Below are 72,089 nucleotides of genomic sequence, written 5' to 3'. Positions count from 1 at the left end.
GCTTGTAGTTGAACCATTGCAAATATATGTACAGGAGCAATTCAAGCCAAACATAAAAAAGTTTGATAAATTGAACACCAATGACTTGAAGTGATCCAATGTAACTTTCCCTGATGTTTATGTGTTTGCCGATTGTGATAGTAGCCTTGGGTGGTTATGTTCGCCTTCATAGGTAACCATAAGCATGGACGGATCTTCCAAGCACCTCTCCACATGTTTCCTTGCAGGACAGCCTCTCATACTGCTACATTTATAGTATCCCCTGGACAAATTAAACAAAGGACTTCAAATTCTAATTATGTTTCAATATAATTAAACTTGAAAATGATGCTTCCTTACAAAAAGAGTTTACCAAAATACACTTGAATTGCACCTACATTCTTACAAATAACCAAACTCTGCTGTGAAAACTAAACTTCCCCATTTGATCCAACAGTTTTGTTTGAATATCCATAGCAAGGAAATAGTCAATTCAGTAAAAATAAAGCTACCACCTAAAACTATTCAAAAAGCAACCACTCAACATTACACCTACTTATAATCCAACGGTAACAACTGGCACAAAAGTAATAGCATAACCGCTTACAAGGGCACAAACAATTCAGCCAAAGTTACTAACCAGGGAAAGTCTTCCCACACATTGAGTGTGCATTAATGGAAAGAGAGAAAAAAAGAACTTTTCTTGAGTAATGGATCTTCATCACTTTCCCTAGAATAGCACTATTATTTTCTGAATCAACTAACACTTTACCATATTAAATTTTTATATTAGAAGTTGCTACATACAGGTCCTACCATATAACAGTAAGTAGACAGCAAATTCCGATGGAAAATTCACAGAAGCATACAGCAGAATGGGGGAAAAAAAAAACAGAAGCAGCCTTTCTGGGCAGCACTAGCAATATCACCATAACTCAAAAATGAGAAATTGAATATACCTAGGGTGGGGAGAGCCCTTGATTGGCTTTTGTCCATACTTCCTCCAAGAATAATCATCGGGAGGGATATCAGCAAGCTTGTTGCTGATAGCAGGCACCTTGATGGACCTCTTCACTCTATGCTTCCTATCAAAATAGTAACCAATCAGTTATAATGTAAGAAAACAGATCAAACACAAACATTAAATTGAAACTGTGAAAATATTATTAACAAGAAAGCAGTAAACCTCTTCTTTGAGCAGTGGCACCTGCCACTGCTCCCACATTTCACACTCCCATCTTCCCCCCTTCCAGAACACTTCCTCTTGTGTTGTTGCGAACTCTGATCTGAAGAACGAGGTGCACCAATCAAATGGAAGGCACTCCCATCCAAATTAGCCACACTGCCTTCCATACTCAAGGAAGAAATAAAAGACCTAGTGGATGACATGGTGGGTGTGCAGCTAGAGCTATCAAAATTCAGGTTCACTCCACTGTTACTCTTTCTAAACATCATTTCAGCTTGAAGTTTCAATTGCTGCTGCTGAAGATGTAACCTTTGTTGCAGCTGCTGCTGTTGTTGTTGCTGCTGAATGAAATGGTAGTGTGATGAAGATGTTTGTTGGGCAAGTTGAAGGGGGTTTTTCCCATTTGACAGCAGTTCTAGAGATGGATTCCCCAGAGTTAATGAACTTTTAGCAAGTGCCTCCATTTCTTGAACTTGGTTTTCATGGAAACTAGATTGGAGAAACTTCATATTCTTTGGTGGAATATCTTTTGTTCTATTGAGAGGATTATCTAAAAGGATGGATTGGTTAAGTGGGGTTGGCAATTTCTTGAGCTTTCTTACTCTAGCATGACCCAAACCAGTATTGAGTAGTGAAACAACTCTTTTAAACCTAAAAACAGCTTCTCTAGTTTCTACCATTAAATTCCTATACTGAACTTGATTCTGGGGCTGAGACAATAGACTTAGAACTTTGTGGCAGCTCTCAACAGCTACCTTGTTAGCTTCTTCAACCTCTTCCATTTTATCCCCAAAAAAACTATACCCTAATTCCCCAAAACAAAACACAGCATATATAGGCTAAAGATCTCAACTTTTACTCCAAAAACAGATCTTTAGCACAAAAAATGAAAAACCCATATAGTCAATATGCCACTTGTAGGTAAACCGAAGACACCCAACAAGGTTTTGAACAGAAATTTTAAGAATTCAACTTCCCAAACACTTTGCAAATAAAAAAGAAAAAAAAAAACCCAGAAGATCGGATTCAAGTGGGTTTACAAAAACCAGTTGAAATTAAAAGAACTAAAGACAAGAATTGCAGCACAGAAAACTATTTAAAGAAAGAAATAAAAGAAAGCATGACCAAAAAACACAGACCTTTGTTGGACTTGGTGGTTTCAAACCCTAGATTCTTCCCGACCCATGGGTTAAAGATAGGAAGGTGTGAAAGAGAAGACTTTAGTACGCTTGAGAATTCACACCTCCATAAGAATACAAAACACTCATTTCTTTAAAGTAATCTTAATGATAAAAATAAAAGCATAAACTAAAATTTCTACACAAACGAGAGAAAAAAGAAGACCAAGTTAAAGAAACAAAAGACATTATTTTTTATTTATTTGTAGCAGAGAAGAACAGAGAGAGAGAAATGAAACTGACGTCTCTGTCACAGATTTGAATGTGGGTCCTACACCAAAGACCTCGGTTATTCTTCTTTTTGTTTATTTATTTATTCTTTCAAAACAAAAAAAAATACTACTAGTTTCAGTCTTTTTTCATTCCCACTCTTAAACGAATATTTCTTTTGGTCTATTAGGTTTAGAAAGTAACATTCTAGTACCCAAAAATTAGACTAGCAATTCACGTTTTCTGTTGTGTTGTTATTATGTTTTTTCAAGCTAAAAGTCTATTGGGTTTAGATTTATGTATAACAAGTTGACTCGATCTATTATTGTTAGAGATTATGGAACGACAATTTGAATGTTATTTAAATATTCAAAAACCATCATCCCATAATAATTAATATAAAAAATAAACAAGGGATTCTTTCTTTTTCTTTTTTGCCACAGAAAAGAAACAAAAATAAATGTCTCTTAAAAAGAATACAATACATAGATAAATGAGGTCATAAAAATTACTCATGTCAATGTTTCGTGTCATATTTAAATGGGTTTTGTCCCAGACTAAAAATGAAGTATGTTGAATTTATATTCATAATATTTATATAATTTAATGTATAACATGTTAAATTATTCCCGATAAAGTCACTTAATCCGAACTCAACTTAACTTCAATCATTTCTAAAACAACCTACTTAACACAAACCAAATAATGGAAAGATTGATATAATACAATGTAAAATTATTCATTTAAGAATTGGGTTATATCAATTTGATCCATTTTAACATAAATCAATATGATTTATTTATTATTTATAAAAAAAAAAAAAGTCATGTTATTTAAGTTGGAGCCAAAATCTTCCAAAAGAGCAAATAAAAAATTCAAATTAATACGTTAGGAAAAATCAATAATTCTCTCCATCCAACAAGCTGTAACCGTTCTGCAACTTCTCTTCCACGATTCAATGGTTGTCTTCATTCAGCCAATTTTCAAGGCAGGTCCCCGTTTTTCAAATTTATGAAGTCTTAATTTCTTAAAAGAGAATTTCTTTATTGGCTGATTTTTTTATGCTCGGGATGTTAATCATAGCTTACTTAATTTGAACCTTTTGCTTTCACATTTGGGATTTTTTATTAATCTTCTTATTGACTTGACCTAAATGAAATACTGGGAAACGGAGTTTTTTTCATCTAAGTTTTAGTTTAATTTTAAAATTATATTTATAATAGTTTAAAAATTTAAATATTTATTTATTATTTAACTTTTATTAGACTTTTTTATTATAAACAAAAATAAAATTATCATTTTATCATTAAATCCTAAAATTTTAAAAATTTATTTTTTTTCTCTCTAGTTTAAAAAACTAATAATTTTCTACTATAATAAAACTTTGAAAAAAATGACATTTTCCCCCCTAAGGTTTCAATTTATCTGATAGCTCAAGTGAATTCGCCCATCGTGGTGAAGAAGCATTGATGAAGGAGCGTCTTTTCATGTGGAAGCCTCTGGGATAGAAGATTGACACTTGATTTCCAAATGAGATCGGAGATTGACGATTTAAGGGAATCTGGTGGCTTTGGGATCGTCATCGCCCAGAACTATCTTTTGTTGACACTTTTGGACTACGCATCATCATCCAGAAGCATCGGTGAAGGATGTTTCTTCGTCACCGAATCCTTTGTCAATGCATCTTTGCACGACAGCTAGATTCCCTTGGCAACTAGATTCTGTTCAGCCGCCAAAAAAATTGAAACCCTTAGGGGGAAGCAATTTTTCAAAGTTTAATTCTGAGGGAAAATTATTAATTTTCTAAACTAAAGGGAAAATTGAGATTTTATGGTTTAATGATAAAATGATGATTTTATCCTTGTTTCTAATAGAAAATTTCAACAAAAGTTAGGTCATGGGTGGGTATTTGGGTTTTTAAACTATCATAGGTATGATTTTGAAATTAAACTAAAACTTGGGTGGGAAATAGTCCTTTGCCCTTAAAAATTATATAAAAGTATTTACTATTTTGAAAATTAGATCGAATCAGCTCTATGTCTGATTCGATTAACATTAAAAGTGATTTACTTATTGACTCGGTTAAAATTGGTAGAACCAAGTTTGAGTAATTTTTAAGGTACTTTTAAAAAATTTAATTATTTTATATTAGACTGGATAAATTTCTATAAGTGTGTAAGAAAATAATAAGTTCAAAAATAAAATGAAAAGGAAGAAAAAAAATATCTCATTATTTATTTATTTATTTTTTTGTATCATAACATGTGGACTTTTTTCATCTAATTGTTTCATTAAAATCAAGTAAATAATTATCACTTCTTAGAAAAAATATGTTCTAATTATTATCGATTTGGATATCATAATTATTTTTTTTTTTTTTTTGCAAATTTTTAAGCTTTAATTTGATATTATTTAAAAAATTCATTATAAATTGATAATAAGTTGAATTGATCAATTTTCGATTGAATCGATTGAACTATAAATTAATAAAATAATCAATTTAATCACTAGTCTAATTTTAAAAATACTGAAAATATTTAATCTAAATCCATTTTTTTATAAACAGTATCGTGTCACGTTAATAAATACAAACACAACATTATTTAAATAAGGATAGGATTAATATTAATTATGTTAGTGTTATATTCAAGCTAAAAAGGTCCCAATCTATGAAGTCGTTTAGGGGACACAACCTATTAAAATAGTTGTATAATCTATTTATGCATAATTTTACCATTTGTATATTGAATATATGTTTATTATATAGTTAATTATTTGTTTAAAACACGATTAATAAATAAATTAAAAACATGACCAACATACCAAATAAAGTTAAGTCACAAGTTACGTATGCGTTAATATTGGGCTATGAATACTTAAGCCAATTCATGTCATGTCCAATTAGAAATAACATGTGTAAATTATGTAAAATATCACTAATAATCAAATTTAGGGTTGTATTTAAACTAAGTTAACTCGATTCAATTCGAATATAATTCTAATCAAATCGTAAAATAATTATTTAACCCTTGTATATAATGATTTTTGTAAAATTGAAATGATGACATTAAGGTTCCTTGAATAAGGATCATAGTATAACTTTTTGGTTTTATTGGACCAAAGGGTTATAACTTAAAAGTCTTTCTAGCTTAAAACTTATTGCAAGTGCATTCAAGAAAATTTAGACCACACCTTGTATTGTATTTGGTAATTTTGTGTTAAAAATTAATTTAAAATAAAAAAGTTTGATTTTGTTTGACCCAGATATGAAAATATATAGATTTATCTTTTTTTTTTTTTTAATTTTGAAAAAGAAAATAATAGATGACCATATATTCCATAAAATAAAAAGAAATAGTAATTGAAATTTACGTGGAAATACACTTATCATAAATTCAAAAAACAAATTTGAAATTGAGAATATATTTGAAGAAATTACATAAAAATAATTAATAAATAAGAAGCACATGAAGTAAGGGAATAGAAGTCAAAAGTAGTTGAAGAATAACAATAAAAAGGTCAAAGCTCTTTTTCTTACCTAAGTTTTGATGTGTTTTTAAAGTTTTATTCATAGAATTTCAAAAATTTAAATATTTATTTATGAGTCGTTAACCTTAACAAAGATAAGAGATAAAATCGTTATTTTATTACTAAACCTTAAAATCTAAAAGTTTTTATCATTTTTTCTTATTTAGTTTAGAAAACTAACAATTTTTTTAATTCAAAAGTTTACAAAATTCATTTTTTCCCCTAAATTTTTTTTTCCCATTCTATGACAAGGGGAATCAACTACCATTGTTGATCGGCCACCTTAACATTTTTTTCTTTAGTCATCGGCCTTCTCACCAAAGTAGGTTCGTCGGATGAAGACCAATCAACTCCTGTACAAAGGCCGACGACTGAAGAAGAAGATGCTAGGGTGGTCGGTTGATGACGACAACAGATGCCCTACATAAGAGAATAAAGAAAAAACTTCAAGGGAAAAAATAAAAATTTCAAATTTTGGGTGAAGGAGAATTGTTAATTTTCTAAATTATAAGGGGAAAATGATATTAATTATTAGAGTTTAATAGTTTAATAGTAAAATGATAATTTTACCTCTTATAATTAATGGTTTTGATTAAGGTTTACAATTTATGGGCCGATATTTAGGTTTTTTAAATCTCCTGGATGGAATTAGCGGCCATCAAAACTTGGGTGGGAATAAGTCGTTCGGCCCAATAAAAAATAAAAGAAAAGAAACATTTTGGAAATGTTCAATTAACCCCAAAAGTTTCAGCGTTTGTGTTAAATTTCTAAAATAAAAAAATTGGCAAGCCAAAAGCTAAGGCACCAAATAAAAACAAACAAATACTGTGCCGTTTTACTTAGCCATACGAGCCGAGCCGAGCCGAGCCTCCGCTGCTTTATTTATCCTATCATCTCAAAATGTCCGCCAGTTATGGGACCCACACAAACCCCGTAGCCCAATAGCCGTTGAGATGATTTCCCAATATGATTCTTCCACGTTTCAATTCGAGCATCCCTAAAGTCTGACACGTGCCTCGATGTCATGTTTTTGCTTTGACTGCTAAAGTCCGCCCTTTGATAACCTGCGCCGGGGGAACACTGTTAGGTCGGTGATTCAATGGACCCACTGGTCCCATTGCGGTTGACTTTTTAGACGTACTTATCCACATGGCTTCTTTACTCTCTCTTTATCATATAATCTAATAAATTAATAGTAATAAATAATTGTTATTTATTTATTTATTTATTACATTAGAACAATTTCCTTTATTAATTAATCATATAATATCAATTATTAATAATTCTTTATTTTTATTAAAATTATGAAAATACTTTTCAATTAATTTTAAATATTAAATATAAATATTATTCTATTATTTTTTCATTGTTCTTCAAATGTTTTGGACTTTTTTTTTGTTGTATTACTCTTATCTGCAAGTTAGATCAATTTTAGTTTGGTTTTATTTTGGCCTAGGAAACCAAGATGCTTGGTCTTGTTGCGCACTTTTTTTTTCCTTCCCTTGCCCCACCTCAAGAAACCTTTGAGTTGTCACATCGCACCACTCCTTCCTGACTAGTGGCCATCCACCAGTAGCTATCAATTCACCTTCATTAGAAATCCAAGTATCTATCATCTTCAAAGTCACTGAATGTTACAGGTCCATCCTTCTTCTCGGTAACATGGTCATGCCTCCTTCTCAGCATCCTTCTTCTCCATAATGAGGTCATGCCTCCTCCTTCTCAGCATCCTTATGTGTTCATGGCTCTTGTTTCTTTTTTGGTGTTCAAGACTGAATTTTATTGATAATGGATAAATTGTTTTAATTTTTTGGTTCTTCGGCAATCCACACCATTTTCAACTAAACTTGAAGCAAGACTCAAATCGGAACATTCGATATAGTCAAGGTTGTTAGTCTATAAAGCACCCATATATCTATATAAGAAGTTAGTTGTTCAACAAATGGTTTTTACTTTTTTACTCTTTATTCTTTTATTGCGTAACGAAAATTGATTTCTTTAAAAGAATACTTATATGATATAAAAATAAATTCATTATCTCTTATATACGAAGTCTTCTCTTTTATCACTCCAAATAAAGAGTTGGTTGGTAATAAAGAACTTTGAGATTTAATTTACACACTTTTGTGTAAAGGAAATTTGTTTGCTTGAAACTTAAAAATAAATTTGCCAAGTTTAGGACTAAAGTCAACAAATTAACTTGATTACACTTAGATTGGAGATCTAAGAAGTATAATTTGAAAATTGAATTTTAAGATTAATTTTTAACTCAAACCCATATTTAAGAAAGCAATCTGTCCATGAACAAAAATTTCATAGTGAATGAAATCTTAGGTTAAGGGAATTAAAGAGCTGTAGAGCCACAATCTGGAATTTGAAATAAAAGAAAAAAGGTGATTGGGAGTAGGCCTACTACCAATAGTGAGTACACAAAAGAGTTGATAAAAGAAAGAAAACAAAGCATTTTGTCTTACGTTATACCCAGCAAGCATGCTGTCCAACTTTAATTCAGGAGAATATTTTCTCAGTTTACTATTATTAATATTCTTATTTTACCTATTATTATTATTAATAATAATATTATTCATAGAGGAAAGAAGTGGGAATTTCATATGCTTTTCCTTTTTATGACAAATGATCTTTAAACTTTAACTTTATGGAGTAAAGCATGAAAAAGTAAAACAGAATGCATTGGGATCTGAGAAATTTAGCAGAACCATATATGATTGAAATTCTGAATTTTGTTCTTGATTTTAGGGGTCTTAATTATCTGAAAAATGTGGAGAAAAGAATAGTAAAAAGGGGGGAAAATGAAGAGGGTGTTGAAGAGTATGGATTTGAAATTTGTTGTTTAGAATGAGATAAAAATTTTAAACCAAAAAATCAAAGTTAAACACAGTACTTGTTTTGTTTCAAGTGGAGATATTCAAAATGGTCCCATGCCCATGCATGCTTTGCCCTATCCTATTGGCTTTTTTTGGTCTAGCTAGACTGCCTGCTTGTGCTTGCTTAGAGGAATTAAAAAAGGTAAAATTAATCTGTTGGATGAATTGCTTTTTGTTGTTCTGATTTTGCAGACTTATGCCATCCACAAAGTCCTTTTCTTGTTTCTCATCCAAAATTTCTCTAGTGGAAAGTGCTTTTGTCCACTCAAATTGATTTGTAAGCATGTAGTTATTGGATAAATGTATACATAAGAAGTAGTTTGAGTGACAAAAAAAAAAAATTCAAATATAAAAATAAGAGTTTAAATCCTATGCGATATTTAAAGGCTAAACACTTGACCTCTGAAGGGACAATTCGGCTAGCTGAATTTTCATTCAAATTGAGACTTTCTCATCTATTTCATTGCAAACTTTCACCGATCTTATTATTTAAAAGACATGACTTAAAAAAAATAATATTATACATACCACTTTGAATACACAAACGAATACACATTTAACAGTTACATGATTTCAAACATGATCAGATGCGAAAACCAATTGATACAAGAGAATGGAATTCATTTGCTATCGAAAACATTTTACATGAGGTTTAACTGATGCTCAAGTATAAAAACTGACTGAGGATTCGTTCATACATAAACAATTTTTTCATGCTTAAGCCCATTTTCATGTTAATTGCGCCTAAAACGTGATGCTCACATTGATTTTTTTTTTTTGCACTTTTGATTAGATTAATAATTTACAATATAATTCTTTCTTTTTTTTTTTTTCAAACAAAAAATGAACGATAAGAGTGGCAAGAAACTTTCAGATGTCATGTTAAACGACATTCAATCATGGAATGGAACTAGCAAGAAAAAGAAAAGAATAATTTTCCACCCAGCTAGTGTTGAGCTTAAAAATTGATTCCAGAAAAACTGCTGACATGTTATCCTCTTCTACCACAAATTATGCAATTGCCAAAATAATTTCCACAGAATCAACATTATTACTGGTGCTGGGGTTCATCAATTGCCATCACCTAGAATATATTCCCTTTTTAAAGTACTTCAATCAATGCTTTCGGGAATTCTGGATCTGAACAAATTTCTGTCATGGATCACATTCTTTGTAGCTGTCACACATCTGAACCCCATAACTTATGATAATTTTATAAATGATAATGAAAATAAATGCACCATAAGTACATAGCCAAAATTTTAACCTAAAATGGAAATATGGAACACAGGAAACAACATTCCACTGAAATTCACATAAATTTCCTTGATATTCAGATCATTCATGGAATATTTGTTAGTTTTGATTTTGCGAAAATTCATTAAATCACCCAAAAACATCTAAGTTTTCCAATTCCTATTTGGCCAGAAGCTAACCAAGTCACTGTTTCCTTCCCCTTCCTTTCTTTCCTGGCTGAGCTTCCATCTGTTCTTTGCCAGTAACTTCTGAGATATCCACTACAGTAAAGAGGAAGAAAAACTAATTAGAACAACTTGATCTAATCAGTATCCAAAACTGAAATTAATGTATGCTCAAAACACGAGGCAACTGAAATATCATGCCCTTTTTGAACCATATTAGAGCATTTTCAAGTTTATACATGAAATTTCAAAACAAGATTGTTCCATGGGTTTCACTTTGTTAGCATATGCTTGAATACTATTTTATTTTGATACCATTTAAGACCATCCTTTAATAAAATCCAATATACAAACAGTTTTTTTGGTTTTGAAACCAGCAATACACAATTCTATTTCCATGACAATATAGACTTAAGAAGGAACGAGAAAGGTTTAGAGAAAGATGATACCATCTGGTCCCCGGGCCATCAAAGCAAAGAATATATTGTTCAGTTTTTCCATTTTCTTAGCATCCTGTGCTTGGTCGGTCTTAAACTTGAAACACTGGCCAAAAAAAAAAAAAAAAAAACTAAGAAACATAAGAGCTTAAAATTGTGACACAAGGATACTCAGCAATACAAGTCATCATTTCTACTTAAATAGACCTCAAATACATTGTAAAGGGGAAATTAAAATATGAACGGCAACGTCAACACAAAATCATTCAATTATCAACTACTCACTCATTCACTCATAAGGACATTAACAATAATGCAAATTTTGCTAGTACTTAAGGTTAGTATAACTTCTTGCCCATCATCTGCCTTCAGAATTAAAATAGCAAAACTCACCACACTAACAGAGCCAGATTTCAGATTCTCCATTGGGGGTAAAAAAAGTGAAAAAACTGATGAAATGCAGCACCTCAGATCAATGCAAGGTCCTCCAAGATCTTCAAATGACAAGCCACAAAAAATGAGAAGCCCCACCAAAACTCCTTTGTAAACTATAACAGTCATAGAGAAAGGCTAATCATGATAGAAACCTACGTTTAACCTTTGAAAAATTAAGGAAATCACAGGAAATTTACAGACAAAGTCTTCTATGACATTTCATTCACTTAAATTCTCAACCCACTATTTATATAAAAGCAAGTCGAACACTGTCCATTTTCTAACCCAGAGCTTTCCTTAAAAGTTGCCACTTTGCGAAAGAAATGTCACTTTGATTAGTTTCATGGATTTCCCAAACCTGGAGTAAGTTTTGGCTGCAACATTCCATATCTTCCATGCACTATCAAGGAGAAGATATCTCTTCACCATTTATGGATCCATGGCATTAATAAGCCACGATATAACTAAGGAGTTCCTCCCACAGTAGAGTTGAGGGATCGGTGGGGTTTGGTCTTTGCCTCCTTTCACAAGTAATGAAATCTTCCAATCCTCAAGTATTAATAAACAATTTGCATAAACAGGACCAGACCATATAATTGCTGCTCTTTAGTCTCACCGGACTAGACTGATAAGAAGAGGCAAATTATCCATGTGAGCATTCACATTCCAAAAGTACCCTTCATAGTCTTAGACATATTCACCAAAATTCACAAATTGGTGCATATTAATGAAGATCAGTGGCTTAAAAATCTGTAGAGTTCATATCTCCGGAAAGGATGATGATTGGCAAGATTTCTAACAAGTTCATAGTCTTGCTGGCAATATCCAAGGTCTAGGGAGGAATTCTGGCAAGTTCAGAACATTGTCAACAAGATCCAAGGTCTGACAGAGACTTCCAACAAGCTCACAGTCTCTCCAGTCAGATCTGAGAATGAGACAGATTTTCAGTCAAATCTGAGGTCTAAGAGAGGATTTTTGACAAGCTTAAAGTCTCACCAATAAGATCTGAGGCCTGACAGGGATTTTGGGCAAGCTCACAGTCTCACCATTGTTTTCATTATATCTTTCAAATGTTTACAAGTATATACAAGACTCAAGATTTTCAATTTTTGACTACTAACCCTTGTTCCAACAACCTACTCCCTAGGACAAATACACCTACACCAGTTAACAAAGATCATACATGGCAACATAAGAAAACTTTTTCTTCTCATTGTTTTCATTATATCTTTCAAATGTTTACAAGTATATACAAGACTCAAGATTTTCAATTTTTTCCTACAACATACTCTCTAGGACAAATACACCTACACCAGTTAACAAAGATCATAAATGGTGATATATGAGAAGATTCTCTTTTGCAACTTCTCTTCCAGTAACTTACTAAAACCCAAAAAGTACTAACGAAAATGAAAAGGTTCAATTTACATTTGCAAACACATCAATTCTGACTTTCCCTTCGAACAACCATTACTTTTAATTGCTATTGTCTATCAAAATTAAGGCATGATTCAAAGACATTAACACAACCATGCATGGGGATTGATTATTGACAATGAAACACTTTAGGAGTCTACATTCTAATGGACTCAAGTCTTCCCACCCAGGCTAATGGGATTGCAAATCTAAATTGCATATGCAAGTTAACAGGCCTAAGAACTTCATCTAAAATCTTTTCTATCTAAATAAAGACTGAAAACCCAACACAACCAATTATAATCTGTTATACTAGGAGTCTGATGGGAACCTAATAAGAAAGGTTTATATGTGCAGGGAAAAAAATGCAAGGGGCAGGAGGATTCCAGCTGAAGAAAAGGGAGAGAGCCAAATGTAGCAACTCCGTTGGATGACACCTAGCAAGCGAATAGTGCAGGGAATGTGTGAGTTAGTTATGGAAATTTGTATATAGGAGAAGGATTAGAGAGTGTGGGGGCAGCAACTATTGAGAGAGAAAAATGATTGTTAAGTTTTTGTATTTGGGAGCACTGGCCTCCAATAGCCAGATTTTATGTCTTTCTTTACTGTTCTGCTGACTGTCTTTTCTTGTTAATTTCTTACTAAAATACAGCCATCAAATACTGCTCATTATGCTCAGTTTTGTATCAGTTTTATGAATTGAAGTTGATGAATGCAATACGGTTTATGAACTCCATTGCTTGATGATTTCTTATCTCTTCTCTACTATCTTCTCCATCTGATTTTCATTTTTCATAGCTGTTTCAGAGTTAAGAAACTTGCTGGAAAGAAAGTGAAAAGGGTGACTTATACTGTGTTGCCATACTTTTGAGGTGCCGACTGGAAAGAGTTTTCTTGGGTGAAAGGAGGCTGTCCTGATTTCACCACCAGAATTTGCAGAAACAAGACTAGGTGCCACAGCAGATACCACCCATCCGGCAACATTTTCTGGGTACGTATCAAGTTAACAGGCCTAAGAACTTCATCTAAAATCTCTTTCTATCTAAATGAAGACCGAAAACCCAACACAACCAATTAAAATTCTGTTGTACTAGGAGTCCAGTCCCATACCAAGGATTGAAATAAAACAGGGATATACTAAGATTTCTTGTACAGTGAAACTAAGACAATCACACCAAAGAACACTTACTTTTTTGGTCTTTCAGCAATGCAGCAAAAGTCTACACAAATGCGATCTAGGTACACATCTTATGATCCCAGGGAAACATGTCAACATTAACGAAGTTAATCCCAGCAAATGTATTTCTCAAACAAGGCAAAGCATATTAAAGTTACATCAAGTTGCAAAATGTGAAGGCATTAAAAGATAGAGTCCATAGATACATTATTCTGAAAAAAAAAAAAATCACATTCATAAGCACTAACTTTAGCAGACTTAAATTCACTAGCTCACAGGTCAATTCGACGTTTGACCAAATCACCCAACATAGAAATTGTACTACAATCTATAGGCAAAGTTAATATATAATATAGACGTTAAATTCAACAAATAAGACGAAGTGAATCTAGTTCTTGCCTCTTTGTTATCAGTGACCTTGAGAACCAATTTACCATCGCAATGCCGATACTTCATGCAGTACCTCGTCTACATCCACGGTTTCATCCAAAACATCACAGAAAAGAAAAAATAGCATTATTAATTAAGCAGAACAAAAATTATCAATCAATTCAACCTATTTTCCCGATATTAAAACAAAATCTTAAAATGCAAACTACGGCGTTTATCAATTTGAAAGAAAATAAAGTATTAAATCTAGAATCATACAGATTGGGGATCGGCTCTGTACAACTGCACAGATCGTTCGACGAACTCGTCCCAGGAAGTTATGTAAACCATGGTTGTACGAAGAGAACCAGATCGAGGTATTTGAGAGTCGCCAAAAATCAACTGGATCGACGAACTCGTCCCAGGGCTTACCTTTTTACGATTATCTGCAGTCAATCAACTTTAGTGGCCATTTAGGGCGTTTGGGTATAGGGATTTAGAGGTCCCTTATAAATATATCTTTTATTATATACCTTTTTTTTTTTTTTTTTTTAAATAGTTTATTAATAATAAAAGATTACGATAATCGTCTATTGTTAATATTAACTAGATAGATAATATAAATAATTATTTGAATATCATCATTATTATTAAAATAATTTTGATTTTAGTATAATTATATTATTATTTATTAATTATTTAAAAAAATAAATTTATTTTTAACTAATATAACAAATAATATAAAAATATTTAAAAATAATTATATTTAAAAATATTTAAGTAAAATAATTTATTAATATTATTTTATTATCTTTAACTTAATATAATAATTATTTATATTTATTAAATATAATATTAATTTATACCCAATAATTTTTTAAATAATTTATTTTTAAAATAATTTTCTTATTTTGATAATAAAATATTACCAAAATTAAATATCCTCTAAATGTTTTTTCTCTCAAATTGATAGTCTAGATAGACCTAAGTTCAGAGGGGCTAATATATTTGCCTGGTCAGCGATTTAATCAGTGAAATTTTTGTTATGATTGCAGAAGCAAAAACTACAACGTTTTATTCAATTATTTTTATCACATTCAATGAAAATGATAAGGCTTCAAGAAGTGATTGATTCAACAAATGAATGAAGGGAGACAAAATCAAGAACCGAAATTATCAAAGTTTGAAAGAAAAATGAAGTGAAAATGAGAGGGGTCTAGAAGTAAAGAGAAAGAGACAATTTTTATATGAAAAAAATTGTGAGTACAGTATATATTTTACCCATTTATATAGGTGGGTAGCACAATTACAAGTTAATCCTTATTTTGTTTTCAACTAGTAATTGGAGATTGACATGTTTAAAAACTTACAGTCTCACCCATGTACTAGTATTTCCCCTAAACTTAAAACTGCATTTCATTCTCACCGTTACTAACATCCCCACTTGAACTCAAGTTTCTTCATATCTCAACAACGTGGCACTTGGCATTTGGGCATGACATACTCAACTAAACACTTTTTTAGTTTCCCTTTTTCTTTTCTTTGTTTTGGAAGAGAATGTCATACCTGAATCCATTATAGAACAATGACTTATCAGTATTCAGTTGAACAAGACAAAGAAAGTCAAAAGGAAATGTTAACTTATAAAAGAAATCTTCTTCTGTGAGTATATCTTTGAAGTGGGTAAATACCTATGCACTGGTATTGCATAAGACTTAACACTATGAACACAGTGAGGAAAAAAAAATAATGTTAAAAGGATGTAAAAGTGACCTTTAAGAGATGTTAGCAACGATGCATTCTAGATCAGATAGGGTAATAAGAAAAATTAAGTTGTGAAGAATTAATAAACTGAGTACATCAAAGGAAATTCACTAGAGCTGACCATTTTATCAAATCCACAACATTTCAGTAGACTGCATACAAAAAAACTCAATAGATGAGCCAAATTAATTAATAAACTTTTAAAATCTCATTGCATAATTATTACTTAAACATTAGGCAGAGTGAATCAAACAATATTTGTAGTGAAGCATCATATTCAAATTGTATAACTTGATTCTGGTCAAGATCAAGTAAAGCTTTAATAACTGAGCGAGGTTCAAGTTTAAGTGATAAGAAGATTGATGGATTGAGACATAAAAGAGAAATGTACCTAGTGACATTAGATGTTATGTACTATCATGGTCTAGGTAATTTGCTAGTTTTTTTCCTAGTTAACATGAGATGAATGTTACTGGAGGTGGTATAGTAATTGAGGGTGACCTTGTCAAGGTTACAATATGAGATTAGTCTTATGAATGAGAAAGTCATGTTAAGATAGATTGACTAAGTATTGGTTGAGAGGGTAACTTTGGAGTAGTGTGAAGGAGGGAAGGAAAATGTCTAGCAAATGATAATATGTTGCTTTCAAAAGCAGTCTAAACACAATCATTTATAAGAAAAGGGAAGCTGACCTCTGAAAAGCTTATTAAAATTAGGATAGAGGACACTTGAAGATTGTGTTAAACAAAGGGTTTAAACAAACTGGAGGGTGAACACCTAAAACTAAGTTGATTATCTTGGATAGAGGAGGAAGTTGTTGGACATGACTAGGAAGAGGTAACTTCTCCAAACTTGAGGTCATGAATAAAGAGAAACTCATTTTCATTAATTTTACATTATGCATAATATAGATCATACCTGTGATAAATAGACACTTATAGCCTTTGTGATAAAGACTATAACTAATAAATACACACTTCTCAGTATGAAAGTCAAATTTGTTAGAGTGATAAGGTCTTAAGTAGGGAAAGGTAATACAACCAAACACCCTAAGGATAAAGTAGTTGGGAGGCTTGTGAAATAGTAGCTTGAATGGTGATTCAAAATTTAACATTATGGATGAGAGCTTATTGTTAATGTAAATTGAAGTTGGAAATGCAAGCAATGGCTTGCCATAGTGAGCCAACGGGGTTAGCCCATTCTTAACAACTTATCTATGTTTTCTCTCAGCCCTTTCATTTTGTTAATGAGTGTAAAGGAAATGGTGCCTAAATGTTATGCCATGACTTGCCAAGTATTGAGCAAGAGGTTTGTATTCCCCTCCCTAATCAGATTGAATACACTTGACTTAAGTTTGAATTATCTCTCAACTAGCTTATAGAAGTGTATGAAAATAACCTTAGTTTCAAATTTGAGTTTTAGTGGGAATATCCATGTAAACCTACTACAGTTATTAATAAAATGGTTATAGTGTTTGTATCCTTCTTATGACATAATAGGTGAAGGTTCCCGAAGATCAATGTGAATGAGTTTAAGAGGATGAGTGGCTCTAGAGGTGAAAGAAGGAAATGTGTTATATGTTAACTTTCTTTACTAGCGAACATTACAAAAAGACTTGGAAATGTCTACAAGGTGGGAAGGTTTAATAAGTTTAAGAACGGAGGAGACATTTATGGTAGATGTCCTAGTCTATGATGCCACAAGTTATAAGTAGACATATTATTGCAATGAACATCAAGACATTGAATTTTATTATTACAATCAATGAAATCACAATTTGAATTATAACCAAAAGTCAATGCAACAGTGTGAGTATAACTGACAACATTATAATTTTTCAAAGCACTTTGGATATAATTGGTATAGAGTGAAGTTTATTTTTTGCTGTCATAGAGAAGGTAGGTTGTTTAGGTAAAGTCAACCTATAGAGGTCATTCTTAAGCTTTCCATGCAATAAGATAACAGAACTTAGTTTATCTTTAATGACACATTGAAAAATTGAGAATTCTACTAGCACATTGTTATCTTCGGTGATTTTGAATATACTAAGTATATTTCTAGTGATATCAATGATACACAAGACATTTTTGAGATGTATAACCTTGGTATGAATGAAACTAGCCAAAGATAAATGACCAGTGTGAAAAATAACAATATTCTCACCATTTCCTACTTGAAATTGGTCAATCCCTTGATAAATTAAAGTAGTTGTAAGTTGAGTGGAATCTAAAGTTACATGGTCAATAGCTCTTGAATCCATGAACCAGGAACTATCTTGCACAATAACAGGTGTGGCCACTGGTGTATTAGAGACAACAAGTTAGTGGACTTTGACAAAACTATTTTGATGAACATTTGATAAATAGTTATGAGTCAAATAAGCTTGATAGGTTCTTATAATGCTTAGGGCAGGAGAGTTTTGTATGATGAGACTAATATTTGTGTCGTAAAAAGAAGACATATTATAAGAAGGATTTTGAACTAGCATAAAGTAGTTCTAGTATGAGTGATCATACGTACTGTAGGTAGGTGAATAAACAGGTTTTATAAATGGGCAGTGAAACAACCACAAGTTCAACCATATTTTTTTGAGAATTTAACTAGACTTTATTATTAAAATAATTTACAAAGTAATTTGAATACCATCATTTTATTAAACATTCTCATAAAATATTTTATTATCGAAGACAATGTGATAACTAATAAGGATAATCTTATTATAAACTCTATATTGATTATTAAAATATTATTAAGATAATCATAATTTTATTACAATTTTATCCTTGGTTATTAATTTTTAAGACAAAATACTCTAATTTTCAATTAAAATAACAAAGCAACATGTATCATATTTTAGAAAAAAATTTTAACAATAAAAAATCTAGAAACAACCTCAGAGCAACCTATCAAGCTTATGATCCTTATAGTTAGTATATTAACATGATCGATTATTGCAATTCTAATTCAATCCATATCACAAAACCATTTGACACATCATAATCTGTCATGTTGCATGACTTTATAAACAACATGCTTTTACAACCAATCTATAACTATAGAAAAGGGGAATGAATCATTTACTTGTCTTCCAACAGTGCTAGTCTTCGCATTGTTATGGACTTTCTGGTGGCTCTAAATCCTTCTCCAATTATCCAATATATCACTAAACTCTCCTAACACTCTTAACTTTGCTCTGGAATGGAGAATGCACAAATGGATTACAAAACCCTACAACTCCTTTTTATTTTGGCAAAATAATGTCATGTACAACAATGCAGTCCTTATGCATAGGGCTTACTTATGATTTTATAGTGAAAACGATGATCCACGATCATTGAAAACATCTTTATCCAAAATTTGAACACCATGTATAAGGTGTACATCACGTTACAAATAATGTTCCTTATTTTTCAAGTGTACAAGTGTATGCCTCTAACATGCATGATTGTACCTCCTCCAACACTTAGCCAATTTCATGTGTTATGTATAAAAGAATCGTTTTACCTTTAAAGGTCTATGTACAGGCTCATATCCCTATAGCGTACAGTTGTACAAGCTCTAAAATAATTACAATTATAAGCCAAAACAAAAGGAAAAGACTAACATACCTTTAAACATACATATGGGTGTTACATGCCTCAAAAGTTGTCATCATGTCACTATAGCTAATGGATACATGTAACACCTCTCTTCAGATACATACCTTTGACGAAAATATGACCCCAAGAAATGTGTACAATTGAAATATTTAATTTAAAACTGCAAAAATTAATGCATGATCACAAATGACAAAGCATGCAAAAAGGTGACATTTAAAAAATGCCTCATTAATTAAAATATAAATAAATGAGTGTTTGAAATCCCATACATGTAGTAGGTAATCTAGAAATAATTAATAACTGTATCTAGAATAATGAAATACTAAGAATAGAAATGAAACATGAAATAACTTTTACATCCTTGCCCTCGCGTAACTATTTACTGGACCATTGGATTCTCCTCTTGCCTTATTACTCACCTTTACCTACAAAATATACAAAAAGAAAACGTGTAAGTGGAAACACTCAGTAAGTCGGTGGCCTCTTGACACCTTAAATAATCATAAATAAAGACTAATAAAACTTGACATCTTATTTGTAAGTTGGAAGTGGTCACAAATCGACATCTCGGTGCCCTAACATAGATCATGACTTAAGTTGAAATTAGCATATTTGATGTCATGGTGAAAGCATAAGACACCTTACGTGTCACTATTTATCTTGCCTTATGCACATGTCATACGACTTATTGGGTTTACTAACTAGGACATCTTGATCACATAGAAAAAAAATTGGTAATAGTCCATTCTCTTACCACATAAGCTAATCAGAACCACTGTTTAAACCATTCGGGAATGACCTCTAACTTGGGTATATATATGGTACATCTTGTCGATTATTTGAAGAATAACTAGAAGCCACAATCTTTACCATGCACACCTGCATTGAACTAAGTGGTTATATGTTTTAGCGTCTAGTGTATGATGCATCTCATGAGTATCTAGTCTTAATGCTTCCACAATATTGTCACTTACACATATAGTTGGTAACTTTTTAGATGTGTACCATTATCCTTAACTTATCTGATTTTTTACCTAGATTCAGCTTGATTTGAGTTTGTGTCATCATCCACTTAGTTTGGCACATATTCTATACGTTTCTTGATTCTCTTATTCTATTATGCTTCTTTTATTTTCTTTCTTTATTCTTCCTTTCTATGGATATAACCTAAGGGTAAAATTATCTTTCACTCTTCTTAAAAGTACACGAATGTGTGCTTACCTTTCCATGTCGATGTGCTTTTTGGGAGATATACATGGGCAGGTGGCATTCAACACATAACCATGTATAGAGCAGTTGCACACGGGGAGTTGCTATACCCACAGTCTCATGTATAATGAATCATGTCCATAAGGTCAAGTGTCTTTTGATGCATGTTGTTCACTTTTGGAAAGCTGTGCATGGGCATGTGTTTCATACCACATGACCATGCATGTCTTTTCTTAGAACAAGCACAAGAAACACGAAGATTCGTTATTTTTCTTAAGTGGCACATGGGTGTGTATACGACCATACACGACCATGTATTGCAATCTGAAAATCTTGTCCTGGGGTTTCTACGTAGATCAAACTAGAATTTCATGGCATTCACACACAACAACAGGTCTCTACTACCCTAGATATATATGCATAAACCTATATATCCAAACATTAACCAAATTGATTTAGTTTCATGGATCAAAGATTTCTCAACTTTTGAATGCAATGCAAAATATATTACAAGCAACCAAGTAGCACTTCGCAAGCTCGTATTCATGGCCTATAAACTGCATCCCTTTTTTTTTGCATGCTTATTACCCAAAAATCCCAAGGAATATCATGAAAATACATGAAGAACACACAAGGTAAATCATAACAAAAAGGAAACACCTAAATCCACAGTTTATCATCATCAAAATCAAACATGCTTTTGATTTCATACATTACAGGAATAACAAACGAATATATGCATCATCTTAGCCATCAATCATCGGGATTCTTAAGATACATAAATCTCATTTGATCATTCATCCCTAGATGGTCAAGGAGAAGACCAACTTACTTGGTTTCCAAAGCATGCTAAACTCTTCATGTGGTGGCAAGTCCTCTGGCATAGACCTGGCCACGAGCCGGTTTGGCCCATGAACCGAATCGAAATTAGTCCATATAAAATCAGAACCAGAACCAAAATAACTGGAATAGGATTGAACCGGAACCGAAACCAGATTTTGACGGTTCGATTTCGGTTTATATAATTTGAAACCGTAAACCGCTGGTTCACACCCGGTTTATGAATCGACGGTTTAGGGTTTCTGAATCGGTAGTTTTATTTTATTTTTTAAAATTAAAAAAAAAGGAACCAACGGTTCCCTTCAAAATCTTTTGTAGGGGGTTGGTCCCCTACAAAAGATTTAAATTTTTTGTAAATTTCGTTTCACCCCCTCTTTTTTTCAAATTTTTTATAAATTTTTTTCTTATATATATCTATTTAATCTCTCAACTCTTCCACACTAAATCCTTCAAACTCTCTCATTTACTCTCATTCTCATTCTTTCAATTTTTAATACTCTCTCAATCTTTCAATCAAATTCTCTCAAATTTAATTAAATTCTTTTTTTATTTTTTATTAATTTCAATTTCAATTTTTATTAGACAATTCATAATTAATTATAGAATTTATTCCTATAATTAATTTTATTTATTATCTTTCATAATTAATCATATAATTTATTTTTTATTATGCAAAGGTAAAAGAACTACGTAGGCTTTAATTATTCTAAACCTCAAGAAGATATGTAAGAAGCTTAATTAAAAAATTAAATCCAAACATTTCTTTTAATTTTCAATTATTGTCATTAATAATTTAAAAATTAAATCAAGATTATATATTAGAATTGACAGTTTAATATCGATTTCGAACCGAAACCGTCGATTCCAAACTGGGGTCATGAACCGGAACCGTTGGTTCTGAACCGTGAACGAACTGCCTTATTACTATTTCAGTTTAGGGTCCTTAATTTTTCGAATTGAAACCACCGGTTCATAAATCGTGGCCAAGACTACTCTAGCATCTAAGGCCTTCTTCTCTCACTACTCTTTCTAAAGGTGCGGTTGTATATATGAAAAAATAAGAAGAAACTAGGTTAAACACATTTTATTTTGCCTTTTGGATGCGATTCACGAAAGTGTATTGTGTTACATAACTAAGGCAACACCCAATTTTGTTACAATCATGTTCTTATCTATTAAATTCAAATTTGCTGAAGATACATAATCATGTATGCCTAGATACACGAGTGTGTATCCCTCTGAAAAACATTAATTAGCTTAATTTAAAACAAAGAAAAAAGACTAAAATGTTTTTAGGCTTATTTGTGAGTGTTATAATACAACATTGCCAAAGTACATCTTATGTATCCTTTATGCCCATAATCTTGGAAGGTAATGCTTCATGTTGGTATGGTCACTAAAACATAATCCTGTCAAGGGTAAACTTGAATGAGTTGAATTTGATGTCAACACCATTTAGTTAAAACTAAAACTCATCAATCAAGTGTACAAGTACTTTATTGAATTGATACTCCATCTATTGGTCGATCAAGGTTGCACATATTTTGGTTGCATCACAAAGGTCCAGATGGTCACTTGTGTTTTAAAGTGGTGAGAAGCCAAGAACTTATCAACAACTACTGAACTTGCTTTAGCCAAACTCTTTTGTTTTTTTTTTTTTTTTTTTATGTTGGAAGCAACATTCTACAATAAATAATCAAACAACTAGTTTATAATCGTAATATGAATATAATCAAACATGCTTACGAAAACAAAACAATAATTTAAAAAAAAAAAACTTGAATGAATTCTTTTCAACTAAAGTTTCATACATATTGCATACATATCATGTATGACTAGAAAATTTCAATTACCCTTACTCATCATAGAAAATTTTAATTATCCCACATAGCTAATTCAATCATGGGTAAATTTCAATTACCCCCACCATGCACGACTTGCATACAACAAGATTTGAAATTTTAATTACCATTTAATTATGAAAATTTTCAATTATCTCTCATTATGTGCATCACACAACCTTTAAATCACATATGAATAAAATTTCAATTACCTCCCTAATGCGTAATTTGCATACCTATAACTAATAAGATGTAAACTTTTATTATACCCTCCTATTTATGCAAAATTTCAATTACTCTCACTATGCACATCATATATACATTTTAAATCATGCATGACAAAATTTTAATTTTTTTTTTAACGAGAAACCTCACTTGAGCTGAATTGTTCATTCAGGATTGAACTAACTACACCGAACATGTCAAGTTGGTTCAACTCTAAAGAAGTGGTTTGACTTGGGTGAGGTTTCTTGTACCAAAAAAAATTAAAATTTTGTCATGCATGAGCATACTATTATAGAATGTAAAATTTCAATTACCCTTTAATTGTGCAAAATTTCAATTACCTCTATCTTGAGCATCACTTATAACTATAACGCATGCATGATAAATATCATTTAACCCTCTACCTTTATTTCTTCTCACTATACATGACTCATATACTAGATGTGAATCATGTATGATAAAAGTTTTGTGAAAATCAATGAATTTCATGTCTAATTTTTCTGTTACTCCATTCTAACACTCTTTAATCACAATAATATTCCCACAACTCAACATAACAATAATCAATCCTTTATATTCCATGAATAAACCCCATAATCAAAAAACTTCAATCACATATTCATGACATCTCCATTATTAATGCAAATTTAAGTAAATCTCTACACTCTAAGTAATAAAAGATGAAGATGAAGACAAACAATTTACTAGTATTTCCTCAATTTTTGCACGAAAAGTTGACGAAATAGTCAAGATTAACAATGATAAGAAGGTATGTGTGATGACTATTCTATATGCAAGTTTTGAAATGAGTCAAACTAAGTCCAAAGCAATTTTATGCAAAGGGTCTAAATCTAATTTGTTGGCTAAAAGTAGACTTGACAATTTATGTTATCAGATCGTGTTTGTATTGTGTTAGTTCAGGTTTCATATTAAAAACTTTCAACTCCAACCTAATCCAAATTAGAATTGTATCGAAATTTTTTAACCCTAACCTAACCCTTAAATATCTGAGTTAACCCAACCTGAATCAAATTGATCCAAAATTATCTATTGTTTTCACTTCCTAAAGTTTTTTACTATTTAAATTTTTTCATCAAATTACCTCAACCTACTATTAATAAAACATAACATTTTATCTTGTTTATAAATGGACTAAAAATTACATACAAAGACCTTTAAAACACATTAATAATCTAACTATCTAAATCATATTTTTACTACTTAATAATAAAATAAAATATTTAAATAAAAATAAAAAATAATTCGAGTAATTACAATTATATAAAAATATAATCATATATATTTTGTAAATATTTCAATTGCTATTGATATTATCTTTCAACATGTTTATAATTTATCTCTAACAAATTCTATTAAAGTAATATTTTTCAAAAACATTATAACCGATTCGAATCGTATTGAGTTACTTTCGTATGAACTCTAACACTATCTAATGTAATTTCAAGTTGTGTTGATTTGATTTGAAATAAATTTCGTATAAAAAAAAAACTAATTCTAACCTGATTATTTTTGTATCATATCTTGTCCGATAAGCAGATCGTATTGAAAATTACTAGTTCTACTAAAAAGAATAACTGAATTAAAATTTGTTTTTTTATAGACCCCTTGAAAATGTGTTATTTGTTGCGTATGTAAATAGATTTCCACAAACATTAGCTTACTCAAATGTGAATTCATTTAAGTCAAAATAATTGCATTATTGTGTTGGAGAAAGAAAGTCTTTGTGAGGACGGGAAAATGAAGAAGAGTATTTAATGCTCCTTATATGATTAAGATAAATGAGTAAATATCTTAGAGAAGTTGATAAAAATTTTCGTATAGATATCTCCTATTTCTCACATTTGTTGACACGCTTCTTCATCCGGCAAAAAAAACATTCACTCAAAATATACTCGCATCCAAATTTGCATCTCTATTCTTCTTTTGATCAATCTCTCTTTACTTTTATTTTGTTCTTATAAATCCTTTGCATATATTTTCTATTTTATTTATAACATTATTTTAATTAATTACCATATTTTCAAATTTTTATTACCTCGATATTGATTGATTTATAATGGTCAAACGCGGTCGTCTAATCGTGTTCCAACAAATATCACACGGAATCGTTCCCTCTCCTTCGAAGCCTTCACTCTCACTCACCGCTCACGCTGCGCACTCTCTCTCTCTCTCTCCAGGACTTTCTACTTTTAATCTTCTTCTTCTTCAAATTAGGGTTTCTAATTATACTCTTGATTCCTTCAATTCTCCTGTTCTTCTCCTCAGATGACTTCTCAATCCACACACTACTACGATTCCCTCCCCTCCAGCTCTTCTCCACCCTCCTCCTCTGGCGCCTTCCTCTCACGCGCCAGAGATACCACCCTCTCTGCCTATTCCACCCGCCGCCCATGGCCTCAATTCTTCGACCTCCACTCCTTCAGCCGCCCCTACTCCTTTGGCGAAGCTACCATCCGCCTTAAACGAAACCTATCCTACTTTCGTATTAATTACGCTATGGTTATTCTCGTTATCCTCTTCCTCAGCCTCTTGTGGCACCCCGTTTCGATGATCATATTTTTAATCGTCTTCGTCGCCTGGTTTTTTCTGTACTTCTTTCGAAATGAGCCGTTGGTGATTTTCAACCGTCAGGTGGATGATCGCGTGGTTTTGGGAGTTCTTTCTATTGTGACCATTTTGGCGTTGGTTTTCACGCACGTGTGGTTGAACGTTTTGGTTTCGCTGTTGATTGGGTCGTTTTTGGTGTGTCTGCACGCGGCGTTGCGAGGGACCGAGGATTTGTATTACGATGAAGGAGATGGTGCTGGTAATGGGATGTTTTCTGTTGTCGGAAGCCCCGTCGGAGTTGGCTTCAGCCGCGTTTAGTTCATTTTCATGATCAATTCGTGGTGGTTAGAGTTTTCAATTCTTTTTTGAAGTTTTATTTATCGGTTAAATTGAATTTGTGGGTGTAAATGATTATATAGGTTTCTCTTTATAAATGAAGAGTTGAATAATTGGATCTTACAGTAATTCAAGTGAGGCAATTACTTTTTGTTTGTGAATTTTAATGCAAATGTGTCCCTTATTCTCTACGTCTGTATTGATTTGTCCATTTTGAGTGAAGAAAAATGTCTGACCCAACCTTCTATTGGTGGAATTATACAGTTCTATTTGTTGTTTCAATTTAAGTTTTTTTTTTTTTCTTCTTCTGACTTTAAAGTTTAAACTATGTTGTTACTAAACCTTGTCCTCTTGTGGTTTATGGCTATTGCTGTTTAGGCTAGATACCCCTCTATAAGTTGGATAATAGGATTGTCCCAATGATCGGAATCTCATTTGTTTAAAATTTCATGTGGAGTGAGCCTAAGAATACATCTTCTTACCTCCAAGGAGTTGCTTGAGTGACAGTGGAGGGAGTTCCATATATAAGAGGGAATGAGTTCAAATCCCCACTAGAGACATTTCAAGATTAATTTTTTGACTTTGTGAAGGTGGTCATTGTATTCGGGGTTTGATCTGTTCGATTCGGTTGGTTTTCTTCCGAAGGAGCAGACATCTTCTCTTAGTGGGATGTATCAAACTAATAATTTTCTAAGCATGGCAATGGGGATTGGGAAAGAATTTTAAGACAAGGTATGCATTGCTTTTGCTAAAGTAAAAAAGTGTAAACTTAAAAGAAAGAATTATTGGTGCCAAAGTTAAATGCAATGGCCAGTGCCCTTAAAGTCCTTTTTGTAAGACTTAACATCTAAAGCTGATATATACCTGTGGATCCTTTCTATAATTCATTCTTGGTAGTATCATACTTTATTTTGCGTGTAATTGGGGGTTCCCATCCTAGAACTTGTTTTATAACATAAGCTTTTTAGAATTTTAGGCTGTAATGAAGGTTAGCAACTAAGTTCCTGAAAGCTGATTACTTTCTTCTTTTCTCAGTAATACCACGTTTTTGTATCTGCTAATCTAGTTTTAAGAGTTTGTTCATTCCTAGACTGTGAGAAATATCCTTTACATACTTTAAACCTACTTTTTGAAGGATTTAACTTCTAAAGCTGATATATACGTAGAATATAGTTTAACTATACCTTATTTTATGTTTGATTACACAAATATACTTCACATACTTTAAATCTAAGTAAGCCATTGAGCATGTACTGGATATTCTTATAGGATGTACATAAACTTCTACTGGGAAAAGTAGACAATTACAGCATAACTGCGAGAAATTTCTCATTAATAATTATAGATTATTTGGCACTTATGTATCTGAATTTTCTTGCAGCTGGAATTCTGATTGTTTTTTTATGTACAACAATTAACTAGATTCATTCCTTTCTTATGAATCTGTTATCAGCATGGCTGAATTCTAGCAAATGGGTCTGTCATATGCTTCACGTCTCTTTGCTTATTAGTGAACTTACATGTAATAACGGCATTTTCAATTCCACAATTTTCTTGGGGTTCAGTGTTATTTGATGTGGGAATGTGTCTCTTGATTGAATCAATTGATGGACAAGCTCTTTAGCTGTCTTCATCAACTTTCGCTTTTATCTGGACAATTGATTTAATTATCTAATGTGCAAGTAGATTTGGCCAAAATGACATGGGTTCCATCGTATTTGATGAACAATCAACTCTCATGCCATTGTTTGCCTGCTGGAGGCAGGGAAGGGAAAGGGTTGTGTAAGGAAACTGTAAAGGAAATAAATTCGTCCTTCATTAGGCCCATATCGTTGAGAGGGATGGTTACGAAAGAAGATGGTTGGTCACTTCTTAACTTTTTAGTGTTTTCATAAACAAGAGATTTTGTGAGAAACTTTTCAATTTATTTGGACCATTATATTACATTAAAATTTTTTGCAGAGTAGAGAGATGTTCTGTCTTTTTTCAATTCCTTCGTTCTCTCCCATTGTTTCTTGGTGTTAAGTTTGGAATTTTTTTTAATTGTTCCAGAAGTTATAGAGTGGTTTTCCTCACAATTAGTTGGAGTGGATGAATTAGTTAAGATTTTTTCAAACTTCATGCCTAGAGTATATAAAACTAAATGATTTTGTCAAATCTCTATCATGAATGCCATCTCAGCCTAATTGGGATAAATATTTTTGTCTCGAAATCACAGTTTAATCATGTTAACTCTTTTATCATTTACCTGTAAACCACCCACCTCAAAGTGGGAACATATGCAGCCGAAAATCCGAGTTTATCATATTACTAGTGTTTAAAATCACTGCAATACCAAACTGGCAATCCATGAAAACAGAAGGCTCATCTGGAGTTGATCATATGTTCATTGTTGCAGTTTGTAACATGGTGACTGCAAAAAAATAATTGTAAAGGAACAAATTCTGGTGATATACATGCGCTCCTGTTACTAGATACAAATAATAGTATTGAGAGTATAGAGATGTATTAGCCAGAATGAAGGTAAGCCTCAGTCGAAGCTACTGTGGACCTTTCGAGAATATGTGAGTACCATAACAAAATCTTTGGCAGAGGAACCAATCTTTGCTGCTACTTTTTCTGGTGTTGATGCTGTTTGCAACCACAGATCAACTAAATTATACAGTTCCAAAGTGGGGATCACTGATTCTCCCATGCATTTTATCTCAACCTGCAAAAATATCAAAGTAAGTTGCACTTGAAACATTTTGCCTTGATGTCTCTGTTATTCATCCGCAAAAACCAAGTGAAGCAAAATGTTTAACTGAATTTTATACTGCTCCTTGATACAACTACATACTACAAAATTTAGCAGTACTTTTCGTTTTCAGTGATTTCAGAAAGCACAAGAAGATTGTGAGAACGTCTTGCACCAGGCAGTATTTAAGATGCAATAGAAGAATTCAATCATGTTTGCTTGTTTCAAAGACAACCACAGTGTTACTCATGATTGTTTTAGAATCTGGATTTTGCTGCAATGTCTTTTTATCCACACACAACAGGAGTGGATGCCCATGTAATCTTTAGTCATACTGAAAAAGGGTTAATCAAAGTAATAGGTTTATACTGAAAAGCATTTCAAACTATATTGAAAAATGTAAGATTTTGAACTTCGACATATAATGAAAAATTGAAGGCTAGTTCAACTTGCCTCCCTCGAAAATGATTTAGTTTTAATGAAAACATATGGAGGATTGAACCTTTGACAATAAAGACCACTTTCAAGACATAGCTATCTGAGATCATGTTATATTGGACGTGCAGGCTCAAGGGAAATGCTGGAATCATTTCAATTTTCTATGACAGATTTACCGGAATTCACGGATAGATTCACACTCACCTCAGATTCATTAGTGAGATCTAGTTTCTTCATCAAGTACTTCTGGATAAAAGAAACAGGTACTTTTCCATCCCTGCCACAGAAAATATAAAAAAGAAAATGGTACATGAATATTTCCTGAAATCAAAGAATTCTTTCTACTTGAAACAAAAACAATCTTACGACCACAGTTCGTTCTAATATAATTAAGTTACAGTGCCATATTTTGAGTAGCTTTGACTCAAATCTTGTTGCAAGCATGGTTGCCATCTAATATGGCCAACCTGAAAAGCAACTTCAGTGCAGGACTCATGCATACACAAATGATATAATCCACTGCATGAGGACTTAAATTAAAAGGCTTGAGAAAAATGATTGAAAGACTACTGAAGTCAATTAAGGGGCTTTACGTAAGATGAGGGAAAATGTTGGGGTTATAGATTTCGGATGGTTACATCCATACAAGACATGCACTGAACTGTCTCAAAATACAGCAGACTAGCATAGTAAACATCTTTTGACAATGAAATTAAAATGATCAACACCTGGTATGTGACTCCAGAGAAACCACACTCATCAAACAGGTTTTGTGATCAGAATCTGAAAAACTGCTACAAGATTATCATCTCCAGTTGGTCATTACTTTAGAAGTATCTTAGAAAGCAATTGCTAACCATCAAACCATTGTGATTCCAAATAAGCACTTCTACTTTCTATATAACTACCTAAAAAAATGTGGCCTTGCATCAAGTGCTATCAAGAAAGCTTTCTCATTGAACTTGGATGGGAAGTATGGAGTTCAAGCACTAAGGCAGGACACACACCTGATATCTTGATAGGATTCATAAGATAAGCTCATCAATAGTCCTACTTGTAATGGCTATGTACTTATGGAATGATCCAGTTTGTAAAGAACAATTGAATATGAGTCAGGTTGATGGCATGGTTGATTGCAGGCTACCTTTAAAGACTAAATGTCAAGTTTCAACTCACCTCATCCCAGCCAAACTTGTCTCATTGTGAACTAAAGAGACAAGGCAGGAAAGTGATTGCATTAGTTCTTTTATCTCAAAAACATTGAGCCTTCTCCTTGTTCCAACGGCTCTAATCTAAAAAATATCATTGACATGGTCTAATTGGCTGTAGATTCCATCCACATGCATTTACTAACATGCTAATAATTATTCATATTTTTTGCAGCGCTAATGGCCAATCAAATACCACCAATCATATCAAATTAAGTTCTGCTTTTTAAAATTTGTATGTGTTGATCATAAAATACTCCAAAAACACTCTGTTAACCCATCAATCCAGCTCCAATTTTGCAGGTAACCTCTAAGTCACTCCTTTCCTCCATGATATCTGAATTTTGACAATGTAGATGCACATAGCAATAATTTTAATGCTCAAAAAAAAAAAAAAAAAACCAATCTTAGCCTTTGGTTGTTGATTTTTACCTGTTTAAATATAGTTATACTTTGCTTAGTCACAATCCTGATAATAAAAAGTTAAGCGTTTGGTTCAAGTTATCAAAGATTATCTTGATAATCGATCTTTTATTCCCTTGTTTGGTTTATCAACAATAAAAAATTACAGTAATCTTCTATTACCAATACTGATGTGACAGATAATATAGGTGGTAATCTGATTATCACCTTTACCGTAGATATTTATAGATTACCAAGGTAATTTTGATTTTATTATAATTATATTATTATTTATTAATTTTTTGAGATAAAAATAAATTTATTTTTAATTAATATGACAAATAATATAAAAAATATTTAAAAATAATTATATTCAAGGACATTTAAGTAAAATAATTTACTAGTAATCTTTTATTACCTTTAGCCAAACACAATAATTATTTATACCTACCAAATTTTATCAAACATAGTAATCATTTATACCCAGTAATCTTCTAAGTAATCTATCTTCAAAGTAATTTTTCTATTTTGATAATAAAACATTACCCAAACCAAACGCCCCTTAAGGGTTGAAATTAATACCTTTCCATGTATGATGTACATCAAATTTTATGTTTAGAAAGGGTAAGAATTCACTTGGCAAAACATGATGAAATTCAAGAATTTTCAGAACATAAAAAGTATATGTCAATGGAAAAATTACATCCAACTCATGCTTTTCCTTTTAATTAAAAGAAATTTTCCTAAAATTGAAAATAAAGAGCAGGAACTTCAACCGTTAAGAATGAATTCCATCAGCAAGCATAACACATGGTACCTATAAGCATGCAACAAAGTTTTAAAAAACTCACTTTATTCTCAAGTAACTGGCTGGAATCTGTGGCAAGGGTAGGCCTCCTTCCCTGAAAGGATTAAAATGAAGTCAGTAATGTGAAAAGATGCCAAAGATATATTGACTATAAATTCTAGTTTTAAGGCTAAATTGATCCTCACTGGACTTTAGAAGCAACTAGGGAGAACCAAATTGGACCACTTCTTCTCTCATACTTTGCACCATTGGCTTCCAACACAGATTGGGGTGAAATATTTGAGTCCCCAAAAGCAGCTGCTGTTTTTCGACGGATTCTTCGCAACTTTTTCGGATTTCCTGTTTCTGAAGGGGTAGGATCATTGCTATGTGTTTTGTCCTCAACTTTTGATTTCAATTTGTCTTCCTTAGTTTTGGCTTTATGCCCTTGAATTTCATTGTCATGAACATTTGCAGGTTCTAACTTAGCATCTGATCCTTGTGAATTAGACTTGAATGACCTGCTTCTACTTGCAACTTCCACCAAAAAGTTTAAAGGTTTCCAGAGATCCGATTTTGCATCACATTTTCTAGCATCATTCTCCATTTCTTTTTTCGGTATGGATTCACCAGGGTGAGCAGAGGAAGAACTCTGAACCAGAAAAATTGGTAAGCATGAAACATACCTTAAGTTGAAGAAAACCATGCAAGTAGAGAACCGTATTGCAGAATATAAGACTTAGTCAATGAAAACACAACTAAATCATATTGTGCTCTTCACCTGTCTTCCATTCTGAGATTGCTTATAAGGAGTTTTGGGTGAGCTTGACCCATCTCGATGATCCTCCATACAGTCTTCCTCCTTCTTAAGAGGTTTCTCCATTGAAATACTTGAACCCCGCAAAGCAGCAGCCTTTCTTGCAGCAGCATTTGTTCTTCTCCTGGTCATAGTAGTCTGTGCTGATACTCTGGGTGCACTGACAACCAAGGATGAGAGTGACCTTTCCTTTCTTCTGACTGGTAACGAAACCGAGGGCACAGCTTCAGGCGCCCTCACCTTTCTTCTTTTGAGAGGAAATATCTTGGCCCTCACATCTTGCAAACTATGGTCTTGCCTGTTTAAGACATCAATGGATGTGCATCAATACACAAGGATTTGTCAAAAGGTAAAAACGATAGCTTGACTAATTGAGGGCTTAGTCTGCACAATTGAGGGTGTGTGTACTGAATGAACACTATTATTGTTGCAATTGAAAGCTATATAAATACAAGCATTTCTAGAAGGCAAGAATAAGATGCAGTTTATGGCAACATGCATCACAAGCACACAAGGCACATCCTGAAACAAATTGAAACCGATGCAATCCAATAAGTAATACTACATATGAAAACAAATTATATAAACTTATTTATACAACCTAATATAGTAATATCTAATTAAATAATTTTAAAATAAGAGAAAAAACAAACAATCACAAGCTGCTATTTCAGTTTGCACAATTTGTTTGTATGTATAATTTTATTCGCAATTCAATAACGCAAAGAACATCATTATATTGACACACACATTAAAATAGTTCTCTGCCACCATCCCAACAGGACAATGACTGCGCTAAAACTCAACACTCGACATCAAGACATTAGTAAAGTAACACCAATCACATTGCTCATAACAGCTGAGCAAATTGAAGGGAAGCAATTTCCTTTCGAGAGTCAGCAGAAATTCATGCTATACATGAAACAACTTAATGACATGAAAAATGTGCATTGTGTGAGAGAAATCCAAAAAGAAACCTATTAAGTTAGCAGAAGGATCTTGCCTCAATTTTTCCGAAGGTACAGCACCCAGAGGGATATCACATACTGGACAGTTTTCCAACTCCTCATCCGCGAATTTTTTATTTATGCACTTTCTGCAAACTGCGAAAGAATTCCAAAAATTAAATCTTTCAGAAAATTTCAATTGATTCAATGGCTTAAAGAGAACCAAGAAAAAAAATCTATGCATGTCAAATAAACAGCAGATAAACGTACAAAAGACAAAAAAAAAAAAAAATGTCAAAATTATGTGACATGAAACGCAGACTGGAGAGTTAATATAATTCACCCGTAATCATTGCTTGACTCAAACAAACAAGATCTAAACTAACGAAAGTTTGACCGCAGTCATGACTCGTTTAATTAAAGCTCAAAGCTTGCAATAGCTGCATCCTTGACCAAAAAATTAAGCAATTATGGGCAGAATCATCGTGAGCCATATATACAAAATCACAAAGTCATGAGTAATAATAAGAAAACTCTCAAATTCTTGGACGCTTTGCCCCAAAGGTGAGATTGTTTCAGTGTCAACCAGCATTCGAATTTACTATCAAAAGACAAACAGATAAAACGAAACCCAGATTAGAAGAAACTCAAAAGAAGCAGAACCCAGATCGTAGAAGATGCAAAACAAGAAGAAAACAAACAAAACGAAGAAAAATTAGAGAATTCAACAGCAGAAAATTATAATCAGAAATGAAATAGTATTAGAAACAAAAACAAATTGAAGAAAAGCAATTTTCGAAAGAGACTTACAAGAATGAAGGCACTCGGTGATGGTGGTGGCATCTCTGAGGAGTTTATTACACAAAGGACAAGTCATGCATGCTGCAATCGTTTCTCGCTTCACTTTCACCACCAGATTGTTCGCCATTTCTCTCAACTCAACAACACACGTGGCCACACCACTCCCTGCATGTTGATCAAAATCCCCACGTTACAAAAATTACACACATGAAGCTCGCCACTCACAAGATTTACGTTCACATTACAACACACCCACCAGCCCAACGCATCAAACTCGCAACAAAACTGACGAGATACCCAGAAGAGAAAAACGAAGAAATAAATTATAACAATAAAATTACAGCTACAAATATATATTTTCCATGAAGAAGATTGACATGAAGGGAGAGACCTGATGATTAAGTGGTGATGATCCGCTAGGAGGAGACAAAAACAAAGAAGTTTGGAATATCAATAAGATAAGATTGCTGAGAATTGACGACAAGAGAGAGTTAAAGAGAGGATCTGAATCGAGATAGAGAAGTTTGGTTCGTCGAAATAGAAAAGCATGAAGCAAGCAAGAGAGTTTGTTTGTTTTTATATATGCGTGCCTGCCATATAATAAATAAATAAATAATATATATATATATATATATATATATATATATATAAAAAATAGAATTAGAAAATGGCAATAACAATTAAAGACAAGTTCAACAGGAAAACAGTGTTGGGAGATATAATGCGCCGTGGATGCGCTTCCTGTTAAGGTGATCACCAGATGGCGTATCTGCGACGTTTGCGGGGATCAGTATTAATTTGTAATGCAGGTACAAGCGCGTGATAAGCTGCTGAGTGGGTGTACTTAGTAATAGTAGTAACATTATCAAACTTTTGTCTTTTTTTTTAATTTTTCCCCAAGTTTGATCAAAGTTCTGATTTGAAAGACTTCAGGTCAACGAAATTCCCCTAAGTTTTAATATGACATAAAAAATAATTATGGGTTATGCATATATTTAAAAAATTTGGATCGGTATAGTATTTTTATACTTTCATCTTACAAAGGCAAATAATTAATAATAAAATTATTTCAATCCATTTTAAATATATAAATGAATATATATTTGATATACGTTATTAAGTAATTTGATGATTTAATTAAAAATAAATTAATATTAAATTACATAATAATATATATTAAATGTATACTTATTTATATACTAAAAATAAATATCCGTAACATTGCTCAATAGTTAATAATTGTAATTAGGATTAGATTCAAGTTGAATTGAGCTTGAGCTTTTCTGAGCTTGAACTCAGCTCGATTTATATAGAATTGAGCTTGAGCTCGTCAAACTCACTTAAAAAAAGCTTGAGCTTAACTCGTTTTAAAAGAGTCAAACTTGAATTCGATTTGAACTCGAGCTTTTAACTAACTCGTTATTAAAACGATATCGTTTTAATACATATTGATTAAAATAACATCGTTTTGTATCTAAATTTTTAGATTACGAGTTTGACAAGCTAAACACTCTAAAATTTGAACTTGAGCTCAAGTTCAAAATTGTTGAAATTTCAGGATCAAGTTTGTTTGAGTTTAGCTCGTTTTGAACTCATTTAAACTAAATTCGAACTTAAATTCGAATAAACTCGATTCAAATTCAGTTCTAATTAGAAGCCTTTTTAAGGTATATTTAATATCCCTAAATTCTTTACCACTACTGAATTTGGTAAGGTGTTTTATCACACCAATGACAGGTGTAAATTCGGTTAAAGGTTACCTAATAGGGTTATATGAATAAAGATGCCCAATGTGAGAAAGTGGTCTTGCTTAGTAATTTCTTCTATTTGAAGGAATCCAAAGGTTACAAGATCAGAGTAATTACTTAACTTGGCATCCTTTGGCAAAAGAAATCTGATTGGTTCTTTTGAGATACTTCCCCCCTCTTCCAAGTTCCATCTCAATTTGGAAAACAGTAGGGTTTCACTTTCTATGTTTGCCTTCTTCCTTCTCAACAAACTCTTCTCTTCTCTTTGACATAAACATAGACACAAAGATGAAGTTTTGGTCAATTTCGTCAAGGCCTATTAAGATTTATCTCTTCAATTTTAATTAATATTTGTATAATTTAGTAATTAGAATTGATTTTTTACTTTAAAAATCAGAATACCTTTCCAAATATTAACTGAATATTGGCATAATAATTGTTACTATTTCTCAAATTCTGGCGGGGCATATACAAATATTTAAAACTATAAGATTCATAATAATGTCCTCAAGGGATATGCAATTAAGGAATATTTAGTGGCTTGTAAGGACAAATGACCCATATAAAAGGAAGAAGATATAAATTTGCAATGTGTAATGATAACTCATACCTAGAGATGTCAATGGGCCGAGCTGACTCTGGCTCGGCCCATTGGGTTAACAGACCTTAATCAGGTCAAGTTTTAATCGGGCCGGCCCGACCCATTTAATCAATAGTTAAAAAAGAATTTTAAACACAAATTATTTTTCACTTTTTAAAACCGAGGACAACACCCTGAATATTTTATTTATAATCCCTCACTTGTGGCGGAGGAATACCGTGGTTACATGATGAAAAATATTATACATTAATAACATAGTATAAATAAATTAATTTACATACTGTATAAATTACAAAACATAAATAAAATATATCTACTATATAACATTTATTTACTCATCTTCTATATCTAAATCTCTGAATTTTTCAAAGATAAAGAATTATTATTTGCGAATTCAGATATTTTATAATATTTTATAATGATAAAATTAAAATAAAAATGAAATTATAAATATAAAGAATTATTATTTAAGAATTCATATATTTTTTGAAAGAGAGTTAATGAGAGAAAATGAGATTGAAAATATAATGAAATAATTGAGATTAAAAGATTAAAAAATTTGTAAATAAAAGTGAAAATGAAAGAAAATATAATAGATTTATCTAAAAAAATAAATAAATTAAAAAAAATACGCAGAGGCCAATCTACTAGGCAGAAGTCGTTGCTTTTACCATTTGGTAGAAGTAGGAAAAAAAATAAAAATTTTTATTTTATAAACAGTGTCGGGTCAGGCCCGGCCAACCCATGGGTCTAATATTAAAGCCCTAAGCCTGACTCGATAGACTCATGGGCCTGACCCAATACTCTATAGTGTCGGATCGGGTTTTATCGTGCCAGAGTTTTTTTTCGTGCTTTGGGCCGAGCCTCCATTTGGATTGGCCCAATTGACGTGTCTAACTCATACTAATAACATTTCAATATGTATGTGTAAAATATCTTGAAGGGATATAACTCATATTAACTGAGAGCATATACCATATACTATCAACTTAGGGGTCAGTCATAACTCACACCGCCCGTCACTTTCATGTAGACTAGGAACGCATGTCAAGATGATGAATCTTATAAATAAAAAGTGTGCAAAACCTCAATTTCTGTTATTCACAATCTCAACTCAATATTTTTAATTACTCTTGTGTGTCACTATGTAGACAACTTGATAGCCATCTAGTAAAAAACATGAAATATTATAAGCCCCATCATCCCCAAGATGACTGTAGGCTTGAACTTTATCATTTTGCAAGTGGCCACTGTCATGAAATAATGACGTAATAATTTATATCCTAAAGGAACTACTATACTAGACACAATAAATTGTTATCATCTACTAAGTAGGGGGACACCTCGAAATTTTATCAATACGCTATACACAATCTATTGATTCCTAAACAACTCAATCATGACTTAGTACTTATTCACTCTTGTATTTGTTCATTCATCACATAAAAGGTGTATGCAAAAATTCTTAGAAATGTGACGACAATAAATTAGAGACAATTAAAGTACTAAAAAATTATTTTATTAATTGCATTCATTTACAATTATAAAACACAATATACTAAGAGTTAAAGAAACGATTACATTCACTTAGTTTGTGAATACAAATGAAAAATGAAGTAGCAAGCTTTTTCGTCAAACTTATTTTCTTTCTCTAAGAAAGAGGCTAGTACACTATGGAGTAAGGAAGGAAAAGACAAAGTTCTTTTGTTCTTGAACTTTTCTCTAAGTTTCAAGCCATAACGTAAACTCACCCTCAAGAATCCTATACCAAATCCATAAGGCAGGACTTCCTAAGCGCAAGCACCCAATGTGTCAACATGCCATCTAAAACCTTTTGGGTGTGATTACAAGATTAAAATATAGACTACACAATGAAATAATTAAACAAAATTTATGTTCACCTGAAATCTAACCAAGGCTAGAATATTGGGATGAAATATGCATTTTATAAAACTAAATAGGGTGTTTGCAGAATACTTATTGTTGTTTGTCATATCCTTTACTTTATAACTAGATTCGAGTGGTCTTTTACTTTTCGACCTAGAATAGGATGACTCTTTGGTATCCATACATATCAATAGATTGGAAGGAAGCTAAGGAGAGTATTTGACATTTGCTAGAACATCATAGAATGATATTTTGTGAAGGGTTTGAGAGGGTATCTAAATACCCTTAGCCAAAAGTCTTTTTAATATCGCATAACAAGATGTTTATATAAACACGATGGAACAATCATTTCAAATAATGGAATAGTTATTCCAACGATACAGTTGTTCTAGCAATACAATTGTTCTAATTGTAAGTCAATCAAATAAAGAATGGTCATTTCAAAGGATGGAACTATCTTCCAATGATATATTAGTTGTCCATATTTGTGAACAGTTGTCAAGATATAAAGAAAGTTAATAATCAAACTCTATATATATATATATATATATATATATATATATATATATATATATATATATATATATATATATCCAATTTTCACCCTTAGGGTTACTTATAGTCGTGAATATGAGGTAGGAGAGTCATTCAAACATAAGGATAAATATCCATTCAAGGACATGAATAGTCATATATGATGATTAAAATATAAATGATTAGTTTTTATATGATTAACTAATTTTAAATTAAAAATAAAATAACACCTAATCACATGATGATACATCATCTAAATACTTAATTAGGTACTTAAAACTAGATGCACATAGTATTGCTCTAAGGTTAACCCTTTAACAAATATCACTTTAGTTCTTCCATTTTTGGGTTATATCAACTTAGCTCCTTAAAGAGATAAAATGCCACTTAATTCTAGCAATCTTATAAAGTTTGAAACCACCATTTTGATTACCAAACGTGATTTCCTTTATACAACGCACAAATTCCAAATCTTGCTTCAACCTTTTTGTGAATGACCCATATATTCTTTATCATGTTGGTAGTGAACAGAAGCGTGTATGACTGTTTATGTAGTGAAATGATATTTTCACCCTTAGGGTTACTTATAGTCGTGAATATGAGGTAGGAGAGTCATTCAAACATAAGGATAAATATCCATTCAAGGACATGAATAGTCATATATGATGATTAAAATATAAACGATTATGAAAGAAAAGAAGTGAAAATTCATATTGTGTAAGAATGAACGCTTGTTTATTAACAATGAATGGTTGTATATGAGAAAGAAAATGAATGGACATTCATGATAGATAAACAACTATTCATAGAGTTTTCCCATGAGAATTTTAGGGATGACAAAGGTACGTTAAATTATTGTAATGTGCATGAGAGAGAGAATAAGACAAGGAATAAGTATAATGAGTATGTATATGATATGTGAAAGGTAAATTGAGCATGAGATTAGATTTATACGAGCTCATGATTATTATTTTAGAAACCATATAATTGTTTTGATGATTTTGATAAAAGATATGGGAAACAAATTTTTTACATGTTGTCCAATCATTAGGGTGATAAGTTAAGACACATATATCTTTTAAAATACATAAAGGACATGTAGATTCCTTAAACATGTTTGAAACATAGAGATTTCATAGAATAAAGAGATATAAAGTCACCCAAGAAAACATTATTTTTTTACAATAATTTTTATGAGATATATTTATTAAAAGGTTGTTACAAATGGGCATTTGTGATATAGATTATGCACCCATAAATGTAATATGAGAGAGTTCATCAATTAACATATGCATAATGGTGTTAAGACAAGTCCATACATATTGCGAACTATGATAATATAAAAGATTGAGTCACAAGGCCAAGGTGTTGACTCCTACCTTAATAATGGATTTATGCTATTAATTTTGAAAAATGTTTTTAACAAATATTTTTGATAAAGAAGTTATAACATACATTTGCATTCTTTGTCATTAGAGTTCAAGTCTAGAGAAATATCTTAGATGACTAGCAAGAAAACGAATAGAAATGCCAGATTAGATTAATGAAAAATAAAAAGAGAATAGATCATAGGATTGAAGACTTCTACTTATTTGAATGATTTTTACTCATTCATTTTTATTTATGTTATATTTATATTTTACAAATAACAAATGATTTGATGGTCATGTGGCATCGTGTCATCTATGGATGATTAATGGGAGGGATTACCTTAGTCTAACTTACATAGGAGTGTGAATTGTGCACATCCTTTGGTGACACAAGTCATATTAACAAAAGTTTTGGCTAACTTTGTCTAGGATTTATCCTTCCTTGAATTTAATATATAACATGTTAATTAGGATAATCGTTTTTAATTATATAAGAATAATTCTAATTTTGATATTTGTTCAAATATTAAATATATAATGATGAAATAAACCTAAAACCCAGAGCTAAATAATTAACTCACTCATTGGCTCAATAAGATTAACTAGTATTGGCGTATACTTCTTTTTACTTGATACTCTTTTTAACACTTGGGTTTCATGTTAATTGACAGTAATCCTAACACTTAGGTCAATTCCACTAAAGGCAAATAATTTGCTTCAGAAAAGGGAAGAATGCATAAAGGTAAGATGGGTTTGGCTTGGCCAGCTGGCTAGTTGAAATTTAGGCACCACTTGCGCTTTTTCAATCTTTCTTTTCAAGACTTGCACGCGGTCATTTCTTCCTCACTGAATCCCATATTGCCCTACCAATCTGAACATTTTTCTCTGGCTATATATCATTATAGTAATAAAATATTAAGAAGAATTGACCACGTTTGTTAAACGGTGTTTTTTTAGTTAAAAAAGATCATATTGCTTTAATCTAATTCAAGGCAATTTCCAAGTCACTTTGACAAAGATGAAATGGCAATGCTACAGGATGAGAAACATCAAAATTGCCGTCAGAAAAATAAGACATGCGTAATAGCAATTGATGTGGTCCGAGCTGGAACCCAAGTGTTAAAAAAAAAATAATAATAAAATTAGAAAGCGGTCCTAGTAGTCCACCAACTGATGAAGAACAATCTAATCTTATCATCAATTTGCTCAAGAAAAGAAAAGATGCGTCATAATCCAAGCTTTATAATTTCATACACAGCAATTATTATGCCTCCTCAATTTGGTTGTACCTAAGGGCCGAGACAAGTTACCTAATCTTACAGCCACAACAAGTTCTCCTCCAACATAATGATGCCTACCCACTCTTGTTCAAATCTCTATCACTAACATTACTATGAGGACCCCAACATGATTATAAATGCAATGCACCATAATTTGAATTTACATTGAGTTGTATAACTTTCTTCCCAAGAGCAACTAAATATGCTTCCAATACCTCCTTCCAAACTGATTTTATTACGTGTCAAGACTCGACAAGACCTTTGTGCCGAGCATAGAAGATTATTATTGAGAAAAGGGATGCACAAACTATACCGGTGACGATGACCACCTAAAGTTCAAAAATTTCAGAGAAGACTCAGAGATTATTAATGGAGTTATAAGTTGTTTATATGAAGACCATGGCAAATTGCCTTGGTTTTCCATTTTGAGGGAATATTTTTTTTCGTTTGATAATTGAGATGTACTATACATACCCATTTAAATACATATCCATGTTCAGTCTTCCATGTATAGGGGATGTTCATGCCAAATATTGCAGCCACCAAAGAATATATAGTCAAGCAAACAGTCCCAGAACTTAGGAAGAGCTCTAACTGCCACAACAAATAACCATCCATCATTATGACACAATTAAAACCTAGTACCAGTAATCAGCATGAGCAGATAAAAGGGTTTGATTAGATTCAAGGCACACCACCTGAATCAGCTGATTTCGATGATTATCAAGCTGCAACAAGAAGTAAATCAAATGTCACAACACTTGTCTGATGGAATGGTTGAATTGATGAAATGGAGTCCTCAATTTAAAAACCTTTTTAAGAAATATTATTACCTCTTTTCACAAAAATAAGAACCAGATTGTTGGACTCACCTGAATGTTTATGTAATCCTCAGTATCATCTATGTATTCACGCAGCTGGTAAGACAAGAATAATTAGCATAAGCATCAGCAACAAATACAAGAATCATTGTCCAAAATTCCTCCTTAGATGATTCCAGATAGAATTTTCCTTCTTCGTCATTCAGTTGGTAATCGAATCAGAAGAAGAGAAGTTAACGGTGTGATGCTTACCGTGGATAATTTGTTCAGGGTGCCATCGATTTGCATAAAGTAAGCCTGCAAAAATAATCCAGTACCCATCTCAAAATTGTGTTATTTGAATAAGTCCTATGACAATTCACTGTCAGACGAAGTTTATAACCTCAAGCAGCATTTCAAGTTCCTCCACGTCATTCTCCTCTGGAGTTGTTGCTGCACTAGTTTTACTTGTTCTGGATATTTTTGAACCAATAGTTGGAGATCCAGGAAACCAATTGGGAGCGCCAGAGTCACTGGCAGGTGAAGATGCTACAGCCGATTTTCTTGACAAGTAAAGGTCTGCCATATCATCATCATCATCTAGAAGTTGTTCAAGTTCATCCCTGACCTGGTAACACAAATTTTAGAAAGATTTAAGTCCAATCAAATTGTAAATTTTCTGGCTCCTAACCTTAGGTTTTGAACGATATTTTCGACCATATGCATAAAGGAAATATTAAAAACAGAAGATAAATTCGAAAACCGGAAAAAAGAATTTGATGGAGTGAGGCACTCCATAGTGTTTTATTTATCAGTTCTAAGTCTACATTACCTATAACCTACCATGCAGCAGAGTGGAATGCAACGGTCCAATTAATGGGCTAGGTTGGGTTGACCGATTGGACTGATTTTTAACTTATTGAGGTTAAGGGAACTTATCCTATGCTCCACTACAATTAGCTCCCTTCATTGTTTTTCTAATTAGTTTGAGTAACTTGTTTTCACGTTATTTCTCTTTCAATTATCCAGTGTAGCATGGAACCAAAGTACACATATCCATAGTAGCCACCTTTCTAACGAATTAATAGTTAAATGGGTAAAATTTTTAGCGAAAACCCAGAAAGTTAGAGAAGGAGGTTTAGAAGACAATAATTTTAAGCAAGCTAACATGGATTGCCAAATCCTTACCGAAGGGGAAAAAATCCACTCTGTCGTGTGTAAAGAAACATGATTTTAGACAAAATTATGAGAGTGTTTCTTCTGAGGTATGCCAAAAACATGGAAACGTTCATTATAGGGAAAGACAAAATCATAAGAATGAGATCTATGAAATGTTTTGATATGAAAAGACAAACCTTAAGAATGAGATGAGCTATGATTGATTCCCTGAAGAAGGCATAATGTATTCACTGATCTAATCTACAGACATATCAAAAGCAAAATTTTTCCTTTTTACATGTTTTCACTTTTTAGGAAAATTTCCATATTAATTGAGTCACAACATTTCCATTTCTATGCAAGATATGGCTCGTCAAGTAATTTATATATACTATAAAACCATCTTATATAGCTAGAATCACTAGCAAATCTCTTAACAGCAAAGAATGTCTTCTATGCAAGCAAAATAGTTAACGAACTTACTCCAACCCTATATAAACCGCAAGAATCCATGTAAATATGATCAACTGATCATACCTTTTGAACCCGGTTAGTTAACCTTGTCATTGCGCTTTTCAACTTACGCACCCGATCCAAATTACGACTGCTAATCTACAAGAACTTTTAATTGATCTTTTAGTAAATAGAGATAAGAAATCCCGCATAAAACTTAAACCCAGTCCAGAACATTAAAAGTAAAGGTAAATGTAACCTTGATTAAAAACTACTAACTTAGAATGAATAGCAAACAACTGAATCTTTCAACAAAAGCTAATCAAGCAGGAAAGCTTTACCTTGGAGGTCAACTCATCCAGAGCAGGATAAGTATCGGTCTCGAGTTCTCTGGTACGTGCATCAAGAAAACTACAAATAGCTTCTAAAGCAACTTCTAATGCACGAAATTCAAATGGAAATTCTACATTGCATGAGACAAATTAACAGTCAAAACAAATCCATTTCAATTCTACAAAATTGGCAATAATATAACAAGAAACACAAAATCAAACGGTCACAGAAGCAGAAATCATTGAGTTGAGATGATGTACCATTCCTTTCACCAGTTTCATAATCATTTCTCACTCCAGGATGCTCTTCCTCTTCTCCTTTGCCTTGGCTCGTTAGATTATCAGGAGCCAATCGTCTTTGCAATTGCTCCACAACTGGAATCACATGATTATCCATTGGATCTCTAACTAACACCTATTATAAAAAGAGCAAAATACACCTAAAACTCACTTGAATTCTAAGAAAATCGATTAAAAAAGAAATTTCAGATCCCGAAAATTGATTGATAGTACCTCCTCTGAAGTAATAATCGCTTTAATATGCTACAAAAAAAGAAAGAAACAAAACAAAATCAGAGGACTGAAACAATTCAAACAGAGTACAAAAACGCACCGTTTGAACTGAAATCACAATCACCTCCAAATTGAGAACAATCACTTTATCTCTTCCTAGAATGGTCGAAGGATAGGATAACATAGGATCGAGAATCCGAAGATCTCTAGCGTGAATCTGAACTCGTCGCATAATAACGTACTTGTCAACATCAAGAACAGTGCTTTGTCCTTTGCAATCAAACAAAATCCAGCTCCTGGAAACCGCAGTCTTCTTCTTCAAGGTAGCTTGATCCACAAGAGCCATAATTCAAATTATACACAATTCACTTCCGCAAGTTGAGTAAAGCCAGTGTGCATGAACAAGAACAAAGCAATGAGTTGGTAGAGTAAAGATGGTGAGTTATGGGAAAGTGAAATTAAGAAAATTAAAGTGAAAGAAAGATTGGGAGTTAAAAACGAGAAGAGCAGAGAAAGGGGAATCTTGTACAACTCCTATTCCTCAGAGTGAAACACATGTGGGGGAGATATTTGCATGGGTTAAATGGCAGTTAGCGGAGAAGTGTTACAGAGCCTGTCGAAAGGAGGGGAATGGGTTTTGATATTTTACAGTTACTTTTACTCACCATGTTTGGCGCGTGCTTTCAACCTTTTCTTTTTTAATTATTATTTGTAATGATTTAGTTGCCTTAATTGTGGAACTCAGGATTCCAACTTATAAGGGCAAAGTCGGCTCAAAATGAGCAATGTACATTCAAGACATTGAGAGAAAAAAAACAAAAAAAAGTTTGACAATTTATATGAATTTTAATCTTTTGGAAAAGGGAAATATATATAAATTATTATTATATTTAATTTAATTTTGACTAATTTTGGTCAATTCTACACACATGTGAACAAAAATTAAAATGTTTTTGATAATTAATTTGTTATATAACTATTTCACCAGGTTTTATTTTAAAAATCAGATCTAATCAATCAATCTAACCAATTGAACTATCAATAATTAATCAAATCAATTTCGATTTATTTGAAAATTAAATTGAATTATATTAAACCATTTAGTTGGATTAGATATAAAATTAAATTTGACTCGTTCAACATAAAAAATAAGTTTTTAAAAATTATTTTTGAACAATTATATAATTAATGATAAATTATATAAAAAATTTTAAATATTATTTTTGAATAATTAACTAGTCTAACTATCGGTCAATCAATCTGACCACTAATTGGATTAGATCATCCGTTCCATCAGATTGATATTTGATCTAATTCTAAAAATATTATGACCATCTATGAACATTACATAAATAATGATGTATTACTATATAATTGGATATTGTTTTATATTTAATTTTTTGTTATTTAATTATATGATAATACGTCGTTATTTATATACAAAGTTCTACATAAATGTTATGCACATAACACTACACTCCTAATAATGAAACAACAAATAAAATGTTTCGTATATATTTATTAAAACAATGTTATATGTACATCATTTTGATACATAATTTAGGTACGCAATTGATATATTACCATATAATAATCTAATTCAAAATAATTTAATCATATAATAATACATTGTAAATTACGTATCAAGATTATATATATATATAATTTTATTGTATTTATTTTTAACCATAGATTGATATCTTTATTAATCCAATTTTTATTTGTATGTTTGTTTTGATTTTTTGGGAAACTATTTTTGGAAATTACAAATATTCGAATTGAGACTCTTCTCTTTCTTAAAAATTCTAATTTTCCACTTATTTAAGTAACCCCTAATTTTTTCAAACACATAAATAATTATTAAAAATGACGTAAGAAGTAGAATAAATCATAATCTGTAATTACAAGTTTTGAGCGCGTGGAGAGTGTGAAAGCTCAAAAAGTTGCGTACATTTTCCATAATAACGTAAAGACTAGACTAGAAGAGTGGGGAAGTGACAATGACAAGTAACCTTAAAAGTGCTAGTCATTTTGGTAACTTTTACCAATTGAATTCGTTTGTCTGGAAAACTCCGAATAAATGCTCTTTTTTAAATTTTAATTAATTAAATATTATATTAACATAATACATCTAATTTAGATGATCCACAAAATTAGATTAACGTGTGATATTATAGCTACTCTTGTTTTAAAATTAGATGTATTTTGCCAAATTTTTTCTCTATTATCATGAAATCGAATAATTTTTGTTGAAATCTTGTAATTTTTGTTTGATTTAATATGTTGGTAAGTGATGTTGGATGATTAAATAAAATAATATAAAAGAAAATTTGGGAATAGATTTCTAAACTTTTAGTTGAGTTTTAAAAGAGTAATATTATACGTATCTATTTTGAATATATAATTATATACATATTTATATATGTTATTATATAATTAGGTGTTACTTTATTCTTTATTCAAACAATAAAATTATGTATACCTATTTTAGATACATAAATTTTATAAATTTGATATATGTCATCATATGATTAGACGATTTTGAATTAAAGATAAAATAATACATAATCATATGATGACACATATAAATGTGTATTTATATTTATGTACCCACTTTGGATACATAAATGTGTACATACTTGATGTCTGTTATCACGTGATTGAATAATTTTGAATTAAAGATAAAATGATACTTAATTACGTAATGACACATATAAATATATACCTATATTTGTGTACCCAAGTGGATATATATAATATCACTCTAATTCAAAATCACTAAATTGTTTATATATATATATATATATATATATATATATATATATATATATATATATATATATATATATATATATATCTAAAATAATACACATAATTTTATGAAGCAAAAGACAATTTCCCACCCAAGGTCTAATGAAAGGACAAATTTTCATCTGTTAATTTTCAAAAACTTAAATACCCACCCATTTACTGTTACGAATAAAGGGTAAAATTGTCATTTCATAAAAAATAAAAAATAATTTATTTCCCCCTAAGTTTATAAATATGATTTCCTCCCATGAAGGTTTGAAAAATCACATTTTCCCCTTAGGATTTTGAAACTATCACCAGAGATGACAGAGTTCGCCGTCTTTGGTCGCATTCTCTCTCCCTTCCAACTTCTCTCTTCTTCCTGGTCTAAAACCCCAAATCTTGGTCGGAGATCATTGACGTTAGACGTTGCTTCCAGACAATCCATTACGCAATGATTCTTCAATGACATCGTTTCCAACTGTAATCTTCGTCGCCTTTTCATGATTGCGTCTTCATCATGGAGGCTAGAGGAAGCACTGATAGATGGAAGGTTGGTTGGAGAATGTCATCGAAGAAGGAATGAAACCCTAGGGGGAAAATGACAATTTTTCAAACCTTGAGTGGGAAAAAAACGTGATAGTATTTTATTTTTTAAATATTTTTAGTTAAATGACAATTTTACTTCTATTCATAACAATAAATATGTAGGTATTTGAGTTTTTGAAAGTTAATTGATAAAAATTTGTCCTTTTATTAAACCTTGGGTGGGACATTGTCCTTTGGCCCTAATTTTATTGTTGTTAGAATATATTAATTTATGAATTAATTTTAATTTGAATGGTGTGCCTTCAAATTAAAGCATAACTACTATATTTCTTTTGCTGAATTCATTTGTAATAAATATGTGGGATATTAATTAAAATAGGCACCTGCATCTCCGTCTAAACCTTTTTCGGCAATAATTACTCCGTTTTACCTTTTTAAGCAAACCAACTGTTTCATTCCAAAAATACCCTTCTTCTGATTTTTCAAACGCAACGCTTACGTTCCGCCGATTAATTCATTACTTTTCAATAAAATCATTAATATTAAATTATCTGAAATAAATAAAATTTATAAATTAAAAAAGAGATCAATATTTATAAATTATTTTATTCTTATATATAAAAAATAATGGATATATAAAAAATAATACGTTTTTCTTTAAATTACCTGTAATGAAAAATAGATGAAATTTTATTTTTATAAAATAATTGATTTTTATATATAAAAGATAATAGATATATTTAAAACGATACCTTGTGCGTTTTATTTTCAAACAGATTGCGCTGAAGAGATGCAGGAAACAAAGAAAGGGGTGCTTTGAAACCTTGGGAAAAATTGAGAAAGGGTGCGGAAATGGTCGTTAATTTGGAAAGGGGTGCAGAAACTTAGCGAAAATTTGAGAAAGGGTGCGGAAATGGTGGATAATTTGGAAAGGGGTGCGGCAAACCATCAAAGGGTGCGGCAAACCGTGAAAGGGTGCGTGGAAGGTGTGAAAATTGCGGAAAAGGTGCAGCGACAATTGCTGAAAGGGTGCGGCAATGGCTGAAAGGGTACGGCAATTTCTGAAAGGGTGCAGCAGTTTCTAAAAGGGTGCGAAAATTACCGAAAGGGTATGTTAATTTCTGAAAGGGTGCGGTAGTTTCTGAAATGGTGCGGCAATTGACAAAAAAAGTATGGCAATTTCTGAAAGGGTGCGGGAAGTGTCAAAAGGGTGCGGGAATTATTGAAAGGGTGCGGCCGTTTATAAAAGGGTGCGAGAATTGCCGAAATGGTGCGGGAATTACTGAAAGAGTATGTTAATTTCTGAAAAGTTTCTGAAATGGTGCGGCAATTGACAAAAAAGTATGGTAATTTCTTAAAGGGTGCGGCAGTTTCTGAAAGGGTGCGGGAATTACTAAAAGGGTGCGGCATTTTCTGAAAGGGTGCGGGAATTACTGAAAGGGTGCGGCATTTTCTGAAAGGGTGCGGGAAATACTAAAATGGTGCGGCAGGGTGCGTATGTTTATGAAAGAGTGCGGCAAACTGAAAGAGTGCGAGAAAGGGTGCGGGAATTACTGAAAGGGTATGGCAATCCCGAAAAGGGTGCGGTAGTTTCTGAAAGGCTGCGGCAATTGGCCAAAATATATGGCAATTTCTGAAAGGGTGTGGCCGTTTCTGAAAGGGTGCGGGAAATACTAAAATGGTGCGACAGTTTTTAAAAGGGTGCGGGATTTGTCAAAATGGTGCGAAATTGCTAAAACGGTGCGTCCGTTTCTGAAAGGGTGCGGCAATTACCGAAAGGGTGCGGGAAATTTTAGAAAGGGTGCGGCAGTTTCTGAAAGGGTGCGGCAATTACCGAAAGGGTGCGGGAAATTATAGAAAGGGTGCGGCAAGCATTATAGGCACGTTGAAGGTGCAAGAATTGCTTAACGGGTGCGTGGAAGTGTGCGAATGGGTGCGTGGATGGGTGCATTCCATTATAATCTAAAGGGTGCGTGAAAACCCTAATGTTCAGACTTGTGCATGCATGCACAACTTATCATTTTTAATTTTAAACCTTTATTAAGACGTTAATAATTAATTTATTTTTATATTAAGAGAATTCAATTCTTCATTAATATTTAGGTAGGGTAGATTTGTGGCAGATGAAAGTATTTACTGCAATATTAAGTAGAGATAAATCTATGATTATCTACTTTCTCCATAAACAAATTATTGTTATTTCACAAAGATCTCTTTCTTTCTTTATTTGTTATAACTTCAATCTCACCTTTTTGATTTTGAATCCATCCATAAGAAAGAATGGTAGGAGTGATGTTTATGCTAGGATTCGGAGGAGAATGGCGCAACAATGAAGGTAATCACCTCAAATATATCGGTGGGTTGCAGAAATTATTTTCAGCTGATAAAAGAATCAATTACGAAGGATTTAAGGAAGGAGTATGCTTTCGTTTAGGTATCGATCAAAGTTTCAATGAAATTAAAATTTATATGCCGAATCCAACCAAGTTTAGCGATACACCTTATTTATTGAAAGATGATTATGATATCCGAATGATGATGCAGTTATGTAAGTCTCACAAAAAGTCTCCTTTTTTCCTTGAAGTGGTTTTACAGCAAAATGAATTTCCAGATATTTATCAGCAATATTCACAACTGGATCGGGAGATTCATCAAGGCATCCGACAAAATCCATCAGTCGAAATTCATTCCATGGATAACATATATACACAACCAGAAAGTGTACCAGAACATATACCAGAAAGTATTCCAGAAAGTGTTCCAGAAAGTGTTCCAGAAAGTGTTCCAGAAAGTAGCAGAATAAATACAGATGGTATTGAGAACGATATTGGTTGGAATCCTTTTTCTCAAGACTTGGCATATGGTGAAAGAGGCCCAGAACCAATATGGGGTACACCTGAAGGCTGTTATCAAACAGATGATATTCCAAGAAATGATATTAACCTTCCAGAAGAAAATGAATATTGCGGTTTTGATAACGTGGGTGCTAGAGATTATAATGGTGCGGCAATGTGTGATAATGTTGTTGATGATGTAGGGGTTGGTACATCAGTTACAACACCTGAAAGTTTAGTTGGTTGCAATCCATTTTTTGGTGGTCCAGAACCTTACAGAGATGTTGAAAATGAAGGAATTACAGTTCATACTGTTGCACCATCACGCGACAAATTCAAAGTGACAGACCAGTTTGCATCTAAACAAGTTTTGAAAGATACATTATATAGAGATGCAATAGAAAATGGTTATCAATTCAAGGTCTCGAGCTCAAATAAGAAGAGGTGGGATATAAAGTGTTTACATCAACAATGCAAATGGAAAGCGGGAGGGAGCAAGTTAAGTAATAGCGATGTATTTGTCTTACATAAATTCGGAACACATACTTGTCCTCGCGATATGATAAGGCCTCATCACAGGCAAGCAGGTAAAAGGGCACTTGGAAAAATCTTACAGACTGTATTTACTGCTGGGGATCGTGTGTATAGGCCGAAAGAAATTATAACAGATATGGCAGATAGGTTTCAAATTGATATATCTTATGCACAAGCTTGGCGTGCAAAGAATTGGGCGTTGAATGAAATTAGAGGTTCACCAGAAGAGTCTTTTAGATTATTACCACTATTTTGTTATAACCTTCAACAACGAAACCCTGGTACTATTACACAAATTGAAACTGACTCAGATAATCGATTTCAATTTGTTTTCATATCTTTAGGATGCTCTATTAGAGCATTCCGTGAGTATTGTCGTCCTGTTATTTGTATTGATGGAGCATTTCTGAAAGGTCGATATTGGGGTACACTTTTTATTGCTGTGGGGAAGGACGGAAACAATCAAATTTATCCAATTGCATTTGGAGTTGGCGGAAGGGAGGAAACAATGACTTGGACCTTGTTTCTCCGAGCGTTACATAGATGTATCGGCGATCTCACTAATCTAGCAATCATCTCAGACAGACACCAAGCCATCACTCGTTCTGTGAGAGAGGTGTTTCCGAATGCACATCATGGCTGGTGTAACCATCATATAAAAGGAAATATGCGTGCTCGATACAAGCAAACAAAACATATGGAGGGATTATTTTGGAGAGCGGCGAAGGCTTATCGAACAGAGGATTTTGAAGAGGCTTTGCATATGATTAAAGCTGAAAACCCCACTGCAGCTGCTTATTTGGAAGGGATCGACTACGCACGGTGGGCTCGTGCTCACTTTCCTGGCATCCGATATAACATTATGACCACAAATATTGCTGAATCGTTTAATGCTCTAGCACGACATGCACGTAAATTGCCAGTGGTTATGCTCCTTGAATTCTTGCGTTCGACTTTACAAAAATGGTTTTATACTCGTCGCAATATGGCAGGTACAAACCTCCTAAATTTGTTACTCTTTGCAGTATGATAGCTAAAAACCCTAAATATCTGTATTTTCTAATTTTTTATATGTTATAATATCTTTCAGATACTTGTAATCATCCTCTGACTCCGTGGGCTGAAGAAAAGTTAGCCAATCATATTCGCAAATCAGCTAATATGATTGTCAAACCAGTAACCATTGATAGATATGAAGTGTATAGTTCTGGTAGATCCGTCGCTATAGTCAATCTTACAACAAAAGAATGCAGTTGTAAAAAGTTTCAACTATCACAGATAGCATGCACGCATGTTGCGGCAATTGCCAGATTTCAAAACCTCTCAAATTGTTATCCTTGGGTAAATAAATATTACTCAACTGAATTTTGGAAAGCTGTTTACCAGGAGGCTGTTGAACCTTTGGGAGATTCTTCCGAATGGGTACAACCTGAAGATATTCGTATCGTTAATCCACCACAAATGCAACAGCGACGTTCTGGTCGTCCATCAGAATATAACAGAAGACCATCAGAAGGAGAAGAAATCCGTCAAGTTGAATGTAGCAGATGTCATCAAAAAGGGCACACACGTTTAGTTTGTAAAAATCCCTTAACTGAGGCTACAACATCTTCATGATAATTTGGTCTCTGATTCATGACAATTTTTTCCTTTTCGCAAGTGAAACTTCATGAGGGGTTATGTTAATTATCAATGGTGGATTTAATTTGCTGAAGTGATGATTTTCTTTACTTTAGGGATATCTTTACTTTAAGGATATCTTTACTTTAAGCAATTTCTAAATCAATTTTTTTTTTTTTTTGCTGTTTCTAATATATTGCCGCAATTATTATTATGTTTTTTGCGCATGGAGTTGAGTTTAAAATTTTAAATATTTAATAGAATATTGAAAGATGAAGAATAGCAGATAGATTTATATTTATTTTATATTTATGTTTTGATATTATTATAAAATGAGTAATTTCATTATGCATATTTATTTTTGAATATATGAATGATATATATGTGATTAAGTATTATTTAATTTTTATTATAATATGAATACAAATTCATAAAATTAATAGAATCATTTAGGCCAAATTTTTTAAAAATTTTGGCAGCATCTCCTTTGTATTTTCAACAATTGCCAATCTGTATATAACAAATCAAAAAAAAAACTGCACTCCAATATATATATATCCATCTATATATCCATCAATATATCCATCAACCCAAATTCCAACCACATCAACATATCAATCAAAATATGCATATGACTAAAACATATTAATCATATTCATATGTTTATATATAATACAAAAAATCAAAGAATTGTATTCCCGCCATGCCTCCATATTCTGGATGCAACCATACAACGCATTACAGAAGCATTCGATGCCCTAAAAGTTAATCTCCTGCCAGTGGCGAGATACTCTAAAATAAATAATGAGAATATCCCGCAGTCACCGGAGGCAGTGCCTTGTTGTGGCACATCTATGCATCTCGTGATGGTCAATGGGTCTAACTTTGGCTCAAGACCCCGTGACTCCCAATAGTTGGTCGCATTAATAATAGACGGAAGATAAGAATACCGTTTCATAGCCTCTAAGAACTTCTCTGTAGAGTCAAAAAATGCTTTCGATGAATCATACACCGTCAAAGTCCAAGCATTTAAGTCTAATTCACCGCATGCCCAGTGTTGAGATTCATAATTGATCGGAATATAAACCTGTAATAAAATGAATTCATTACCATCAGTCAAAATTTATCTAATATATTTTATCAAAATAATATATAAATATCAAGATTCATAATACAAACCCGATCAACGTTAGCCCATGAGATATAACCTCTATGTAAGTCTGAATCATTTATCCCTTCAATCGGATCTAATAATAATCGTGGCCATCGATAATTATCTAACCTATAATCTTCTCGTTCTTTTATTATATGCGGTAACCACCCATCAAAAGAAGTTTCGACACAAGTCCATTTAGCCGATGGAAATGTATGTCGTAATACCACTAAATAACTATCGATATGCTGAAAAGTTAAATAATATTAAACTGATTAGCAAACATTAAAAAAAATAATAATATAAAAGTAATGTAACTTCAGGCTTTTTAAGATTAATATACCTGATCCATGAGCCAATGGTTATCTTCACATACTAGCTTCCACCATTTTATTTTATCGCATGGCCCATATAAATAAGTGTTTCCCAATCCCGGTTCGGGAGGGTCTCCGTACCATTGCAAATATTCCCACATAAGATTTACTATATCCTCTCTGCAGGATGCCCCTATCACTGCCCGTGCACGACGATGTTCAAAAGGATCAGTGTATGGGCTCCGAAGTGCTTTACCCTTCTTCATTATCCTTCCACGTAATGTCCTCCGAGTAATGGAACGATTCTCTGTTTGAGTTTTATTTGTGCCATCCATTGTTTGTTGGATATCCGTATCCAACTGATCAAAATACTCAAACAGAACTTCTGTTGGCTCATCCTGAAAATAAAAAACAAAACACTTATCAATTTCTAAAATAACATCATTCAATTATTAAAAAATATAATATATCATAATATAGTTTAAATATATATATATATATATACCACTTCAGTTGGGCTTGTTGGGTTTGAATGGTACTTATGTTGAAGCTCGGTCAATTTGGCTTCTATGGATATTTGACGTGCTTCAAGTAGTGTTTGCCGCTCATCAATGCTTTCAAGTCGTTCATCCACTTTTTGCATAAACCCTTGTAGAAGCTCTTGAAGTCTATCAAATTTATCATCATCCATCCGGGTAGATGCACTTGGAATATTGCAAGTATGTGTTTCTTCAGCCGGTTGAGGCGAGGGCACATGACTACTTATAAATGAACTTCGTCGCCTACGAACAGGAGTACTCCAAGGTGCAGGTTGGATATCTGGAGGGGATGTAACGCCATAAAGGATGTCTGGAGGGGATGTTACATCAGGTTGGATGTTTGGAGGGGATGAAGGTGCATCAGGAGTTGTATCAGATTCTTCTAAATCATCAATGTCATTTATAACATCTTCGTAATACCATGATTGCCTCTCAACTTTGGATGCAATCATACGAGATGTGACAACATCCTAAAGATATTCAAATCAAGTTTATTAATGGAAGTTTAAAATGAACTAATAATACAGTATGAAGAGATGCATAAGAACTTACTTCAGAAGAGTTTAAAATACGATCCATATCCTCCCAGCTTGGAACTTCTAAACTTTTCCATCTCAACATTCGAGGTATTGTCTTAACCGATTTACAGACTACAAATCTTTTCAAATTATTAAGCGTCTCGTATATCCAAACCTATCAATAACAAATATACAAACAATACTTAAAATAAATGAGTAAACATTAGATACTTATGAAATATTAAAAAGGGGTTAATATTACCTGAAATGCTAACGTACATCCTCGTATACCGTAAGTTAATATTGGGATATCATTTGAATTCGATGGATACAATCTGGAAACTTCATTGTATTGTTTTACCAAAGCATCACCCAAAGATTTTACTGTCATCTTCCAAACAAGTGTGCCCCAAGGATATGAATTAAAAGTATCCCAATCATCAAAAATACTTAAAATATTCTCTGGAATAGTTTTTCTATTATCGGATCCCAATAATGCAAAATGAAGTAGATATAAAGCAGATATTTTAATGGCATCATCATCATTGTCAATCCATACTCTTTCTTTAAATACTGCTGCTAAATCACCATAGCTAACTGCCTTTTTACCTGGGAAATACTGAGATTTCAATCGGGATTTTCCTATAACCTTCCTCTTAACCATTTCCCTACTGAATTTTAATCCTGTTATTAAAGCAAATTCAACAGGACCAAATCTGCAGTCCACCCCATTAAGCCGAAACCACATTTCCTCTCCCACCACTCCTTTGTTGATTTGACGAAATAACACAGAATGTAATAAACTGGAACTATGCTTCAAAGTCTCCATCTTAAAAAATTGCCCGAAGCAACATGTTTTAAACAATTTTTTCTGGGTATTTGTAAGGGCATTTCGGATTTCTTTGACAGTTTCCACATGAGCTCTAACTTTTAACTTCGCCAAAAAATAATGGCTGTCATTATACCTCCTTTCCCCAGGAATTTCATTAACTCCATTATCCTAAAAAGCAATCAACATGTTGAAAAAAATTAGGAAAAGGTTGAAAGGCTAATATAACTAATATAATCCAACAAATTGCAAACTGTGAAAGGGTGCGTGGATGTGCAAAGGGGTGCGGCAAACTGTGAAGGGGTGCGGCAAATTGTGAAAGGGTGCGTGGATGTGCAAAGGGGTGCGGCAAACGGTGAAAGGGTGCGTGGATGTGCAAAGGGGTGCGGCAAACGGTGAAAGGGTGCGTGGATGTGCAAAGGGGTGCGGCAAACGGTGAAAGGGTGCGTGGATGTGCAAAGGGGTGCGGCAAACTGTGAAAGGGTGCGTGGATGTGCGAAGGGGTGCGGCAAACATGTGAAAGGGTGCGTGGATGTGCAAAGGGGTGCGGCAAACGGTGAAAGGGTGCGTGGATGTGCAAAGGGGTGCGGCAAACGGTGAAAGGGTGCGTGGATGTGCAAAGGGGTGCGGCAAACTGTGAAAGGGTGCGTGGATGTGCGAAGGGGTGCGGCAAACATGTGAAAGGGTGCGTGGATGTGCGAAGGGGTGCGGCAAACATGTGAAAGGGTGCGTGGATGTGCGAAGGGGTGCGGCAAACATGTGAAAGGGTGCGTGGATGTGCAAAGGGTGCGGCAAGCTGTGTAATGGTGCGTGGATGTGTGAATGGGTGCGTGGCTGAGTGAAGGGTGCGTGAAAGAGCTGCTAAGGGTGCGTCGACGAGTGAACGGTGCGTGGAAGTGCTAATGGGTGCGACGAAACGTGAAAGGGTGCGTCAATGTGTGCGTGAACGGTGTGAAATCAACCAACGCAACGCAATAAATCCGGCAAAATCACATCCAAAACTAACACAGTTAAACCGGCAAACCAATCACAAACCCTAAACAACCACCAATCGATATACATACATCCAACCAACCAAACGAAAACCTAAATCTTATACAATGTGCCAAAGCCGAAGCGTCAATGCAGAATAATGCCGAATAAATGGTAACAAATACGCACCTGAGACGACTGAGACGACTCCGACGACATTGCCGTAATTTTCCGACGACGGTACTCTGACGGTGAATCGAGAGTGTGAGAAATTTTGGTTTTGCGGAGACGGTTGAAGTTTGGCTGAAGTTTTGATTTGCAATATTAAAGTTATAAAAAGTTAGGGTTAGTTTCTAACTCAAACGTTACAGCCCACGCGCCCAACGCGCCCAACAGTTCCACGCACTCTTTCAGAACATGCCGCACCCTTTCAGAAAATGCCGCACCCTTTCAGAAATTATTGCTCCTCTCAGCAATTCCCGCACCCTTTCAGTAAATGCCGCACCCTTTCCACAATTGCCGCACCCTTTCAAAAATTGTCACATCTTTTCCGTAATTGTTGCACCCTTTCAGAAGCTATTATACCCTTTCCGTAATTGTCGTACCTTTCAGAAGCTATCGCACTCTTTCCGTCGCACTCTCTCCACACACTTTCAGAAGCTGTCGCACCTCTCCGCACCCTTTCAGAAGTTGTCGCACTCTTTTCGCAATTACCGCACCCTTTCAAAAATTGCCGCACCCTTTCCGCAATTGACGCACCCTTTCAGAAGCTATCGCACCTTTTCCGCACTCTTTTAGAAATTGTCGCACCCTCTCCGCACCCTTTCAGAAGCTGCCGCACTCTTTACGCAATTGCCGCACCCTTTAAAAAACCGCCGCACTCTTTCATAAGCTGCCGCACCTTTTCAGAAATTCCCGCACCCTTTCAGAAGCTGCCGCACCCTTTCAGAAAGTTCCGCACCCTTTCAGAAACTATTGCACCATCCACGCACCCTTTTAGAAATTCCCGCACCCGTTTCCAGAGTCCCGCACCAACACCCCTTTCCAAATTCCCAGATATCTTTGCACAACCTGAGAAGAAAACGCACCGTTTTCGATATAAAAGAATCAATTATTTTATAAAAATTAATCTTTTTCTCAATTTATTATTTTATACAAATTAATCTGCTTTTCAATTTATACATTTTATTAATTATAGATAATTTAGAAAAAAACTTAACATTTTTTATATATAACAATTATTTATTTTATAAATAAAATTTTCTAAAATTAAAAAATAAATTAATAAAGGTTTAAAATTAAAAATGATAAGTTGTGCATGCATGCACAAGTTTGAACATTAGGGTTTTCACGCAACCGTTAGATTATAATGCAATGCACCCATCCACGCACCCATCGACGCACCCATTCGCACACTTCCATGCACCCGTTAAGCAATTCCTACACCTTCAACGTGCCTATAATGCTTGCCGCACCCTTTCTAAAATTTCCCGCACCCTTTCGGTAATTGCCGCACCCTTTCAGAAACGGACGCACCGTTTTAGCAATTTCGCACCATTTTGACAAATCCCGCACCCTTTTAAAAACTGTCGCACCATTTTAGTATTTCCCGCACCCTTTCAGAAACGGCCACACCCTTTCAGAAATTGCCATATATTTTGGCCAATTGCCGCAGCCTTTCAGAAACTACCGCACCCTTTTCGGGATTGTCATACCCTTTCAGTAATTCCCGCACCCTTTCTCGCACTCTTTCAGTTTGCCGCACTCTTTCATAAACATACGCACCCTGCCGCACCATTTTAGTATTTCCCGCACCCTTTCAGAAAATGCCGCACCCTTTCAGTAATTCCCGCACCATTTCAGAAAATGCCGCACCCTTTTAGTAATTCCCGCACCCTTTCAGAAACTGCCGCACCCTTTAAGAAATTACCATACTTTTTTGTCAATTGCCGCACCATTTCAGAAACTTTTCAGAAATTAACATACTCTTTCAGTAATTCCCGCACCATTTCGGCAATTCTCGCACCCTTTTATAAACGGCCGCACCCTTTCAATAATTCCCGCACCCTTTTGACACTTCCCGCACCCTTTCAGAAATTGCCATACTTTTTTTGTCAATTGCCGCACCATTTCAGAAACTACCGCACCCTTTCAGAAATTAACATACCCTTTCGGTAATTTTCGCACCCTTTTAGAAACTGCTGCACCCTTTCAGAAATTGCCGTACCCTTTCAGCCATTGCCGCACCCTTTCAGCAATTGCCGCTGCACCTTTTCCGCAATTTTCACACCTTCCACGCACCCTTTCACGGTTTGCCGCACCCTTTGATGGTTTGCCGCACCCCTTTCCAAATTATCCACCATTTCCGCACCCTTTCTCAAATTTTCGCTAAGTTTCTGCACCCCTTTCCAAATTAACGACCATTTCCGCACCCTTTCTCAATTTTTCCCAAGGTTTCAAAGCACCCCTTTCTTTGTTTCCTGCATCTCTTCAGCGCAATCTGTTTGAAAATAAAACGCACAAGGTATCGTTTTAAATATATCTATTATCTTTTATATATAAAAATCAATTATTTTATAAAAATAAAATTTCATCTATTTTTCATTACAGGTAATTTAAAGAAAAACGTATTATTTTTTATATATCCATTATTTTTTATATATAAGAATAAAATAATTTATAAATATTGATCTCTTTTTTAATTTATAAATTTTATTTATTTCAGATAATTTAATATTAATGATTTTATTGAAAAGTAATGAATTAATCGGCGGAACGTAAGCGTTGCGTTTGAAAAATCAGAAGAAGGGTATTTTTGGAATGAAACAGTTGGTTTGCTTAAAAAGGTAAAACGGAGTAATTATTGCCGAAAAAGGTTTAGACGGAGATGCAGGTGCCTATTTTAATTAATATCCCTAAATATGTTGGTTTTATCTAACATTTTTTGCAGTTATTGCAATTAATTCGCACACATCATTTATCATTTTATTCAATGCTGTGAACTTTTCAAAATGGAGAGAGCATTGATTTCCATTTATTAGAAAGAGTAATTTCACAACACCACCCCCACCCCCCCGAGATTTGACGTTAAAACTAAGTGACATAAATGATACCATTCTATTCCAAATCAACTATAAATAATATTTTTTATTTAAAATTAAAATCGGTTAATAAAATAATAATATTTAAAATTAAAATATTATTTTATTTTTTAAAATTATCATATAAACTTAAATTAAAAAAATAACATTTTAACTATTTAAATTATATAAGAACAATTTTATTTTTATTTCCTTTTACACTCACATTTCTTTCTTCTCTTTCTATATATAAGAGTATCTTTGTCGTAAAATTGTATATCAAGAGGTAAGCTATAATTTTTTAAAATATTAGAGGTCTTTTTGAAAAATTTTAGGTGTTATTAAAAATTCATAAAAAGTTTGGGGTCTTTCAAAATTTTTGAAATATCAATATACCTCAAATAGTTTCAAAAACAATAGTTGCACCTTCAAAAAATTGAACACAATACAATAATTTAATAAGTATACATGTCATAAAACAACTATTGAGGTCATGTAATAGTTTTAAAATATTTGGAGGTATGAAAAAAATTTTGAGAGATTAATTTATGAGTTTTAAATATTTTTAATGGTTAAATTGTTATGTTTAAAACATTTGGGTTTGATAGAAAACTATTGTTTTTTTAATTAATAAATGGTAAAATTACTATTTTGTTCTTATATTATTAGTTTTTCTTTTAAACGCAAAGTTTGATTTTGAATAAAAAATATTATTTATATCAACTACAGGTGAAAAAGGGTTTTTACGCCAAAAATTGGGTGGGAAAATCTTATTTACTCTATTACCAATATAAACAATGAGACAGAGAAGACATATCATGTCACATGGGATAGAAGCAACACATTCTGCTTAATGTATTTTTTTCAAAGCTATGCTTAATGTTTTTGCAAATAACAATTTTTAACAACATTAAGACTACAACTCCATAAACTAAAAGTGCTAAGGAATATATAAGTTTTGTGGAAGAAAGGTTTCATTATGAGGACAAGTCACTTGTCAGTACCCTAAAGGCTAAAGTAACGATCATAAAGTAAAATAAGTCAATAAACATGCAAAAACATATCATTGATATCACATACACTGCTACAAGACTGAAGAACTTGGGTTTAGCACTAGAGGACTTCTTTTTGGTTTATTTTGTTTTGAAATTCTTACCTCTTGAGTATGAGCATTTTCAAATTAACTACAACATTATAAGGGATAAGTGGAACATCAATGAATTGACCAATGGGCTTGCACAAAAGAAAGCAAGACTTAAAAGTCAAAAGTCATATTGTTGACTTGGTAAGGAAAAAAGTTGATAAAAGGAATCAAACCCAGTGCAAAAAGTTTCAAGAATAAGAGATGATTTACTAATGATTTTCATTCTGACAAGAAGGAACAAATGGTTGAGAAGTGCTACTTTCGCAAGAAAATTGGTCACTATAAAAAAGATTGTCATAAACAAAACATTTGGTTTGAAAAAAAAAAAAAAGAAGGTATTCTTGATGCAATTGTATGTTAAAAATCAAATTTTAGTGAAGTTCCTAATAATAAGTAATTAGCTGCTATCTTTTGGTGCTACAACTTACATTACGAAACTATGTAGAGATTTCTTATTATCCAAACCAAAAATCAAAGAAATGATTTTCTATTTATGTGGAACAACATTAAGGCTTTTGTTAAAGGCATAGAGACTTACCAAATGGTCTTGGACACTAGACATCAACTAAACCTTTATGACACATTCTATGTATCTTCAATTTCTTGAAATCTTATTTCTTTGGGAAAATTAGACATTTGTGGATCTATGTAATTTTAATTATGGAAATTTAAATCTATGTACAAAATATGCCTATATGGATCAAGTTTCTTAAGTTGATGGTCTATATAGAATAAAACTTGATAATGTTTTTTCTAAATCCTTGCTTTTTATGAATTATTGTATTGTTTCCAAGCATAGTATGCTTAATGAAAATATGTTTTTATATGACATAAACGTTTGGCTCATATATCCAAAGAAATGTTCGGAAGATTAGTAAAAAATGAGATATTTACAAAATCCATATTTAATGATCTTAGAACTTGTCTAGATTTCATAAAGGTAAAAAAATAAAGCATCTTAAGAAATGAGCCACAAAATCCACACAATTTCTTGAAATAATACACACTAATGAATGCAAACCTTTTGATGTTCTAAAAGTTGATAAAGAAAAATATTTCATCACCTTTATTAATGATTATTCATGTTATAGATTTGTATTTCTACTAAAGAAAAAAATCTCAGTATGTGGATGTTCTAGGAATCTTCCTGAATGAAGTTAAGAGACAATTATATATAAAAGTTCATATTATAACATTAGATAGAGGCAATGAATACTATGAGACATGTTTTAGCTAGTCTTTTTGTACTAGTCTAGCAACTTGAGAATGAGAAGTACTGATTTTGTGTTGACAATGGTGAAGAGCTCTCTGAAATTTTAAAGAAGAGATTGTGAGAGGTTGAGTGTCCTCTCATTATTGGTGAAAGCAGTTACATAGGGGTTACATGTGGCATGGGTGAGAATAGTTTAGGTATTCCTCTCTATTTTGTCCTTTTTGGGAGTTTAGGAAAATGACTTAATAGTCTTCAATTTTAGTCTTGTAGTGGAAATGGTGAGAGAGGTATCTCAAGGGATGAGTGGTCAAAATTCTAAGGAATGGTGGCCCTTACTAAACTGAAGTGTTGAGGTAATATTATGATAATTATCTAATGCTCGTACTATTTTTGTTAAGATATGTTTTTGAGGAGTCATCCTAATAGTTATCATACTATGATACTTTTTACATGTCCTCAACATGTTACCCCTCATTTATAACAAGGTGTGGTTGGCTCAAGCACAAATCATTAACCTTAGGGAAAAAAGTATAAGAGTTGGATGAAAAGTTAGAGGTGTTAATTGAATGTCTCAAGGCTCAATAGGCATCTATGTTTTCTGAATTGGCCTTTTATCAAGAGCATTTGTAGAGGAGAGAGGCTAAGTCAAATCACCTTCACAGTTGTGTACATAATTTGCTTGTTTAGTTTAGACCAAAAGGGAATTTTAAGGATTTTTAGGAAAATTGACTCCTTTAAAAGACATTTTGTCAAGTACTATTTGACATAATGCATTTTTGATAAGGAGAATGGCTTTTTATTAAAGTTGAGGTAGATGCTAAGATGAGAACGTTTGTAATATATGTCTTTTATGCCATCTGGTTTTAATTTCTAGATCATGACTTCTCTTTCCTTAAGAGAAGTTATGAAGGGCACACAAGGGAGTGGAGGCAGGTTTGAGTCATAAAAGAGACTAGTCATATTTAATAAATCGAGGTAGGCGACGCAAAGACTTGACCTAAATGTGCGAGTTTAAAGAAAGGCTTATGAGGAATCTACTATTCAAATTCTTGTTTCTCATCACATGGTTATTGACCTTTTTTGAGATTAACCTTATAGTTCTTTTTTTACATAGTATTTTTTTTTTTTTGAACTATCACGCCATTAGGTGAATCCTATATCAATAAAACATGAGAGAGATATTAGACATATATATGCATCCCATATTGTTTGGAGATAATAAAATGTGATTGTTTAAATAGCTTATGAGCTCTTTGAACTATCAACATACATTTTAAGTTACAAAACAAGCAAAACCATAATAGATTGTGTGTCTAAAATAAACAACATTTTAACAATGGACTAAACTATTTTAACAAATAGTATCAGAGACACTCCGTGTGTCCTCTTGAGCAATGGTGAGACAACCCTCAACAAGGACACTCAGTCTTATAAAGGAGGTGATTATGATACCTTTAGGTGAATCTTATATCGGTAAAACATAGAAGAGATGTTAGACACGTGTGTATCTTACATCACTTAGAGATGATAAGATGTGACTAGTTAAATAACTTGTGAACTCCTTAAACTATCAAGACCTATTTTAAGTTGTAAAGTTCAAAAGCAAAACCATAATAGATTATGTGTTCAAAATAAACAATACATTGATAATTGGTCTGACTATTGGATTAAGGGTGTTATAGAAGTATTACAATTTGTTTTTTTATAATGCAATTTTCAATCATATATGACACTTTATTATGTTGCATGTTGTTTGAAAATACATGTGTCAAACTTATATGGCAATCTAGTTGCACAAATATGACTTTTCATTGTATTACTCTTACTATAACATCACTACATTACTTTATTAGTAAAACTTAAATGCTAAAGTGAACAATGAACACTTTATTAAAACATAAATGCCAAAGTGAACAATGAACACCTTATTAAAACATAAATGCCACAGTGAACAATGAACACCACAAAAGTAATGGAAATTGATAAAGAAATAAATAACTTTAGCCTGAATTTACAATTGAATCTTAAAGTTCATTCAAACTAAAGAAAAATATTTTCATTCTTATAAGAGTTGAGAAACATTATTGCCTCTAATCTTCCTTTTGGCTAATAAAGACTTTACGAGGATGTTTTGTTATGACAATACTCGACTTACGTGGAGATAGAAGTTTCTCTTTAGGGAATTCTTCCCCTTAATCAAGATCGTGGTTTGGTTAGTCTGATTTTACTCATGAATTACCTAAGATATCCTTCATCGATGAGGTCTTCAATGACCTTTAGGAGATCTCAACATTGATTGATGTCATCGTTGTGATCATGATGATAATGACATACTTTCTTGTGGTCTCACTTAGCAGAATCTCTTTTCACTATTTTTTTATCATAAAAATAATTTTATGTCTTTGTAAACCAAGTATATTCGACTAAGTTGAGTAAATAGAGGATTTTTACTGTTCGAAATTGGATCTATTGTGAGCCTCTTTGTCTAAGGTTTCTTAAGATCCTATTATTTGTCTCCATCAACCTTCTTCTTTGAGTTGCCTCTATTAGTTGTTATAAGGTATGAGACAAGAGAATGGGAGTTAGTGAAGTGTTCTTCATGTCATGCCTACCAGAGATCTTCTTCTTTGATGTCTAGCCTTCTAGTTTTAACTACTAGATTATCAAGGGTGTAGACAAAGTTTCCCATAATGATGTGTGTTAGAGTGCATTCAACCACCTTTTTTAGAGAGGCTTGAAAGGTATTTAGATGGACACACACATTTGAATTATTAGTTCAATGACCTAATTTTATTTGCCTACCTATGTTAATTATAACACCAACATATAGAAGCATTGAGTGGGTGTTATCCTTTAGACAAGAGGTCTGTTTTATATATTTATAGGTGTTTCACTTATTGTCATTTTATACTTAGGACTCAATGGTAATGATTGATATGCATAGTCACAAGATGGAAAACTTATCTTGTTGGTTGAGAGATATTTTTATATGAGGTACATTCAACCACTTTTTTCTAGAAAGGCTCAATAAACATCAAATGATCATGTATTGGTGGCCACAAGGTTAGGTAGTTAGATTTGCTTATGTCATCATCATCCAAGGTTGTGCTATTGCTAGGTTTGCCAATTATTTGGGTCATGGTTGTTGGCTTAAAGTGTTGACCTAGTTGGGTAGACGTGGCATTATGTACTCGTGAATGTTATAAGCATAACATGAATTAATTTATGACCAAATTGGACAAAAGTTGAAAAATGCAATATTTTAAGTCATGCATGCTCGTACCTCTTTTATGTACACCCAGTAATCAATCAGAACTAGCATGTATGTCATACACAACAAGATGTACGCTTATACATTGTTGAATATAGGCTAGTCACGAGCATCCTCTTCCTATACACAATAAGTCATACATTTGTTAGCCAAGTCAATATGGTCAAAAAGTTATGTATACCCTTACATTATAAGAATGTATGCTTGTACATTGGCTTAGTGAAGAGTCATGAGGAAGTTGTCTCATATGTAAAAGTTATGCCTTTGTCAAAAAGCAAAATATGTAATCATATTCTCACAATATGTGTGCCTAAACATCTTTATTTACATAGAGTCAAAACTTGCTTCTTTTATACATAAGAAGACGTACATTGAAGTTAAAGCCAAGCTAAGTGAAATGCAAATTTATAGCCATGTACACCCGTGTATAGACAAATTTTCAAGCGTACATGTTCTCGTACATAGTAAGTGTTCATGACTCTGGAATTTCGAAGACATAATAATATAAATCTATGTATATCTGTGCATAGTATTTCCATGCCCATACATTCATGTGGTGCAACGAGAATTTGACTATTGAGAGATATGATTAAGGTTGACTTTGTCTAAAAAGTGGTCGAGTACACCCATACACTTAGAACGTATACTTATACACACCTATACACTTAGAACGTATACCTATACACACCTATATTTCAAGAAAATGAAGTTATTTTCAGATGTCAATGACTACTTCTCCAAATCCAATGGTCATATGAACATTTCCAACCATCCAAGCTTATAAATTCAAACATCTTTTAGTTAGAAAAGGTTAAAGATCGTACATATAGTATCCATACTCTTTTTCTCTTAAAAATTCTCTCAAAAACTTTCATCTCAAATTCTTGAGAGAAACATTGTACTTTAATTTTTGTATATGCCTTTGTAGAGGTTTGATCATTTCAATCTTTTGTAATCAAATTGTTGGGTGAAATTTCATATCACTTTTATTGGGTGCAATCCCAAATGAAAAATTATATTTAGATAAAATCCTAGATAAACTATTGAATTTGTGCAAAATATGGCCTAGAGAACTATTGTAAAGAGAAGTGATCCTTATGATTGGAACTTCAAGTTGGTTGCTCAAAGAAGTGGACACAAGAGGCTTAAATCAAAGAGCTTCGAACCACTATAAATCCTAAATATTTCTTTTTCTTTCTTTTTACTTTAAGTTTATTATTTGTGTTAATTGTTTCTTATATATTTGTGTGAAAGTTTTCATTTGTGTTAAGTTTTAAATAATGTTATTCACCCCTCTATGATTATATTAGCTATTAGGGTGTTTTTAATAAAATTTTCCTTATTGAAAGGGTCTCTACTAGGAGTTGATACGTTCAAGGCGCATGGTTCGTTGATGATGATTAGAGATCTTTTGATTGTTGATATTTTGTCGTTACTCTTGGATAGTAGAAACAAATAAAGTTTAGAGATGGCTCAAACACAAACGTTCCTTCAATAGAGGCAGATCCTCCTAACAAGGATGGTGCTATTGAGATAACATTACATGTTTGTTGGGCAATGTCAAGAGGGTTGCCTTTGGCTAGCTCTAGTTGCAAGATGTCAGCCACCAAAGATGGTTGACCGTGTTTCACAAAATGAGGTATTTCTAGGCTATGATTTGATTCCTTGGATGATTGATTATCAGCCATGTTCCCACGCTACCTTTCATAAGCCATTGAAGGAGACAAATTATGAAAGTGTATAGTAGTTGAATCCGATAAGACTCTCTTTCTAGTGTCAAATTATTGATGAGTTTTTTTGAAACCAATTGAAGTATGTAATTTAAAACATTACATAAGAATGGCTACAATAATAATGACAAAGATTATCGTAAATTAAGAATAGAGCAAGAAAATAGATAAGGAGGAACAAAATTTCTAATGTGGTTCAACCTAATGATTAGTATGTTTATATCTTCAGTATAACTATTTGCTAACACATGAGATAATGTCTACCTATATTTATGTGACTGTGTGTAGATGTCTCTCTATCTATGGTTATTTATATTTATAGAACTTTTGAGGAGAAGTCACAACAAACTAGATTATCAGAGGAATCATAATTCAAACATGATTTAATTGATTTATTATCATTTTAATTGAACTAAAATGGAATATTTACAAGATTAGAAATATCGTAACTGAGAAAGTGATGATACCTTTCTCATATTGTCACATAAGATAATACGAAAATCTTAATGGTCTGTTAAACAAAGATTTTCTCATTACCCCGGAGTAAAATGTCTACTTACATCCCTTATCAATTGGCAAACAGGTGATAATCCTTGGTTACTAGTCTTGCAATTGGTTACTAATTGTAGTTGCTCGAATGAATTTTCTAAAAAAGACACTTCTTGAAGAGATATACTACATGCCGGAGAATACCGCATGTCGTTTTTCTTTTTCATTCAACTATTTTGTTTGTCTTTAGGGTTGAATTTATAAGCTTTTTTTCAATATAGAATGTGAAAAGCTCAATCTTCAATGGATTTTAAAATTGCAACAACCTATTAGTCACATTAGCATTTATGATTCATTTTCAATAATGAAATCCAAAATTTAAATTATGATAATACACATAAATTTATTTAGTAATTGTATAGTATAACTTATTTATGAACAATATTATACATATCTATTTTGAGTATATAATAGATATATACTTATGTATATTATCATATAATTGAATATTATTTTATCATTAATTCAAAATCATCTAATCATATAACGATATATATCAAATATATATCTATTTATATACTTAAAATATACATATATAGTTTTATTGCATTGTTAATATATGAATAATATTGATGTAAATTATTTAATGGAATGATTTCTTTTTTTATTTCTAATTATATGGCTTTATAAATTTAAAATTGCTATTGTGTCCCCGAGGTTCAAGTTTAACAGACAAAACCAACGGCTGTCTCATTCTTTGACTCTACGGAGAGATTCACTGACAATCAACTCCCACGACAGCCACCACTGTCGGCCAAAGATAATGGTAAGTTCTGTAACGCAATCTCTAACTATTAGTGGGCATCTGTTTTTTCATACCAGTTAGATTCAATTTTAAATCTGTTATGTGAGATTTTTTTTTTTTTTTCTGTTATTTGCATCATGAGGTAAGCTCCTATAATTAATCTGGAAGTTCTTAAAATGCTTTTAACTTTTAAAGGGTGAAGAATAGTTTGTAGCAGCCTTTAAGTGTTCGATAAAATGCTTTTAACTTTTAACGGGTGAAGAATAGTTTGTAGCAGCCTTTAAGTGTTCGATAAAATGCTTAGTCAAAGCATCTGCCCCTGATTTAAATTTTAAAAAGCAATTTGGGTTTGTTGCATTAGATGTTTCTCTGTGTTTTTCTTGGTTTGTTCCAATTGAATATTTTTCTGGGTCAGTTCTTAAAAATCAGTATTACAGTGATGAACTTTGAAGTTAGTTACGTAGATAAATAAAATATTAGAGTGGGAATGAAGTGGCATCAATTTTCAGTGATCTGAAATCTGATATCTGTACTTAATTGCCTACACTAGTATTTTTGATAAGGTGTTGATATTTACACAAAAGATATGGTGCATTCAATTAGAATTGATTCACTCATAAGTTTGTTGTCTGAGTATGAATAATCATAGAATAGAATAGAAAGAGGTTAGAGATAGCTTACTGGAAGCAAAGTTTGAAGGGGACATATCCATCCTCCAACTTCAACTTGAAACACACCAGGCTTCAGTTGTTTAAATCTACACTAGTTGCAGTAGGCTAAACAAGTGTTAATAGTTTAGAACAGTTTGACATTTTGAATGGCAGGATTTTGTGTGTTTCATGAGAAAATATTCATATACTGGGGATGAGATTAATTAATGGGACCGAGTGAGAGAGGGAGAGGAAGAGAGATGTAGATGTAAATAAGGTTCAAAAGGCATACAATTAGAGGATAATAATAAATTTTGTAATGATATGTGATTTGTTAAGGAGGGTAATTTGGCAAGTAGCTTGGACACATAGTAATGTAATATAGGTAGAAAAAGTCGTAGTAGATGCACAAGATTTAGACACATAGTAATGTAATATAGTATTTAGAAGTACATAAGAAGATACAGAAAGATTCAAAGATTTAGGTGAAGAAGTTTGGAATCATATAATCTAATCCACTAACCAGCCAGCCAACCAACATTTTGAAGCAGTCTCTCTCAGGCAATTGGCATTATCCCTCTTTGCATTCTTTATTGAACGATGCTTGTATCTAAAGGGTGGTCTTTGCTGCCTTCACCTACACTCCTCCCAACCCATTTTTTTCTTTATTTTCTTGTAACTATCAATTCCAAGAAGAAAATTATTAAAATCAACTTCATTTAGGATGCATACTCTTAACTGTAATAGATTTTGAGTGATACTCTTAACATAAGTTTCAAAAACTCAACTAATAGTTATTGTTTTCACAATGGTTTCTACAGCAAAGGTCCATTTAGCTTTTCTTAATATTCAGCTCATTTGCATAAATCTTTGAGCACTGCCCCCTCCTTAAATCATACCTTCTCAAGAGGCTTTCTCTGAAGGCTTTGATATCAAATAAAATGAATCCAAAACCATATATATACCCTTAAGATAACTTGGAATTTTTTTGTGACAAATGATAAGAGATTACACAATATCCCAGAAAGCAAGATGTACATCCACATCAATTCATAAAAAGGAGACTTTAGAAATAGTCATGACTGTTAAAGTGGCCATGTCGGCAATGAAAGATGTGGAATTCATTGTGAACTGAGCAACCATGGCTCGAGCTCAAGCCATGGTTTTAAGATTTTAGCGAGCTCGAGCCATGGCTGCTCAGTTCTTAAAAGTTTATTCGTCTTCGTTTCTTATTACGATACAACATTTTTTACATTTTCTTTTATTAGAAAACATAATTTTAAAAATTTAATAATTAATAAGTTCAAAATTTATAAAAATATGTATTTAAGCTATAATATCGAGCTAAGTAGGTTCAAGCTTCACTACCAAGAATCGAGCCGAGTTCAAGATTGGCTCGGTTTGAATCCACCCCTAAGTTCACTTAAATTTAAAGAGAAATATATATGTAACAGTCAGTTATGAATAACTTCCCAATTAAAAGCAAGCTTTTTAATGGTTTTTATTAACAATAATAATGTTATAAGCCATACCTCATGAATTTATACCACTTTGTGCTTGCATATATGCAAGCCAATTCTTCAAATTAACAGTTGGCAAATTCAAGTTTTGCTATCATTTTAATGTAACAATTCTGTTT

At 32.6% G+C, this 72,089-nt stretch overlaps 6 protein-coding genes across 9 annotated transcripts in view; 1 reads left to right on the top strand and 5 right to left on the bottom strand.

Moving 5' to 3' along the window:
• Window positions 1-2,522, bottom strand: part of LOC123196942 (probable WRKY transcription factor 21) — a 2,696-nt gene extending 174 nt beyond the window's left edge. The window contains exons 1-3 of the mRNA XM_044611097.1: window positions 1,166-2,522; window positions 939-1,064; window positions 1-262 (exon numbers count right to left, since the gene is read on the bottom strand). The exon at window positions 1-262 is cut by the window's left edge and continues 174 nt beyond it. Coding sequence (XP_044467032.1) covers window positions 118-262; window positions 939-1,064; window positions 1,166-1,947 — 1,053 coding nt within the window. The 5' untranslated portion in view covers window positions 1,948-2,522 and the 3' untranslated portion in view covers window positions 1-117. The remainder of the gene's footprint in view (window positions 263-938; window positions 1,065-1,165) is intronic.
• Window positions 2,523-10,155: 7,633 nt separating this feature from the next.
• On the bottom strand, window positions 10,156-14,724 carry LOC123196988 (signal recognition particle 9 kDa protein). The gene is made up of 4 exons (XM_044611162.1): window positions 14,501-14,724; window positions 14,252-14,320; window positions 10,837-10,930; window positions 10,156-10,483 (listed from the first exon to the last, which is right to left on the bottom strand). The coding sequence occupies exons 1-4, from the start codon at window positions 14,570-14,572 to the stop codon at window positions 10,407-10,409; spliced, it is 312 nt and encodes a 103-aa protein (XP_044467097.1). The 5' UTR covers window positions 14,573-14,724; the 3' UTR covers window positions 10,156-10,406.
• An 11,096-nt stretch (window positions 14,725-25,820) lies between these two features.
• LOC123196589 (PRA1 family protein F2-like) lies at window positions 25,821-26,885 on the top strand. The gene has a single exon (XM_044610645.1). The coding sequence runs from the start codon at window positions 25,986-25,988 to the stop codon at window positions 26,583-26,585; it is 600 nt and encodes a 199-aa protein (XP_044466580.1). The 5' UTR covers window positions 25,821-25,985; the 3' UTR covers window positions 26,586-26,885.
• A 2,068-nt stretch (window positions 26,886-28,953) lies between these two features.
• LOC123196588 (E3 ubiquitin protein ligase DRIP2-like) lies at window positions 28,954-35,327 on the bottom strand. 3 transcript variants are annotated; one of them, XM_044610642.1, is made up of 9 exons: window positions 35,132-35,327; window positions 34,997-35,025; window positions 34,750-34,905; window positions 33,996-34,095; window positions 32,957-33,290; window positions 32,382-32,827; window positions 32,240-32,290; window positions 29,983-30,055; window positions 28,954-29,313 (listed from the first exon to the last, which is right to left on the bottom strand). In XM_044610642.1, the coding sequence occupies exons 2-9, from the start codon at window positions 35,007-35,009 to the stop codon at window positions 29,134-29,136; spliced, it is 1,353 nt and encodes a 450-aa protein (XP_044466577.1). In that variant the 5' UTR covers window positions 35,010-35,025; window positions 35,132-35,327; the 3' UTR covers window positions 28,954-29,133. The 3 variants fall into 3 exon arrangements, with proteins under 3 accessions (XP_044466577.1, XP_044466576.1, XP_044466578.1); XM_044610641.1 differs by having other exon boundaries at window positions 34,997-35,327; XM_044610643.1 differs by lacking the exon at window positions 34,997-35,025.
• A 6,724-nt stretch (window positions 35,328-42,051) lies between these two features.
• On the bottom strand, window positions 42,052-46,019 carry LOC123195534 (magnesium transporter MRS2-I-like). 2 transcript variants are annotated; one of them, XM_044609300.1, is made up of 11 exons: window positions 45,541-46,015; window positions 45,417-45,446; window positions 45,165-45,318; window positions 44,913-45,034; window positions 44,656-44,730; window positions 43,364-43,588; window positions 43,234-43,278; window positions 43,033-43,077; window positions 42,859-42,888; window positions 42,635-42,754; window positions 42,052-42,489 (listed from the first exon to the last, which is right to left on the bottom strand). In XM_044609300.1, the coding sequence occupies exons 1-11, from the start codon at window positions 45,760-45,762 to the stop codon at window positions 42,403-42,405; spliced, it is 1,155 nt and encodes a 384-aa protein (XP_044465235.1). In that variant the 5' UTR covers window positions 45,763-46,015; the 3' UTR covers window positions 42,052-42,402. The 2 variants fall into 2 exon arrangements, with proteins under 2 accessions (XP_044465235.1, XP_044465236.1); XM_044609301.1 differs by lacking the exon at window positions 44,656-44,730 and having other exon boundaries at window positions 45,541-46,019.
• An 8,356-nt stretch (window positions 46,020-54,375) lies between these two features.
• On the bottom strand, window positions 54,376-59,866 carry LOC123196602. Its single transcript, XM_044610656.1, has 8 exons — window positions 59,759-59,866; window positions 58,258-58,371; window positions 56,530-57,267; window positions 56,302-56,442; window positions 55,716-56,219; window positions 55,240-55,608; window positions 54,923-55,144; window positions 54,376-54,830 (listed from the first exon to the last, which is right to left on the bottom strand). Exons 1-8 carry the CDS (start codon window positions 59,864-59,866, stop codon window positions 54,426-54,428), a joined length of 2,601 nt encoding a protein of 866 aa, XP_044466591.1. The 3' UTR covers window positions 54,376-54,425.
• Between the last annotated feature and the right edge of the window lie 12,223 nt (window positions 59,867-72,089).

Source organism: Mangifera indica, chromosome 14 (genome assembly GCF_011075055.1).
Source record: "Mangifera indica cultivar Alphonso chromosome 14, CATAS_Mindica_2.1, whole genome shotgun sequence".
NCBI lineage: Eukaryota > Viridiplantae > Streptophyta > Magnoliopsida > Sapindales > Anacardiaceae > Mangifera > Mangifera indica.
This window is presented reverse-complemented; position numbering and strand designations above follow the sequence as displayed.

Coding starts and splice junctions, on each gene's coding strand:
- LOC123196988 (XM_044611162.1), bottom strand. CDS start 14,572: ATGGTTTACATAACTTCCTGGGACGAGTTCGTCGAACGATCTGTGCAG. Junction 14,321..14,500: donor ACAGAGCCGATCCCCAATCT/GTATGATTCTAG, acceptor CCGTGGATGTAG/ACGAGGTACTGCATGAAGTA. Junction 10,484..10,836: donor GATGGCCCGGGGACCAGATG/GTATCATCTTTC, acceptor TCTTTACTGTAG/TGGATATCTCAGAAGTTACT.
- LOC123196589 (XM_044610645.1), top strand. CDS start 25,986: ATGACTTCTCAATCCACACACTACTACGATTCCCTCCCCTCCAGCTCT.
- LOC123196588 (XM_044610641.1), bottom strand. Junction 33,291..33,995: donor GTACCTTCGGAAAAATTGAG/GCAAGATCCTTC, acceptor TGTCTTAAACAG/GCAAGACCATAGTTTGCAAG. Junction 30,056..32,239: donor GCCAGTTACTTGAGAATAAA/GTGAGTTTTTTA, acceptor TTTCTGTGGCAG/GGATGGAAAAGTACCTGTTT.
- LOC123195534 (XM_044609300.1), bottom strand. CDS start 45,762: ATGGCTCTTGTGGATCAAGCTACCTTGAAGAAGAAGACTGCGGTTTCC. Junction 45,035..45,164: donor TGAAACTGGTGAAAGGAATG/GTACATCATCTC, acceptor CATGCAATGTAG/AATTTCCATTTGAATTTCGT. Junction 42,889..43,032: donor AGGATTACATAAACATTCAG/GTGAGTCCAACA, acceptor TTCTTGTTGCAG/CTTGATAATCATCGAAATCA.
- LOC123196602 (XM_044610656.1), bottom strand. CDS start 59,866: ATGGTGCGGCAGGGTGCGTATGTTTATGAAAGAGTGCGGCAAACTGAA. Junction 56,443..56,529: donor GATGTACGTTAGCATTTCAG/GTAATATTAACC, acceptor TGTTATTGATAG/GTTTGGATATACGAGACGCT. Junction 55,609..55,715: donor CAACAAGCCCAACTGAAGTG/GTATATATATAT, acceptor TTTTATTTTCAG/GATGAGCCAACAGAAGTTCT.